The sequence below is a fragment of the Oncorhynchus kisutch genome, linkage group LG2 (assembly GCF_002021735.2).
Source record: "Oncorhynchus kisutch isolate 150728-3 linkage group LG2, Okis_V2, whole genome shotgun sequence".
NCBI classification, from domain to species: Eukaryota; Metazoa; Chordata; class Actinopteri; order Salmoniformes; family Salmonidae; genus Oncorhynchus; species Oncorhynchus kisutch.
In genome coordinates, this window is record NC_034175.2 from 2,090,577 (window position 1) to 2,162,665 (window position 72,089).

Below are 72,089 nucleotides of genomic sequence, written 5' to 3' on the forward strand. Positions count from 1 at the left end.
CCTCCTATATTTATTCCATGTTGCTGTATCTCGCTGGTCTTAATAACCATATTCCTCCTATATTTATTCCATGTTGCTGTATCTCCCTGGTCTTAATAACCATATTCCTCCTATATTTATTCCATGTTGCTGTATCTCCCTGGTCTTAATACCATATTCCTCCTATATTTATTCCATGTTGCTGTATCTCCCTGGTCTTAATAACCATATTCCTCCTATATTTATTCCATGTTGCTGTATCTCCCTGGTCTTAATAACCATATTCCTCCTATATTTATTCCATGTTGCTGTATCTCCCTGGTCTTAATAACCATATTCCTCCTATATTTATTCCATGTTGCTGTATCTCCCTGGTCTTAATAACCATATTCCTCCTATATTTATTCCATGCTGCTGTATCTCCCTGGTCTTAATAACCATATCAGATCAGATACAATAAGAATGTGGGTGTAGAATGTTTTTTGATCCATTGTATCTGATAAGGACAACGTTGTATTAAGGGGTGATTCTAATTTGAGAGCTGCATCGTTCCCACATCCCTAGTTGTTTATGTTCAAATAGAAAACAAGATAAACCCGACCAGCACGAACAAAGCATAGGTTATGTATCTAGCCGTGTGCTTCATCATTTGACTGTGTACCTTGACCTTATAATCCAGTTTTATAGCCCTTAAATTGCTCCTGGTAGAGGTTACCTATAGGCACATATCTAGGATCAGTGTACCATACTTAAGTCCAAACCTTGACCAAAGGGGGAGAAAAGTTAAGGGCCAACATCATGCTAGTGCTGATAGCTGTTCAAATCAAATCGATTTATATAGCCCTTCTTACATCAGCTGATATCTCAAAGTGCTGTACAGAAATCCAGCCTAAAACCCAAAACAGCAAGCAATGCAGAAGTAGAAGCACCTCTGTGCAACAGAGCTGTTGTATGGCTCTGCAGGAGCCTGTGTTTATCTGGTGAACGTGTCATGCTGTGGGCCAATGGTCAGGCCCCAGATAGAACACAGACCATCATCAGATACATGTGTCTAACTGGGTCAATGATTAACCTTCTCCAGCCAGACAGGAGATTAAGAGCTTCTATACCAGGGACAATGACTGGTGATGTAAACATCTAGGTGGAGCAGAGCTCAAAGGACCTTATAAGGGAATTCTAAATTGTATAAGCCTGGTTCTCAGTCTGGATGTAGTGTGCCTGCCCTGCAACCAAAGGATCACTGGTTCAATGCCCCTCACAGATGTGTTCCACACTAAATCACTACAATTATGGTATATGACAATGCCTAACGGGCATAGAGCAGGTGTGTCAAACATACGGCCTGGATCCCGCCTGCAATGGGGACCAATCCTGCCCTGACTGTGGCCAGCTCACTAATAATCACAGAAGAAGAAGGAAGACTGAATGCGCCCCCCGGGGACAAAATGAGTTCGACACCCCTGGCATAGAGAGAGGACACTTGTGACAGCAGTCTGGTCCCTCTGGCCAGATCACAGATGTTATTTGGGCTAATATGGTGTGTGTGTGTGTAATACTATAATTACTAGAAAAAGCCCATTAACACCAGAGGACTAGCTTCCTGATAAGACTTCAGTCAGGAGGATCTAAGACCAATACTCAGAAGTTAATTCATCTCTTCTTGTTTATTCTTACTTTGGGACACAAAATGATACCACTAAAGTAAGGTATTGTGCTATCGGTTAAATTAAATATTGTAATTGATCTCAGATTATAATGTAAAACATATTTGCATATGCAACAGGTTGGCATGAATAAATGAAAACATGTTTTTTTTATTTTTATAAAGCAGCCACATAGTGATAGCATAACATTTGACACACGTCAGTGGCGCCCCTCGATCTGCCTGCCAGACTGTCTAGCCATCCGGAACGCAGTGAGAAGGAAAGTAAAACAGTTCACTTAAATAGTTATTGTCTTACCGCTGTTCTCTCATCAGCTCTGAGGTCCTCAAATGTACACAGACTCCGCGTTACCCCGTTCATCTTCACACAGATAAGATAGATAAATAACTATATAGCTTAAATATGAAAGAGTTGTCCAACGTTGCTTATATAAAATTATTTTCTCTAAACAAACAGGGAACACGGATTTTCGACCTCTTGTCTCACTCTCGCCCTCGCAGACGGAAGATCACTGTTGATTTGAACAATAGTCGACGCTGCTCAGGCAGTTCCCTCCACTCCCGCCCTCCCCCAGGAATGTATGCGCGTGACCTCAGTGCACAGGCAGCAAAGATGTTGGATAGCTGAAGATAGTTCACTCAGGACGTTAACCATCGAACAAAAAATTATCCGTTCCTGTCTACTTAAGGGGGTGGCTCTCCCATATACAGCAATACGACAGCAGATGCGTCTGGTATTATTCTTGGTTCATTGACTTCCATGAAACAAAAAAATAGGGAGTGGGATGTCTCGCAGCTCCCGTCACGCCCCCGCGCTGCGCGCTACAACTGAAAAAGTCAGAGGAGCGCGGACTACGCAGGTAAATACCTGTAAAATAGCAAAATAATACCCGAGTGAGGACAGACCCAGACAACTAGGGTCTCAGTGAGTGCAGACCCAGACAGCTAGGGTCTCAGTGAGTACAGACCCAGACAGCTAGGGTCTCAGTGAGTACAGACCCAGACAGCTAGGGTCTCAGTGAGTACAGACCCAGACAGCTAGGGTCTCAGAGTGAGTACAGACCCAGACAGCTAGGGTCTCAGAGTGAGTACAGACCCAGACAGCTAGGGTCTCAGAGTGAGTACAGACCCAGACAGCTAGGGTCTCAGAGTGAGTACAGACCCAGACAGCTAGGGTCTCAGAGTGAGTACAGACCCAGACAGCTAGGGTCTCAGAGTGAGTACAGACCCAGACAGTTAGGGTCTCAGAGTGAGTACCACAGAGATGAACAGGAGTTTGAACACTGAGACAGACTACCACTGAATATGTCACCCCGAGTCACTGTTCTCCATACATCCCCCTGTTCCTACCCAGTAGTCCTATATAGTACTGAGTCAGAGATCTCTCATCCAGACTGTCATTTAGTCCAACAGGAGACCTGCTGCTCTCAGGTATACATATTACATGATTTAGCAGAACACACTATCCATGCCATTTTAGGAAGAAAGAGAAATTGGGAGAAACTCAGTTAAACTTCAGTCAATTTAGAACAATAACTGACTAACCCAAATACTTGCCAATGTAGAATACATGCTGTGCTGAACACAGTGGGTTGACTGAGATAGGAAACAGATGATATCCACTACTCTGCTCCTCTCTTTCACACCTACAGTAACATTATCTGATCCCAACCACTCACACATGACAGCTAGTTTACACCTACAGTAACATCTGATCCCAACCACTCACACATGACAGCTAGTTTACACCTACAGTAACATCTGATCCCAACCACTCACACATGACAGCTAGTTTACACCTACAGTAACATTATCTGATCCCAACCACTCACACATGACAGCTAGTTTACACCTACAGTAACATTATCTGATCCCAACCACTCACACATGACAGCTAGTTTACACCTACAGTAACATCTGATCCCAACCACTCACACATGACAGCTAGTTTACACCTACAGTAACATCTGATCCCAACCACTCACACATGACAGCTAGTTTACACCTACAGTAACATCTGATCCCAACCACTCACACATGACAGCTAGTTTACACTTCTCCCAGATGATCTGGTTATCTCTTTCAAAATCCATTCCAATGTAGTGGTGGAAATAGTTTCATTATGTCACATGAGAATATAGAAATGTGAATATCTGTAGTGATCTAGCAGGTACTGTACATATCACTCCCCTATGGAAAATGTTACGGCACAACATAGCCCACTTACACAACACTAACACACCCTGGTGATGATTTCTATACAAATATTGTTTGGGAAACATTGCATTCCATAACCACAGGTGGGGACAGCCCAGTGTTCCACTGTACTGTCAATATTGACTGGTTTGCCATCAGGAAAAACTGGAACACTGGCAGGACATAGCGTACTGTACATACAGACTACTGGTATGGAAACACTATTGCAAAGTTCTTTGTACAAAATACTAGAGAACAAACATATAAATTAATTATTAATTATTATTACAGAAAAAGTGTGGAAACATGAAAAATGTATCACAGATACTGGGATGTAGTAGCTGGGATGGGATGTAGTAGCTGGGATGGGATGTAGTAGCTGGGATGGGATGTAGTAGCTGGGATGGGATGTAGTAGCTGGGATGGGATGTAGTAGCTGGGATGGGATGTAGTAGCTGGGATGGGATGTAGTAGCTGGGATGGGATGTAGTAGCTGGGATGGGATGTAGTAGCTGAGCTGGGATGTAGTAGCTGGGATGTAGTAGCTGGGATGGGATGTAGTAGCTGGGATGGGATGTAGTAGCTGGGATGGGATGTAGTAGCTGGGATGGGATGTAGTAGCTGGGATGGGATGTAGTAGCTGGGATGGGATGTAGTAGCTGGGATGGGATGTAGTAGCTGGGATGGGATGTAGTAGCTGGGATGGGATGTAGTAGCTCAAGGTAAAGAGTTTGGAAAAGGAAATGTATTCCCAGGTACATTCATAACGCTTGATATTCAGTCACACAAAAGATGTAGAACATCCGCGAAAACAACAAAAACATTCTTCACACAGAGAATGTCCTTGAGTCATCTCACAATAACAGATAGTAATTGTAGCTCATTCTTGTCCTTGAAGAATACTGTGTACAGATATACAGGGAGTTCTTGTCTTATCTCTGGATATTCAACAGCAAAGTAATTATAACCCTTTTTTAAACCTTTTTTCCCCGTCACATACAGCCATAGTAGTACAGCACCCTTGGAGCAAATAAGGGTTAAGTGCCTTACTCAAGGGCACATCGGCAACTTTTTCACCTTGTCGGCGTGAGTATTCTAACCCACAACCTTTCGGTTACTGGCCCAACGCTCTAACCTCTAGGTTATCTGCCACCCTACAAATCAATATGTTGTTGTGTCGTGGGATGATAGGCTATCTATGATTAAACAAGAAAACAATACCCCTCCATACTGACCCTATTTAGCTAACACTGATCATTAAAACCAACTGCACGGCAGTCTTTACCACAACTCCAATGTAACACTGATCATTAAAACCAACTGCACGGCAGTCTTTCCCACAACTCCAATGTAACACTGATCATTAAAACCAACTGCACGGCAGTCTTTTCCACAACTCCAATGTAACACTGATCATTAAAACCAACTGCACGGCAGTCTTTTCCACAACTCCAATGTAACACTGATCATTAAAACCAACTGCACAGCAGTCTTTTCCACAACTCCAATGTAACACTGATCATTAAAACCAACAGCACGGCAGTCTTTTCCACAACTCCAATGTAACACTGATCATTAAAACCAACTGCACGGCAGTCTTTCCCACAACTCCAATGTAACACTGATCATTAAAACCAACTGCACGGCAGTCTTTCCCACAACTCCAATGTAACACTGATCATTAAAACCAACTGCACGGCAGTCTTTCCCACAACTCCAGTGTAACAGGCTCTTTAAAACAAAGTTCGGCCAGCACACCACAGATATGTTTGTATCACAGTAGTAGCATAGTCCTGTTCAGTCCTGATCATTCTCACACAATCCAATCAGTCCTTTCTCAGTAGCTGTTGCTTCAGTAGTTGTTGGGAGTGATAGAACAGAAGACATCCATCAAACCAACTAACTAACAGTAAATCCCTGTTTTCATTGCAAAGCTAGCTGAACAGAAAACAGTGGGAGTCGGGTATCTGCCCAGAAAACCACAAAAACGAAGTGTGGCAAGATTATTACAATGCTAATTCCAACTGAATACTATGAAAGGTAAAGAGAGTTGGGCGTCTGCAGTAATGCTGCCTCTATCTGTGCTCTATTTGCTTTTCACGCCTGTATGGCCTTATCTGCCAATCAGAGAACTGTGATGTTCATGGAGTAAATGGAATGGTATCAAACACATGAAAACCCTGAGTTTTATACCATTCCATGCCGACCATTATTCTGAGTCATCCTCCCCTCAGCAGCCTCCGCTGATGAACATCCTCAGGGTCTATGTATGTAACGTGTGTATGTGTATGGGCCAGTGAGCATCAGTGCTTTAGCAGAGGTGAGTGAGCGGTTCATTGTTAAAGGTTCATTGACCCGTTTCACCTCTATAAAACACGTGGATGCCACACACACGCACAAATCACATTTTATTTGTCACATGCCCCGAATTCAACAGGTGTAGACCTTACCATGAAATGCTTATTTACAAGCACTTAACCAACAGTGCAGTTAAGAAAAATAAAGTTAAGAAAATATTGACAAAATAAGCTAAAATAAATAGTCCTGGTGACCATATGATTAATTGTTCAGCAGTCTTATGTCTTGGGGGTAGAAGCTGTAAAAGAGCCCTTTGGACCACACACCTGATGGAAGGCCTAAATAACACACAGCTGAGAGTACAGGTTTTAGGGAGACAGTCTGGGGAGGGAGGGACTGGGACTGTGGGTCTATCTAACAGGATCAAAGCACCTCTCTGCCACAAGGGATACAAGTTCAGACATTGATAGAGAAACACACAGGACTGTACCGTGGGTTCTATAAATACATCAACAGAACTGGATCTACACGCTCTACTTCCCCACATGAAAGGCTGTTTGTAACACACAACAATAAGGGTGGGGGCTGTTTGTAACACACAACAATAAGGGACTTGAGATAGGTGGGGGGGTAGAGGTATCTAAATAGAGAGACAGTGAGGGGACTAAAGGTAGGTGGGGGGAGGGGTCATTCAGTATCCAACCATGTCATCATTGACATAGCAAACACAGGTGAATGACAAAGATAACCATAGAGAGAGGAGGAATCAAAGCAAATTTCAATTTACAAAAAAAAATACATCTTTCGTCTTTTGAGCTTCTAGTCATGAAATCTATGCAGCTTACTCAATCACTTTTTATAGCTACTGTTTACAGGCCTCCTAGGCCATATACAGCGTTCCTCATTGAGTTCCCTGAATTCCTATCGGATATTGTAGTCATAGCAGATAATATTCTAATTTTTGGTGACTTTAATATTCACATGGAAAAGTCCACAGACCCACTCCAAAAGGCTTTCGGAGCCATCATCGACTCAGTGGGTTTTGTCCAAGATGTCTCTGGACCTACTCACTGTCACAGTCATACTCTGGACCTAGTTTTGTCCCATGGAATAAATGTTGTGGATCTGAATGTTTTTCCTCATAATCCTGGACTATCGGACCACCATTTTATTACGTTTGCAATTGCAACAAATAATCTGCTCAGACCCCAACCAAGGAGCATCAAAAGTCGTGCTAAATTCACAGACAACACAAAGATTCCTTGATGCCCTTCCAGACTCCCTCTGCCTACCTAATGACGTCAGAGGACAAAAATCAGTTAACCACCTAACTGAGGAACTCAATTTAACCTTGCACAATACCCTAGATGCAGTTGCACCCCTAAAAACGAAAAACATTTCTCATAAGAAACTAGCTCCCTAGTATACAGAAAATACCCAAGCTCTGAAGCAAGCTTCCAGAAAATTGGAACGGAAATGGCGCCACACCAAACTAGAAGTCTTCCGACTAGCTTGGAAAGACAGTACCGTGCAGTATCGAAAAGCCCTCACTGCTGCTCGATCATCCTATTTTTCCAACTTAATTGAGGAAAATAAGAACAATCCGAAATTTCTTTTTGATACTGTCGCAAAGCTAACTAAAAAGAAGCATTCCCCAAATGAGGATGGCTTTCATTTCAGCAGTAATACATTCATGAACTTCTTTGAGGAAAAGATCATGATTATTAGAAGGCAAATTCCTGAGTCTGCACAACTCTGCCAGGACCTAGGATCAAGAGAGACACTCAAGTGTTTTAGTTTTAGTCTCTTGACACAATGATGAAAATAATCATGGCCTCTAAACCTTCAAGCTGCATACTGGACCCTATTCCAACAAAACTACTGAAAGAGCTGCTTCCTGTGCTTGGCCCTCCTATGTTGAACATAATAAACGGCTCTCTATCCACCGGATGTGTAACAAACTCACTAAAAGTGTCAGTAATAAAGCCTCTCTTGAAAAAGCCAAACCTTGACCCAGAAAATATAAAAGACTATCGGACTATATCGAATCTTCCATTCCTCTCAAAAATTTTAGAAAAGGCTGTTGCGCAGCAACTCACTGCCTTCCTGAAGACAAACAATGTATACGAAATGCTTCAGTCTGGTTTTAGACCCCATCATAGCACTGAGACTGCACTTGTGAAGGTGGTAAATGACCTTTTAATGGCATCAGACCGAGGCTCTGCATCTGTCCTCGTGCTCCTAGACCTTAGTGCTGCTTTTGATACCATCGATCACCACATTCTTTTGGAGAGATTGGAAACCCGAATTGGTCTACACGGACAAGTTCTGGCCTGGTTTAGATCTTATCTATCGGAACGATATCAGTTTGTCTCTGTGAAAAGTTTGTGCTCTGACAAATCAACTGTAAATTTCGGTGTTCCTCAAGGTTCCATTTTAGGACCACTATTGTTTTCACTATATATTTTACCTCTTGGGGATGTCATTCGAAAACATAATGTTAACGTTCACTGCTATGCGGATGACACACAGCTGCACATTTCAGTGAAACATGGGGAAGCGCCAAAATTGCCCTCGCTAGAAGCCTGTGTTTCAGACATAAAGAAGTGGATGGCTGCAAACTTTCTACTTTTAAACTCGGACAAAACAGAGATGCTTGTTATAGGTCCCAAGAAACAACGTGATCTTCTGTTGAATCTGAGAATTAATCTTAATGGTTGTACAGTCGTCTAAAATAAAAAATGTGAAGGACCTTGGCGTTACTGGACCCTGATCTCTCTTTTGATGAACATATCAAGACTGTTTCAAGGACAGCTTTTTTCCATCTACGCAACATTGCAAAATCAGAAACTTTCTGTCCAAAAATGATGCAGAAAAATGTATCCATGCTTTTGTTAGACTACTGCAATGCTCTACTTTCCAGCTACCCGGATAAAGCACTAAATAACCTTCAGTTAGTGCTAAATACAGCTGCTAGAATCCTGACTAGAACCAATTTTTTTAAATCATATTACTTCAGTGCTAGCCTCCCTACACTGGCTTCCTGTTAAGGCAAGGGCTGATTTCAAGATTTTACTGCTAACCTACAAAGCATTACATGGGCTTGCTCCTACCTATCTCTCTGATTTGGTCCTTCCGTACATACCTACACGTACGCTACGGTCACAAGACGCAGGCCTCCTAATTGTCCCTAGAATTTCTAAGCAAACAGCTGGAGGCAGGGCTTTCTCAATTTTTATGGAATGGTCTGCCTACCCATGTGGGAGACGCAAACTCGGTCTCAACCTTTAAGTCTTTACTGAAGACTCATCTCTTCAGTGGGTCATATGATTGAGTGTAGTCTGGCCCAGGAGTGTGAAGGTGAACGGAAAGGCTCTGGAGCAACGAACCGCCCTTGCTGTCTCTGCCTGGCCGGTTCCCCTCTTTCCACTGGGATTCTCTGCCTCTAACCCTATTACAGGGGCTGAGTCACTGGCTTACTGGTGCTCTTTCATGCAGTCCCTAGGAGGGGTGCGTCACTTGAGTGGGTTGAGTCACTGATGTGATCTTCCTCTCTGGGTTGACGCCCCCCCTTGGGTTGTGCCGTGGCGGAGATCTTTGTGGGCTATACTCGGCCTGGTCTTAGGATGGTAAGTTGGTGGTTGAAGATATCCCTCTAGTGGTGTGGGGACTGTGCTTTGGCAAAGTGGGTGGGGTTATATCCTTTTGCTATATCTGGAGTACTTCTCCTGTCTTATCGGATGTCCTGTGTGAATTTAAATATGCTCTAATTCTCTCTTGGAGGACCTGAGCCCTAGGACCATGCCTCAGGACTACCTGGAATGAGGACTCCTTGCTGTCCCCAGTCCACCTGGCCGTGCTGCTGCTCCAGTTTCAACTGTTCTGCCTGCGGCTATGGAATCCTGACCTGTTCACCGGATGTGCTACCTGTTCCAGACATGCTGTTTTCAACTCTCTAGAGACAGCAGGAGTGGTAGAGATACTCTTAATGATCGGCTATGAAAAGCCAACTGACATTTACTCCTGAGGTGCTGACTTGCTGCACCCTCGACAACTACTGTGATTATTATTATTTGACCATGCTGGTCATTTATGAACATTTGAACATCCTGGCCATGTTCTGTTATAATCTCCACCCGGCACAGCCAGAAGAGGACTGGCCACCCCTCATAGCCTGGTTCCTCTCTAGGTTTCTTCCTAGGTTTAGGCCTTTCTAGGGAGTTTTTCCTAGCCACCGTGCTTCTACACCTGCATTGCTTGCTGTTTGGGGTTTTAGGCTGGGTTTCTGTACAGCACTTTGAGATATCAGCTGATGTACGAAGGGCTATATAAATACATTTGATTTGAATCACTGTCAAATGTTAGTTTTTTTTTACAGGATGTTGAAGACAAGGAGATTATAGACAGCCCACTAACAGAGACAGAGTAATGACCCATTGCAACAGAAGAGCCATAACAACAATGAAGTGCTTTACGAGAGTAGTAAGGTGGGGTACCTAGCTAAATATAGACAGTGACGTTTTGTTTGCGAAGGCTAGACTTCCAGAGAAGGATCAACAAAAGGTGTGTGGCCAGAAAGGAATTACTGTAATTAATCAACCGCCCAATAAGTACACTTTGGTTAGACACATCACTAACTAATGCTTTCTGTTTGAGCTGGCTGCTCTTCCACAGAAAGAGTTTTGGAATGATTTCAGGATGAGGAAGAAAAACAGAACAGTTCTAAGTAAAGGAAGATTAAAGGAGGTACTGTACATACAGTGGGGCAAAATTCAATTGTGCAAGTTCTCCCACTTAAAACAAGAGAGGCCTGTAATTTTCATCATAGGTACACTTCAACTATGACAGACAAAATGAGAAAAAAAAAAGATTTTTAATGATTTTATTAGAAAATTTGCAAAAACTCCACTATGGCCAAAGACCTGTCAAAGGACACCAGAAACAAAATTGTAGACCTGCACCAGGCTGGGAAGACTGAATCTGCAATAGGTAAGCAGCTTGGTTTGAAGAAATCAACTGTGGGAGCAATTATTAGGAAATGGAAGACATACAAGACCACTAATAATCTCCCTCGATCTGGGGCTCCACGCAAGATCTCACCCCGTGGGGTCAAAATGATCACAAGAACTGTGAGCAAAAATCCCAGAACCACACGGGGGGACCTAGTGAATGACCTGCAGAGAGCTGGGACCAAAGTAACAAAGCCTACCATCAGTAACACACTACGACGCCAGGGACTCAAATCCTGCAGTGCCAGACGTGTCCCCCTGCTTAAGCCAGTACATGTCCAGGCCCGTCTGAAGTTTGCTAGAGAGCATTTGGATGATCCAGAAGAAGATTGGGAGAATGTCATATGGTCAGATGAAACCAAAATATAACTTTTTGGGTAAAAACTCAACTCGTCATGTTTAGAGGACAAAGAATGCTGAGTTGCATCCAAAGAACACCATACCTACTGTGAAGCATGGGGTGAAAACATCATGCTTTGGGGCTGTTTTTCTGCAAAGGGACCAGGACGACTGATCCGTGTAAAGGAAAGAATGAATGGGGCCATGTATCGTGAGATTTTGAGCAAGGGCATTGAAGATGAAACGTGGCTGGGTCTTTCAGCATGACAATGATCCCAAACACACCGCCCGGGCAACGAAGGAGTGGCTTCGTAAGAAGCATTTCAAGGTCCTGGAGTGGCCTAGCCAGTCTCCAGATCTCAACCCCATAGAATTTTTTGGGAGGGAGTTGAAAGTCCGTGTTGCCTAGCAACAGCTCCAAAACATCACTGCTCTAGAGGAGATCTGCATGGAGGAATGGGCCAAAATACCAGCAACAGTGTGTGAAAACCTTGTGAAGACTTACAAAAAACATTTGACCTCTGTCATTGCCAACAAAGGGTATATAACAAAGTATTGAGATAAGTATTTGGTCAATAAAATCCACCATAATTTGCAAATTAATTAATTAAAAATCCTACAATGTGATTTTCTGGATTTTTTTTTCTTTTTTCTAATTTTGTCTGTCATAGTTGAAGTGTACCTATGATGAAAATTACAGGCCTCTCATCTTTTTAAGTGGGAGAACTTGCACAATTGGTGGCTGACTAAATACTTTTTTGCCCCAAGACATGTGACTAACAGAAATGGAATGTTTCCCTGAACAAAAGGGGGGGTCAAAATAAAAAGTAACAGTCAGTATCTGGTGTGGCCACCAGCTGCATTAAGCCAGATTTTCCAGTTCTTGCTGTGAGATGTTACCCACTCTTCCTTCAAGGTACCTGCAAGTTCCCGGACATTTCTGGGGGGGAATGGCCCTAGCCCTGACCTTCCGAACCCAACAGGTCCCAGACGTGCTCAATGGGATTGAGATCCGGGCTCTTCGCTGGCCATAGCACGACACTGACATTCCAGTATTGCAGGAAATCACGCACAGAATGAGCAGTATGGCTGGTGGCATTGTCATGCTGGAGTGTCTTGTCAGGATGAGCCTGCAGGAAGGGTACCACATGAGGGAGGAGGATGTCTTCCCTGTAACGCACAGCATTGGGATTGCCTGCAATGACAACAAGCTCAGTCCGATGATGCGGTGACACACCGCCCCCAGACCATTACGGACCCTCCACCTCCAAATTGATCCCGCTCAGGAGTACAGTTCTCGGTGTAACGCTCATTCCTTTGACGATAAACGCGAATCCGACCATCACCCCTGATAAGACAAAACTGCGACTCGTCTGTGAAGAGCACTTTTTGCCAGTTCTGTCTGGTCCAGCGACGGTGGGTTTGTGCCCATATGCAATGTTGTTGCCGGGGATATCTGGGGAAGACCTGTCTTACAATAGGCCTACAGTCCTCAGTCCAGCCTCTCTAAGCCTATTGCGGACAGTCTGAACACTGACGGAGGGATTGTGCATTCCTGGTATAACTCGGGCAGCTGTTGTTGCCATCCTGTACCTGTCCCGCAAGTGTGATGTTCGGATGTACCGATCCTGTGCAGGTGTTGTTACACATCGTCTGCCACTGTGAGGACGATCAGCTGTCCGTCCTGTCTCCCTGTAGCGCTGTCTTAAACGTCTCACAGTACAGACATTGCAATTATTTGCCCTGGTCACATCTGCAGTCCTCATGCCTCCTTGCAGCATGCCTAAGGCATGTTCACCCAGATATGCAGGGACCCTAGGCATCTTTCTTTTGTTGTTTTTCAGAGTCAGTAGAAAGGCCTCTTTAGTGTCCTACATTTTCATAACTGTGACCTTAATTGCCTACCGTCTGTAAGCTGTTAAGTGTCTTAAAACCTCTCTGGGATATATGGGACGCCAGGGTCCCAACTTGGCCAAAAACCAGAGAAAATGGAAGCGCCAAATTCAATTAAATTCCTATAAAAATCTAACTTTCATGAAATCACACATGTAAGATACCAAATTAAAGATACACGTGTTGTGAATCCAGCCAACATGTCAGATTTCAAAAAGGCTTTTCGGCGAAAGCAAACTATGCTATTATCTGAGGATAGCACCTCCATAAACAAAAGGGAGAAAACATTTCAACCCTGCAGGCGCGACACAAAACGCAGAAATAAAAATATAAATCATGACTTACCTTTGATGAGCTTCTTCTGTTGGCACTCCAATATGTTCCATAAACATCACAAATGGTCCTTTTGTTCGATTAATTCCATCCATATATATCCAAAATGTCCATTTATTTGGCGTGTTTGATCCCTAAAAACACCGGTTCCAACTTGCACAACGTGACTACAAAATATCTCAAAAGTTACCTGTAAACTTTGCCAAAACATTTCAAGCTACCACCAGCGACGGTGGGTTTGTGCCCATAGGTATTTTTTAAAGTAAATAATCAATAAAATTGAAGACGGGATGATCTGTGTTCAATACAGGAAGAAAACAAACTGAAGCATGCTTTCTGGTCATGCGCCTCTATCAAACAGTACTCATGAAGTGACCCTCTTTCAAGATGGCCATACTTCTTCATTACACAAAGGAATAACCTCAACCAATTTCTAAAGACTTGACATCCAGTGGAAGCGGTAGGAACGGCAAGCAAGTCCCTTAGAAATCTGGATTCCCAATGAAACCCTAATTGAAAAGAGGGTGACATCAAAAAAAAATGGTTTGTCCTCGGGGTTTCGCCTGCAACACAAGTTCTGTTATACTCACAGACATGATTCAAACAGTTTTAGAAATGTCAGTGTTTTCTATCCAAATCTACTAATAATATGCATATCTTATCTTCTGGGGATGAGTAGCAGGCAGTTGAATTTGGGCATACTTTTCATCCAAAATTCCAAATGCTGCCCCCTATCCTAGAGAAGTTTTAACGACCGTTCCACAGGTGCATGTTTATTAATTGTTTATGGTTCATTGAACAAGCATGGGAAACAGTGTTTAAACCCTTTACAATGAAAATCAGTGAATTTATTTGGATTTTTACAAATGATCTCTGAAAGACAGGGTCCTGAAAAGGGGCCGTTTCTTTTTTTGCTGAGTTTCTAACTACGCCCATTTGCATTCCAGCTGAAGAGGACTCTCCTTCCAAAGAAAATAACACAGAGAAACAGAGTCCATTCCATTGAAGGCTGACAGTGGTGGGTTATTGGGTGTCGTTTCAACTTGTGCCAGAAAGACAATGAAACACATATTGGACTTCGATTGCTACGCAATATTTAATTCAATAGAAAACAGATTGGTATTGTGAAGTACAAATTCACAGCGTAAAATGACTAATCAGTAATCATGTACCACCTTCTGTACTCAGTTACAAAGCCATACAGTATGGTAGTCTAGTGCTTCATATATACTAAACAGTATGTACTGTATGTGTAGGGTATAAGACACACTAGAGCACCATATTCTATAGAAAATATTTCAAGCCAACTGAAAGATTTATGAACATTGCAGCAATATCACTTACAGTGGTAACTACTGTATCACTGAATGAAAATGCAAGCCCTCAGATCTCCCCCAAAACCAATTAAATATAAACAAATCATTTAGAAAAATCTATCCAGAGTACACCGGAACAAGTACAACTGAAAACCATGCATTACAAAATCATTTAAACAACTTTTAAGGCATAGTGATTAAGATCTTCACAAGCTTCTCTGAGTATTAATTGTAAGGACTGCATAGAAGTTGTGCACAGATGCTACAAATACAATGTGTAAAGTGTGTGTGTGAAGAAATGGCGAGAGATGATTGGTATCAGAGCAAACTCCATACATGCATCTGTAGTGGCAGGCAGTCAAGTAGTAGGACATACAGCAGAATAGGAATCAAACTGTCAGATATGGTTTCTAAAACAATGTTAACTATGATATCACATTCAGCAGAATATTGTTGATTTCATGAATTAGAAAAACTATCTACATTTGTTCATCATTCTCATATCTGGCAGCATTTGGTCCAACCGTGTTTTAAAAAGTACACTTGCATATCAGATCTCCATGAAGGACTGGATGGAATAGTGTTTGCTGTGCATCAGGTCCATGTGACAGGGCACCAGTAGGATCAGATGAAACACTGTTCACCCTGTAAAAGCAGACATTAACCAGCTACAGTGTTAAATAGTCACAGTACATGTTGGTGTGGTTGCTTCTATCACTATTCAGTCAGTGTAATCATGTGACCAAACTCCTTTTCACTAAGAGTAATAGAGTATTGAAAAGAACCATAATAAGGACCGTATTAAACAGTACCACAGCGTAATTCTGTGTATTAAAGAGCACCATACTAATTACAGTATCATAGCATACCATAGAGTACCACAGAGTAATGATGAAATTGAAGAGTGCAACAGTGTATTGCTGTTAAGTCCTGTAAGTCATTGTAAGTGCTTTAGACAGCGAGTCATCCTGCCTGTTCTTCTCAGGGGTAGAATGTGTTAGTGTTCTGTTACTGTATTCATGTTTATTGTCTTGTATTCCTCCTGGACATCGGAGCTTATTCACCCCCACAATCCTCCTCTTCAGTACTACTAGGAGCCTACTGTCCAGCGCAGTGAGTCATCCTCCTCATCCTCTCCTTCTCCCTGAACCTGTGATCCCTCTCTTTTTCTCTCTCCCTCCCTGAACCTGTGATCCCCCCCCCCCCCCCTCCCTGAACCTGTGATCCCTCCTTTATACAGTATTTTTATAGCAGGTCTATAGACCTGTCCCAGTGTATTGTACCTGTGTGTACAGTAGATGTCTATCTGAAGTGCTTAGAATAACCCCCTCCCTCCAACCCTGTAGTGCTTAAAATACACCCTTTAATCCACCTTCCTCCGTCCCTCTATCCTCCTCCTTCTCCCTTTATAGTGCTCAGAATAGCCCTTGTTCTCCTCCTCCTACCACTACACTGAAGGTTGCCACTACCCCTCCCTCTAGCAGGAACTGGTGTGAAGGTTGCCACTACCCCCCCCCCCCCCCCCTAACAGGAGCTGGTGTGAAGGTTACCACTACCCACCCTTCTCTCCCTTCCCCTAGCAGGAGCTGGTGTGAAGGTTGCCACTACCCACCCTTCCCTCCCTCTAGCAGGAGCTGGTGTGAAGGTTGCCACTACCCCCCCCCTAGCAGGAGCTGGTGTGAAGGTTGCCACTACCCACCCTTCCCTCCCTCTAGCAGGAGCTGGTGTGAAGGTTGCCACTACCCACCCTTCCCTCCCTCTAGCAGAGGCTGGTGTGAAGGTTGCCACTACCCACCCTTCCCTCCCTCTAGCAGGAGCTGGTGTGAAGGTTGCCACTACCCACCCTTCCCTCCCTCTAGCAGGAGCTGGTGTGAAGGTTGCCACTACCCCCCTTAGCAGGAGCTGGTGTGAAGGTTGCCACTACCCACCCTTCCCTCCCTCTAGCAGGAGCTGGTGTGAAGGTTGCCACTACTAAGGTTTCCACTCCCTCTAGCAGCTGGTGTGAAAGTTGCCACTACCCCCCCCCCCCCCTCCCTCTAGCAAGAGCTGGTGTGAAGGTTGTCACTACCCCTCCCTCCCCCCTCTAGCAGGAGCTGGTGTGAAGGTTGCTCCCAGTGAGGATGGACGTGATGCTGGAGGGGTCGTACAGGCCTTCATCATCTTCGTCAGAGCTCAGAGCCGACGAGTCCAGGGCCTGACGCTGCGCCTGCTGCACCTTCCTCCTGAAACACACCATCATCAGCTTCAGAAATGTTATCTTCATCATCTATTGTTCACTACAACAGAGGCTGTAGGTGGATCTCAGCAAATATGTGTGGGAGTAGACAGTTGACTTCTACAGTAGACAGTGTGGTTCCCTGTAGTATCTGTCAGGGAGAGAGCCCTCTGCTGGTCAGATATGGGAACTGACTGGTGTGACATACAGTGGGTCTGTGATTTTTGAAGTGTACCTTTTATCATAGGTACACTTCAACTGTGAGAGACGGAATCGAAAACAAAAATCCAGAAAATCACATTAAGATATTTAAGTAATTAATTAGCATTTTATTGCATTACATAAGTATTTGATCACTTACCAACCTGTTAGTTTTTCTTTAAGAAGCCCTCCTGTTCTCCACTCTTTACCTGTATTAACTGCACCTGTTTGAACTCGTTACCTGTATAAAAGACACCTGTCCACACACTCAATCAAACAGACTCCAACCTCTCCACAATGGCCAAGACCAGTGAGCTGGGTAAGGACATCAGGGATAAAATGGTAGACCTGCACAAGGCTGGCATGGGATACAGGACAATAGGCAAGCAGCTTAGTGAGAAGGCAACAACTGTTGGCGCAATTATTAGAAAATGGAAGAAGTTCAATGGTCAATGGTCAATGACCCTCGGTCTGGGGCTCCATGCAAGAGCTCACCTTGTGGGGTATCAATGATCATGAGGAAGGTGAGGGATCAGCCCAGAACTACACAGCAGGACCTGGTCAATGACCTGAAGAGAGCTGGGACCACAGTCTCAAAGAAAACCATTAGTAACACACTACGCCGTCATGGATTAAAATCCTGCAGCGCACGCAAGGTCCCCCTGCTCAAGCCAGCGCATGTCCAGGCCCGTCTGAAGTTTACCAATGACCATCTGGATGATCCAGAGGAGGAATGGGAGGTCATGGGGTCTGATGAGACAAAAATAGCTTTTTGGTCTAAACTCCACTGGCCGTGTTTGGAGGAAGAAGAAGGATGAGTACAACCCCAAGAACACCATCCCAACCATGAAGCATGGAGGTGGAAACATCATTCTTTGGCGATGCTTTTCTGCAAAGGGGACAGGACGACTGCACCGTATTGAGGGGAGGATGGATGGGGCCATGTATCGCGAGATCTTGGCCAACAACCTCCTTCCCTCAGTAAGAGCATTGAAGATGGGTCGTGGCTGGGTCTTCCAGCATGACAACGACCCGAAACACACAGCCAGGGCAACTAAGGAGTGGCTCCGTAAGAAGCATCTCAAGGTCCTGGAGTGGCCTAGCCAGTCTCCAGACTTGAACCCAATAGAAAATCTTTGGAGGGAGCTGAAAGTCCATATTGCCCAGTGACAGCCCCGAAACCTGAATGTTCTGGAGAAGGTCTGAATGGAGGAGTGGGCCAAAATCCCTGCTGCAGTGTGTGCAAACCTGGTCAAGAACTACAGGAAACGTATGATCTCTGGAATTGCAAACAAAGGTTTCTGTACCAAATATTAAGTTCTGCTTTTCTGATGTATCAAATACTTATGTCATGCAATAAAATGCAAATGAAATACTTAAATATCATACAATGTGATTTTCTGGATTTTTGTTTTAGATTCCGTCTCTCACAGTTGAAGTGTACCTATGATAAAAATTAGACCTCTACATGCTTTGTAAGTAGGAAAACCTGTAAAATCGGTAGTGTTTCAAATACTTGTTCTCTCCACTGTACAGGGATGACTGCTGTCTGCTAGATCTGTCTCTGCATCCCCCTTCACAGCTGACCTGCACATACGTACGTGTGTGTGTGTTCCCACAGCACTGTTGAGTGGGGTTTAATGAGACACCTTTACACAGCTGGGTGAGTGTGACTGTTGAAGAAGTATGTTTGTGTGTGTTTGAATCCGACTGCTTTATTCTGTAATGATGTGTGTCTGATAGCAGCATCTCTGTTGAGGGATCAGAGAGGAGCTCAGTGATCCATAGAATGATACACAACACACACACATACACACTGCACGCTAGTTTGGCTGTGGGGAGTGAACAGGCTGCCAGTAAATGTCAGCTCACTGAACTCATTACCAATGACAAGAGGAACAGAAAGAGGTCTGGAGGAGAACAGAAAGAGGTCTGGAGGAGAACAGAGGAACAGAAAGAGGTCTGGAGGAGAACAGAGGAACAGAGAGAGGTCTGGAGGGAGTGGAAGAGAACAGAAAGAGGTCTGGAGGGAGTGGAGGAGAACAGAAGAACAGAAAGAGGTCTGGAGGGAGTGGAAGAGAACAGAGAGAATTGGGCTGGTTCAGAAGAAGAGCCACATCTAGGAGAAAGGAGATACTTAGTAATCTAACATGTGAAACAGGTAGAGTGTCAGACTTGGAAACACAACCCACACAGACTTACTTGAGCTCAGTCTCTAGCGCGGTGACTCTGCCCTGTAAGGCCTCCTTTAGTTCCATCTGTTCCTCCATCTCTCTCTGGGCCTTCCTCCTCAATCCCTCCATCCTCTCTACCTCGGTCTCCCCCTCATCCACCTGTCTCTTCAGAGCCTTCACACGCAGAGACAGCTACAACACAGAGGAATCAGTCAGGCTGTGTGCGTGTGTGTGTGTGTGTGTGTGTGTGTGTGTGTGTGCGCGCGTACCTGGTCTCTCTGTTCTGTGTGTTGGTGTCTCTCTTCCTCCAGGGTAAAGTTGAGCTCCTTCAGTTTCTTCTCCAGGCGACGCTGAGACGACAACATGGAGTTCTTCTCCCTAACACACACACACACACACACACACACACACGTTTAGCACAAACATGAACAAGGTGATTCTGGATACAGATGTGTGACCAGTTCATAATATCATAAGCTTTACTTGTCATCAATAATGTGAATGTCAATTTAAGGTACACTTCTCTAACTAACAGTGAACTACCATACCAAACACAAAATCAGCTTTTGTTACAAAATATCATATTCCAGACTATGTGGTGCATTGTGGCGTCTGTAGTTCCTGGGGTGTGGTGCATTGTGGGACGTGTAGTGTGCGGTATACCTATCCTCGCTGTGGAGGCGTTCCTCCAACTCGTGAACTTTACTCTCCAGCTGAGCCACTCCTACAGAGGAGCGAGACTGACCCTCCATATCAGATACTCTGGTCTTCAACTCCTTCATCTGGACAGAGAGATTTAAGCATAATTAATCATCACTCAGACCTTAAGATCATTTCAGTGGAGACACAGACTTAACGTACATGTCTTTCTAGGGCATTCTTGTCCAGCTCCAGGTCCTGTCTGGAGGATCTCTCCTGCATCAGCTCTGAACGCAGCTGCTCCATCTGCACACAGACAGACAGAGGAGCGCCAGACAGAGGAGCGCCAGACAGAGGAACACCAGACAGAGTGAGGGGAGAAAGAGGGTGAGGGGAGAAAGAGGGTGAGGGGAGAAAGAGGGTGAGTAGAGAGATAACAAATACATTATTTTCCTAGCTTGGTCCTGGTTCTTTCAACTGTTAACCAACAGACTGGTGAAAGCTGTCATTTATAGTGTGTTTGTGTGTGTACCTGGTCTCTGGTCCTGGTGACTCTGTCAGTGAGTAGCTCCACAGATCCCTTCTCCTCCTCCAGCTCCAGCTCCAGTCGTTTCATCTTGTCCTCCGTGCTGCGGAGCTCCCTGCTCTTGTCTGTGAGGCTGCTCCTGCTGTTCTCCAGTTCAGCCTCTAGGTGGTGCAGGCGGTTGGTGAGCAGCTCCTTGTCCAGCTGAACATTGTCTCTCTCCTCAACCACAAAGAGCAGCTCCTTCTTCTGACGTGACGCCTGGCGCACGACACACACACACACACTCTCTGGATCAGCGTTAAAGACGAATCACCTTCACCTCTCAAACTCATCTCTGGACCTCAAAGCCAGTTCCACTGTGTTTTTTCATTGTTCCCCTCTAATCAGGGACCAATTTAGACCTGGGACACCAGGTGGGTGCAATTCATTAGCAGGTAGAAGAAAAAAGCAGCAGGCTCTGGCAGGGTGAGAGATGACTAGCCCTGACCAATACCATCACCTCCTGAAGACCCTTTCCTCCTCCGTCTCCTCTCGCTTTCCCTCCTCCTCCTCTCACCCCGTCCCTTCCTCTCTCTCACCTCCTGAAGACCCTTTCCTCCTCCGTCTCCTCTCGCTTTCCCTCCTCCTCCTCTCACCCCGTCCCTTCCTCTCTATCACCTCCTGAAGACCCTTTCCTCCTCTGTCTCCTCCCTCTTTCCCTCCTCCTCCTCTCACCCCGTCCCTTCCTCCCTCCATCCATCTCTCTCTCACCTCCTGAAGACCCTTTCCTCCTCAGTCTCCTCTCTTTTCCTCCTCCTCTCTCACCCTGTCCCTTCCTCTCTCTCACCTCCTCTTCCAGTCTCTTGAGGGAGGTCTGGCTCCTCTCCAGTTCTACCAGTGTGTCATTGCCCTGCCTCTGGGCCTCCTGTGTCTCACTGCGAGATCTCTCTCTCTGTTCCTCCAGCTGGGCCCTGAGAACATGCACCTCTTCACCAGACGACTGGGACAGAGACTCAAACTACATGGACAGAGAAAGAGGCAGAGTGAGAGTGAGAGTAGGGAGAGAGCGAGGAGTAAGTAGACAGAGAGAGAGATTTTTATTTGCACAGTGTACATTTGTAAACACAGCACTTCAATGCAGTACACAGAGCATCAGAAAAACCCATGTAGACACACACACTCCTCACCTCCTTATTGAGTTTGTCCAGGGACCGCTCCTGCTGTCTCCTCTGTTGCTCCAGCTGTGTGTTGGTCTGTGTGAGCTGGTCCCTCTCCTTCTCCCTGTCCTCCAGACGCAGACTGAGCTGCCGGTGGTCCTGGCCCAGCCGAGAGGCTCCTCTCCTGGCCTCGTCAAGCTCCTGCCTCAACCCCCTCAACTCCGCCTGGAGGGACAGCTCTGCCTCCGAACTCTCTGATGCACTGGAAGCCAGCTGAGACTGGGGGGGACACACACAAATACATACTGTGAAACAACACACCCACTAACAAAGAGCTGTGAGAAAGAGGTAGTGTAATGTGTGTGTATATGTCTCACCTCCAGGCGTGAGAGTTTCTCTCGGAGGCGTGTGTTAGCTGCCTCCTGCTCCTGCTGTGAGTCTCTGAGAGCGTTTAGTTCTGTCTGGGTTCTGGCCAGCCGCTCTGTGTTTGACTGCAGCTCCTGCTCAGTGCTGGAGAGTTTCTCTCCCAGTCGGTCTCTCTCCCCACGAGCATCAGTCAACTCTGACTGCAGGCCAGACACGACCGACGGGTCAGGGAGCTATGGAGAGAAACAAAAGAGGTGAGTGGTTGAGAGAAGGATGGAGATTGTGAATATAAGGGAGGAAAAGTGGCCATCTTTCCCAGTCACATAGCTGGTACTACACAACACACACCTGTTTGGTTCTCTCCTGGGCCTTGGCCAGATCCTCTTTGGCTCGATTTGATTGGCCCCTCAGCCTGTCCATCTCATACTTGAGCTCCGCCTCCTGCTCCTGGTTGGCCTTCTTCAGGGAGATTACCTCCATTACCTTTTTATCGAGCTCCGCCCTTTTCTTCTCTGCCTCTGATTGGGCCTGCTGCAGATCGGCACGCAAACTCTGCAGCTCCTGACATGACAATGGAGAACAGTGTCAGTGTGTACCTTGTTGAGAGTGTGTGTGTCAGAATCAGTGTGTGTGTGTACCTGGTTGAGTGTGTGTGTATGACTGGGGTCTGGTATCTGCTGTTTCATGGTGTTGACCCTCTCCTGTACTTCATTCAGTTCTTCCTCAAGCTCCTCTTTCTCCAGACGAGCCTGCAGCATCCTGCAACACAAACACACACCATTTTAACCAATTAAAGATCCATTTCAAAATCTAGAAATCAAGTCACAGATGAGCACTGATCAGACATCATTTAGTTTGATCAACAAAGCTACAGTTCAATCTCCAATGCTGATTTCAGTCCCTCAAAGTTGATCAAACGTTTTGTTGTTAAAATGAGGTCATTCTACAGTATCACAATTTCTTCAGTCAGTCAGTCAAATAGAGAAACACAGAAGCTGGTTTAACTGGAATGTCAGCTACACGGCCATAAACCCTGGCTATTAACCGCAGCTATTAAAACCCTCTAGAGAGGATTCTAAAATATGGAATTGTTCCGCAGCTACTAACATGCATGCAGCCCATGCAAAAAAACATCTCTCTAGCTTAAAACAGACATTTTGCTGGGGTTTTTCAATATCTTAATTACATTTCCGCGGGGTCGCAGAAATGATAGGCTAAGGGTTAGCACGGCTGGCTACTGGCACGGCTGGCTACTGGCACGGCTGGCTACTGGCACGGCTGGCTACTGGCACGGCTGGCTACTGGCACGGCTGGCTACTGGCACGGCTGGCTACTGGCACGGCTATAACCAATATACAGCACATATATAGGCTCCCTCACGGTGGCTCAGGGGTGATGGGCGTGTCTAGTCAATAAGACTAGAGAGGAGGAGACGGTACAGAATCGGAGAACAAAAATGGGACATGTGGATGGTTACATAGATGTATACATGGATGGTTGAAAAACAGGGAAGAGATGTGTAAGACTTTGTAAGTGAAGTGTGTGTGTGTGTGTACAGTACCAGTCAATTACTACTTAAGTAAATTAAATAACTTATTTTTCTTAAAACTGCATTGTTGGTTAAAAGTAAACATTTCACAGTAAGGTTGTATTCTCTGTAGGTGCCTGTACTCACTCCTGTTTGGTGGTCCGTAGTTCATCTCTAGTATTGTGGAACTGCGTCATCCAGTGGCCACTCTCGTCCCTGCAGTCTTCCAGCTGCTGCTGTAGAGTACGCACCGACGCATTCACACGCAACCGCTCTGACTCGATACCCGCCTGAGACTGGGGAGAGAGAAGAAGGGGGAGAGAGAAGAGAGGGAGAGAGTGGATATGAGAGAGTGTGGAGAGAGAGAGGTAGGGGGGAAAGAAGAGAGGGAGGGTGGATATGAGAGAGTGTAGGGGGAGAGAGAGGGAGGGTGGATATGAGAGAGTGTAGGGAGAGAGGTAGGGGGGAGAGAAGAGAGAGGGAGGATGGATATGAGAGAGTGTAGGGAGAGAGGTAGGGGGGAGAGAAGAGAAAGGGAGGATGGATATGAGAGAGGTAGGGGGGAGAGAAGAGAGGGAGGGTGGATATGAGAGAGTGTGGGGAGAGAGAGGGAGGGTGGATATGAGAGTGTGGGGAGAGAGGGGTAGGGGGAGAGAAGAGAGAGGGAGGATGGATATGAGAGAGAGAGAGAGTGGGGAGAGGGAGGATGATATGAGAGAGAGAGTGGGGAGAGAGAGGGAGTAAGACGTGTCATTAAGAATGTGAGATCAGCTGATGTACTGCTTGTGGCTTTGTCTGTGCAGTCAAACGTAACGGTGTAATCACTTGTTGTTCCTGCTATAATGCCCCGGTGTGAAGCAAGTCCAGTGGGTCTCAATCACTTCACGCTCTGCTGCTCCCCCAGTGCACGCGTGTGGGTAGGAAAGAGCTCTCAAGTAAGAATTTGACTACCGTTTTCCACCGGTTGTATCCTGTGGCCGTGGTGAATAAAAGTTTAAACGTGGGTGTGTACCTGTGAGACCTGCTCCACGGTACTCCTCAGTCTCTCCATGTCAGTGCTGTACTGTTCTCGAAGTGTCTCCATGTCTTTGTCGTGCGTGGCCACCTCGTCCTTCAGAGCTCCCTTCAGGGCCGTCAGCTCCCTCTCTCTCTGTCTCAGAGAATCCTCCAGCTTCTGCTTCAACATGGACACCTCCAACAGAGACGCTTGACAAGTCACCAGGTCCTGTAGACACACAATACACACAACACATTCTACAGGACAGTTACAAAGAGTGCACAACAAAGATCTTGTGTCTCAAGACCACCCAAATGTTGTGTTACCGTCTTGTTGCCGTTCTCTGTCCTCAGCTCCTCCTGTAGCTCGCCCAGTCGGTCCTCCATATCTCTGACTCTGGACTCAGCACTCTCTCTCTCCATACGCAACTGACTCAGCCTGACAGAGACCGTGATTTATTCATTTAACCTTTATTTCTACAGGTCATTCTCATTGAGATAAAATCTATTTTACAAGAGAGATCTGATGCTCTTTATCTCAACACTAACAAAGAACCTTTCAATAAGCCATCATTATAACCAGTTCTGATCCAGCAGCCTGGAGTCACTTTCAACCTGCCTGGTTCCTCTCAAGGTTTCCTTCTACCCAGGTAATTTGTCCTGCTCACTGTTACTCACTCAGAGTGTGTCTGGTGTAGTTCAGTCTTCTTCCTGTCCACAGTCTCCTGGAGCTGCATGTTCTCATCCAGACATGAATCCAGCTCTGCTTTTAACACAGGGTCAGAGCTGCCCACAGAGCCCTATGCACACACACAGTCCTGTACTGTAGGCTACATGACCACCACAACATCAGACAACGACAGACAGTGGGGAGGTGACAGAGTGGTAGTATTTAATTACACCATTAGAAATATTTTGGAGAACAGGCATGATTCTCTATTTAAACATGCTGTGTGTCTGTGTTCTTCAGAATAGTGTCAGACAGGCTTTAATCCTCACTGTAGAATTCACATACATGATTAAGTGGTTATAGGGTGTTAGAGTTAAATACCAGCCCAACTCCCTTAAGCCAACACATAATTACTCATTATCAGATATAATAATGTGTGTGTGTCCACCTCTAACCCAACAGGTTTAAACTGGTTTAAAATCATCGGTGGTCCATTTACAGGGCTTTTAGGGCATTCGGATTAGACTGCCACTAAAAACATCAGCTCCTCTCAGAAAACGCACACACGGTGGGCTCAGCTGGTGTGTGTACTGTTGAAACAGCTCACCGTGAGCGTCTCCTAGGTGCCAAACAAACACCATCGCTCTACTCTTTCCATCACGTCCCAAATGATCACTCCTTCCTCTTTTTCTCCTACTCTCCTCCACTCACCCTCCTCTCCTCCTGTAGAGAGGTCTGTAGCTCCATCATCTTCCTCTCCAGATCCCTCTTTTCTCTCTTCCACTCCTCACCAGAGCTCTCACTGGGCTGAGGGGGAGAGTGACTTTAGTGGATACCCCATAGAATGACAGCTAGCACCACCAATGACAAATTGAAATAAGATGAGCAGTACTACGGAGGTGTATAGAGATGTATATTAGAGTACTACAGAGATGTATAGAGATGTACAGTGGGGAGAACAAGTATTTGACACACTGCCGATTTTGCAGGTTTTTCTACTTACAAAGCATGTAGAGGTCTGTAATTTTTATCATAGGTACACTTCAACTGTGAGAGACGGAATCTTAAAACAAAAATCCAGAAAATCACATTATGATTTTTAAGTCATTAATTTGCATTTTATTGCATTACATAAGTATTTGATCACCTACCAACCAGTAAGAATTCCGTCTCTCACAGACCTGTTAGTTTTTCTTTAAGAAGCCCTCCTGTTCTCCACTCATTACCTGTATTAACTGCACCTGTTTGAACTCGTTACCGGTCCACACACTCAAACAGACTCCAACCTCTCCACAATGGCCAAGACCAGAGAGTTGTGTAAGGACATCAGGGATAAAATTGTAGACCTGCACAAGGCTGGGATGGGCTACAGGACAATTGGAAAGCAGCTTGATGAGAAGGCAACAACTGGCGCAATTATTAGAAAATGGAAGAAGTTCAAGATGACGGTCAATCACCCTCGGTGTGGGGCTCCATGCAAGATCTCACCTCGTGGGGCATCAATGATCATGAGGAAGGTGAGGGATCAGCTCAGATCTACACGGCAGGATCTGGTCATTGACCTGAAGAGAGCTGGGACCACAGTCTCAAAGAAAACCATTAGTAACACACTATGCCGTCATGGATTAAAATCCTGCAGCGCACGCAAGGTCCCCCTGCTCAAGCCAGCCACATGTCCAGGCCTGTCTGAAGTTTGCCAATGACCATCTGGATGATCCAGAGGAGGAATGGGAGAAGGTCATGGGGTCTGATGAGACAAAAACATAGCTTTTTGGTCTAAACTCCACTGGCCGTGTTTGGAAGAAGAAGAAGGATGAGTACAACCCCAAGAACACCATCCCAACCGTGAAGCATGGAGGTGGAAACCTCATTCTTTGGGTATGCTTTTCTGCAAAGGGGACAGGACGACTGCACCGTATTGAGGGGAGGATGGATCGGGCCATGTATCGCGAGATCTTGGCCAACAACCTCCTTCCCTCAGTAGGAGAATTGAAGATGGGTCGTGGCTGGGTCTTCCAGCATGACAATGACCCGAAACACACAGCCAGGGCAACTAAGGAGTGGCTCCGTAAGAAGCATCTCAAGGTCCTGGAGTGGCCTAGCCAGTCTCCAGACCTGAACCCAATAGAAAATCTTTGGAGGGAGCTGAAAGTCCGTATTGCCCAGCGACAGCCCCGAAACCTGAATGATCTGGAGAAGGTCTGTATGGAGCGGTGAGCCAAAATCCCTGCTGCAGTGTGTGCAAACCTGGTCAAGAACGACAGGAAACGTATGATCTCTGTAATTGCAAACAAAGGTTTCTGTACCAAATATTAAGTTCTGCTTTTCTGATGTATCAAATACTTATGTCATGCAATAAAATGCAAATGAAATACTTAAATATCATACAATGTGATTTTCTGGATTTTTGTTTTAGATTCCATCTCTCACAGTTGAAGTGTACCTATGATAAAAATTGCAGACCTCTACATGCTTTGTAAGCAGGAAAACCTGCAAAATCGGGAGTGTATCAAATACTTGTTCTCCCCACTGTATAGTAGAGTACCGCGGAGATGTATAGAGATGTATATTAGAGTACTACGTAGGTGTATAGAGATGTATATTAGAGTACCGCGGAGATGTATATTAGAGTACTGCTGAGGTGTATAGAGATGTATATTAGAGAACCACGGAGGTGTATAGAGATACACTGTTCCAAAAAATAAAGGGAACACTAAAATAACACATCCTAGATATGAATGAAATATTCTTATTAAATATTTTTTCTTTACATAGTTGAATGTACTGACAACAAAATCACACAAAAATTATCAATGGAAATCAAATTTATCAAACCATGGAGGTCTGGATTTGGAGTCGCACTCAAAATTAAAGTGGAAAACCACACTACATCAGTATAGCCTGATCCACCTTTGATGTAATGTCCTTAAAATGTCCCTATGTCTTGCTTGTTCTATGTTGCTATTGTCTATATTGTAATTGTTTTTAATAACCTGCCCAGGGACTGCGGTTGAAAATTAGCCGGCTGGCTAAAACCGGCACTTTTACTGAAATGTTGATTAATGTGCCTGTAAAAATAAAAATAAACTCAAACTCAAAATAAGTCAAAATGAGGCTCAGTAGTGTGTGTGGCCTCCACGTGCCTGTATGACCTCCCTACAACGCCTGGGCATGCTCCTGATGGTCTCCTGAGGGATCTCCTCCCAGACCTGGACTAAAGCATCCGCCAACTCCTGGACAGTCTGTGGTGCAACGTGGCATTTGTGGATGGAGCGAGACATGATGTCCCAGATGTGCTCAATTGGATTCAGGTCTGGGGAACGGGCGGGCCAGTCCATAGCATCAATGCCTTCCTCTTGCAGGAACTGCTGACACTCCAGCCACATGAGGTCTAGCATTAGGAGGAACCCAGGGCCAACCGTACGAGCATATGGTCTCACAAGGGGTCTGAGGATCTCATCTCGGTACCTAATGGCAGTCAGGCTACCTCTGGCGAGCACATGGAGGGCTGTGCAGCCCCCCCAAAGAAATGCCACCCCACACCATGACTGACCCACCGCCAAACCGGTCATGCTGGAGGATGTTGCGGCAGCAGAACGTTCGCCACGGCGTCTCCAGACTGTCACATGTGCACAGTGTGAACCTGCTTTCATCTGTGAAGAGCGCAGGGCGCCAGTGGCGAATTGGCCAATCTTGGTGTTCTCTGGCAAATGCCAAACGTCCTGCACGGTATTTTTACTATTTTCTACATTGTAGAATAATAGTGAAGACATCAAAACTATGACATAACACATATGGAATCATGTAGTAACCAAAAAAGTATTAAACAAATCAAAACATTTTATATTTGAGATTCTTCAAAATTAGCCACCCTTTGCACACTCTTGGCATTCTCTCAAACAGCTCCATGAGGAATGCTTTTCCAACAGTCTTGAAGGAGCACTTGTTGGCTGCTTTTCCTTCAGCCTGCGGTCCAACATCCCATACCATCTCAATTGGGTTGAGGTCAGGTGATTGTGGAGGCCAGGACATCTGATGCAGCACTCAATCATTCTCCTTCTTGGTAAAATAGCCCTCACACAGCCTGGAGGTGTTTTGGGTCATTGTCCTGAATAAATGATACTCCCACTATGCACAAACCAGATGTGATGGCATATAGATGCAGAACTCTGTTAACCAGCATGGCTAAGTGTGCCTTGAATTATAAATAAATCACAGACAATGTCACCAGCAAAGCACCCCACACCATCACACCTCCTCCATGCTTCACGGTGGGAACCACATATGCGAAGATCGGTTCACCTACTCTGCGTCTCTCTAAGACATGGCGGTTGGAACCAAAAGGACAGATTTCCTAATGCCCATTGCTCGTGTTTCTCGGCCAAGCAAATCTCTTCTTATTGGTGTCCTTTAGTAGTGGTTTCTTTGCAGCAATTCGACCATGAAGACCTGACTCACGCAGTCTCCTCTGAACAGTTGATGTTGAGATGTGTGTACATGCTTGAACTCTGAAGCATTTATTTGGGCTGCAATTTCTGAGGCTGGTAACTCTAATGAACAGCCTCTGCAGCAGAGGTAACTCTGGATCTTCCTTTCCTGTGGCGGTCCTCATCAGAGCCAGTTTCTTCACAGCCCTTGATGTTTTTTGCGACTGCACTTGAAGAAACGTTCAAAGTTCTTGAAAATGTCCGTATTGACTGACCTTCATGTCTTAAAGTAATGATGGACTGTCGTTTCTCTTTGCTTATTTGAGCTGTTCTTGCCATAATATGGACATGGTCTTTTACCAAATAGGGCTATCTTCTGTATACCAACCCTACCTTGTCATAGCACAACTGATTGGCTCAAAACGCATTAAGGAAAGAAATTCCACAACTTAAATTTTAACAAGGCACACCTGTTAATCGAAATGCATTCCAGGTGACTACTTCATGAAGCTGGTTGAGAGAATGCCAAGAGTATGTAAAGCTGGCAAAGGGTGGCTACTTTGATGAATCTCAAATATATTTTGATGTTTAACACTTTTTTGGTTACTACATGAGTCCATGTGTTATTTCATAGTTTTGATGTCTTCACTATTATTCTACAATGTATAAAATAGTAAAAATAAAGAACAACCTTGGAATGAGTAGGTGTGCCCAACAATTTGACTGGTACTGTATATTAGAATACTACTGAGGTGTATAGAGATGTGTTAAAGTACTACCGAGGTATATAGAGATGTGTATTAGAGTACTACTGAGGTGTATAGAGATGTGTATTAGAGTACTACTGAGGTGTATAGAGATGTACAGAGAGCTCCAAAAGTATTGGGACAGTAACATTGTTTTATTTTTTGCTCTGTACTTTGGATTTGAAATGATACAATGACTCCAAGGTTAAAGTGCAGACTGTCAGCTTTGATTGGAGGGTATATTCATCATATCAGGTGAACCATTTCGAAATTTTTGTAGATACCCCATTTTAGAGGACCAGAAGTATTGGGACAAAATCACTTGTGTATTAAAAAGTAGTAAAACGTTTAGTATTTGGTCCCATATTCCTAGAAAACAATGATTACATCAAGCTTGTGACCGCAAACTTGTTGGATGCATTTGCTGTTTGTTTTGGTAGAGTTTTATATTTTTTTGCCAAATAGAAATGAATGGTAAATAATGTAGTGTCATTTTGGAGTTACTTTTATTGTAAATAAGAATATAATGTTTCTAAACACTTCTACATTAATAATGTCTATACTACCATGATTATGGATAATCCTGAATGAATCGTGAATAATGATGAGTGAGAAAGTTAGAGGCATAAATATCTTAGACCGCAAAAAATTCTAACCTCCCTTGTTATTGTAATGGTAAGAGGTTAGCAGGGGGGTATGATATGTGCGTCTAACTTTCTCACTCATCATTATGGGGCGGCAGGTAGCCTAGTGGTTAGAGTGTTGGACCTGTAACCGAAAGGTTGCAAGATCGAATCCCCGAGCTGACAAGGTAAAAATCTGTCGTTCTGCCCCTGAACAAGGCACTGTTCCTTGGCCGTCATTGAAAATAAGAATTTGTTCTTAATTGACTTGCCTAGTTAAATAAAAAGGTCAAATAAAAAAACATTAAATATTAATTCAGGACTATGCATCCACATGAATGTAGAAGAGTTTAGAAACATATTGTATTCTATCTGAACATCCAAATTGTGACACTGTCCCAATACCTTTGGAGCTCACTGTAGATAATAGTACCTTGAGGTGTATATTAGAGTACTACTAAAGTGCATTCGGAAAGTATTCAGACCCCTCGACTTTTCCACATTTTGTTACGTTACAGCGTCATCCTGACATGAATTAAATTGTTGTTTTCCATCAATCTACACACAATACCCCATAATGACAAAGCAAAAACCGGTTTAGACATTTTTGCAAATGTATAAAAAATAAACTGAAATATCACATTGACATAAGTATTCAGACCCTTTCTTTACGCAGTACTTTGTTGAAGCACATTTGGCAGCGATTACAGCCTCTTCTTCTTGGGTATGTCCCCGAAGAAGGCTTTTTGCATTTTGGTTGGCTGTCATGGTAATCTGTTCTTAACTGACTTGCCTAGTTAAATAAAAGGTTAAATAAATAATAAAATAAAATCTAAAAGCTAGGTACACCTGTATTTGGAGACTTTCTCCCATTCTTCTTTGCAGATCCTCTCAAGCTGTCAGGTTGGATGTGGAATGTCGCTGCATAACTATTTTCAGGTTTCTCCAGAGATGTTCGATCGGGTTCAAGTCCAGGCTCTGGCTGGGCCACTCAAGGACATTCAGAGACTTGTCCCGAAGCCACTCCTGCGTTGTCTTGGCTGTGTGCTTAGGGTTGTTGTCCTGTTGGAAGGTGAACCTTTGCCCCAGTCTGAGGTCATGAGAGCTCTGGAGCAGGTTTTCATCAAAACTTTCTGTACTTTGCTCCGTTCATCTTTCCCTCAATCCGGACTAGTCTCCCAGTCACTGCCGCTGAAAAACATCCCCACAGAATGATGCTGCCACCACCATGCTTCACCGTAGGGATGGTGTCAGGTTTCCTCCAGACGTGATGCTTGGCATTCAGGCCAAACAGGTTAATCTTGCTTTCATCAGACCAGAGAATCTTGTTTCTCATGGTCTGAGAGTCTTTAGGTGCCTTTTGGCAAACTCCAAGCGTCTGGTCACTCTACCATAAAGGCCTGATTGGTGGAGTGCTACAGAGATGGTTGTCCTTCTGGAAAGTTCTCTAATCTCCACAGAGGAACTATAGAGCTCAGTCAGTGACCATCTGGTTCTTGGTCACTTCCCTGACCAAGGCCCTTCTCCCCCCGATTGCTTAGGTTGGCTGGGCGGCCAGCTCTAGGAAGAGTCTTGGTGGTTCCAAACTTCTTCCATTTAAGAATGATGGAGGCCACTGTGCTCTTGGGGATCGTCAATGCTGCAGACCTTTTTTTGTACCCTTCCCCAGATCTGTGCCTCAACACAATCCTATCTTGGAGCTCTACGAACAATTCCTTTGACCTCATGGCTTGTTTTTTGCTCTGACATGCACTGCCAACTGTGAGACCTTCTATAGACAGGTGTGTGCCTTTCCAAATCATATCCAATCAATTGAATTTACCACAGGTGGACTCCAATCAAAGGGAAAGTGTCTGTATACTTATGTAAAAACAAAAATTCTAACAACCTGTTTTTCTTTGTCATTATGGGGTATTGTGTGTAGATTGCTGAGGATTTTTATTTATTTAATCCATTTTAGAATAAGGCTGTAACATAACAGAAATGTGGAAAAAGTCAAGGGGTCTGAATACTTTCCGAAGGCACTGTATATTAAAGTACCTTGAGTCCCTGGATCTTCTGGAAGATCACCCTGACTTTGTGTCTGATGACTGAGTCCCTCTCACTGGTCCTGAGGGGTGAACAACAGGTCAAACACACATGGTCAGAAGGATGTTGATAACTGGCCTGAATTAATGTTGAATGACACCGTAAGATAAATGCTCTACCCTTCTCTGAGCACACTGTAGATGGTCTGCATGACCTGCTCCTCCTCACTGGTGACCTCTGAACTCTGAAGCAGGTCAGGGGTCACCTTTAGACAGAGCTCAGTGTTAGTCTGTTTTTAAACTTTACTGGAGGTATTGATAATGTACTAGCTAAGTATACTAGTTAGTAACCGCTCTCCCCTCCCGTACAGTCTCTTACCAGCGGGTATGTCCGATTGGCTGACGGCGTCTCCACAGCGACAAACCTCCCCGGCGGAGCCCACTGACTGGCTGGGTGGGGTGTTGCCTTGCTGACGGTGCCTTGGCCCCGCCCCAGGCTGCTGTGAGTGGAGGAGGGAGGGGAGGAGTAGGGGTTGGGGGCGAGGGAAGAGGAGATGGTGTTTCTAGGGTCCTCTGCTACAGGAGAGCGCCCCCTCTGTTGTTCTCTGGTACTGCTGCTGCCGTCAAACCTGCTGATCAGTCTGTTGACGGGGGTCTGGGGGTGGGGCTGTGTTGGGTAAGGAAGGCTCTGGGGGTGGGGGTGTGCCATGGTCAGCTGCTCTGTTTGGGAAGGATGGAGGTCAGGGGCATACTGACTCCCCCCTCCCCTCCCCAGTGACCCATTGAGCCCAGACTGATATGACCCACACATTATATTCCTCCCCTTACCCCCCTCCCTCACCCCTATTTCCATTCTCTCTTCCGCGACACCAATCCCTTCATCCAGGTTCCCATAGCTACCAGACCTCCCATCCCCTGGTGGTCTCCCAAATCCTCCTCCCCCCTCACTCTCCAGTAATGAACCATGTGACTGTGCCCTGCGTAATGCCCCTCCCGGCCCTCCTCCCCCCTCTCCCTCTCCTTCCTCTCGGTCTCTTCTGCGGGGCAGACTGCCGTAACCCGGGGGGTAGTGGGTACGGAGCTGCACCCCATACGAATCTCCCTTTGGGCCCCCGTCCTTCATAACCACATAGGGTTGTCCAGCGATGCCCTGGACCCTGACAGCCACCCCATACTTAGAGGTGGAGGGGGGCTTGGATCTCAGCTGGGTCGAGGGGAGCCCCCCTCCTGAGTCGTTGATGAAGCGGATCTGAACCCCGTAGTCCACGGGGCTCTTCCGACCTGACGGAGTACTCATACTGGGGAGGGAGAGAGCGAGAGGGGACGGGGCGGAGGAGGAGAGACAGGGAAAGGGGAGAGAAAGTGGAGAGGGGGAAAGACAATATTAATACAGCTATTCCAAGTGTTATACTTTAAAGAAGTGAATGTGACAGCAGTAATTTATTGTTTTCTTTCCCGGGAAAGTACGTCAACTGAATATCTGACTGGTATGAATGTCATGCAGACACACAGAAAGAGGGTGGACTGTGTGTGTTTCTATTGGGTTTGCGAGTTACAAAGGTGTGTGAGAGAATGAGTCTCAGTGGAGTTGCTTTAGAATGGACTTTGTTCATAGTGACCTTCATTATTCATTAACCTAGAAACACACACACCCTACATCCCACTCTCTTGCTCCCATTACGTGTACTCTCTTGCTCTCTCTCGAGTTCCACTTGGTTTAGTTTTTCCTCTTCCCTGCCTAGGCCAGGCCAGCCCTGCCCAACCAGCACAGCAAAGGTGAGACTCCTTCCTCAATCTAGGATCTTTATGTGTAATCACACATGATCTATAGCCAGTCCTTGTGAAGGATCCTCCCTCTGTTTCCCTCAGTAAGTCTCATTGACATGGTCAGCCGCCATGACTAGGTCATTACACCGCATGCCTCATTGACATGGTCAGCCGCCATGACTAGGTCATTACACCGCATGCCTCATTGACATGGTCAGCCGCCATGACTAGGTCATTACACCGCATGCCTCATTGACATGGTCAGCCGCCATGACTAGGTCATTACACCGCATGCCTCATTGACATGGTCAGCCGCCATGACTAGGTCATTACACCGCATGCCTCATTGACATGGTCAGCCGCCATGACTAGGTCATTACACCGCATGCCTCATTGACATGGTCAGCCGCCATGACTAGGTCATTACACCGCATGCCTCATTGACATGGTCAGCCGCCATGACTAGGTCATTACACCGCATGCCTCATTGACATGGTCAGCCGCCATGACTAGGTCATTACACCGCATGCCTCATTGACATGGTCAGCCGCCATGACTAGGTCATTACACCGCATGCCTCATTGACATGGTCAGCCGCCATGACTAGGTCATTACACCGCATGCCTCATTGACATGGTCAGCCGCCATGACTAGGTCATTACACCGCATGCCTCATTGACATGGTCAGCCGCCATGACTAGGTCATTACACCGCATGCCTCATTGACATGGTCAGCCGCCATGACTAGGTCATTACACCGCATGCCTCATTGACATGGTCAGCCGTCATGACTAGGTCATTACACCGCATGCCTCATTGACATGGTCAGCCGTCATGACTAGGTCATTACACCGCATGCCTCATTGACATGGTCAGCCGTCATGACTAGGTCATTACACCGCATGCCTCATTGACATGGTCAGCCGTCATGACTAGGTCATTACACCGCATGCCTCATTGACATGGTCAGCCGTCATGACTAGGTCATTACACCGCATGCCTCATTGACATGGTCAGCCGTCATGACTAGGTCATTACACCGCATGCCTCATTGACATGGTCAGCCGTCATGACTAGGTCATTACACCGCATGCCTCATTGACATGGTCAGCCGTCATGACTAGGTCATTACACCGCATGCCTCATTGACATGGTCAGCCGTCATGACTAGGTCATTACACCGCATGCCTCATTGACATGGTCAGCCGTCATGACTAGGTCATTACACCGCATGCCTCATTGACATGGTCAGCCGTCATGACTAGGTCATTACACCGCATGCCTCATTGACATGGTCAGCCGTCATGACTAGGTCATTACACCGCATGCCTCATTGACATGGTCAGCCGTCATGACTAGGTCATTACACCGCATGCCTCATTGACATGGTCAGCCGTCATGACTAGGTCATTACACCGCATGCCTCATTGACATGGTCAGCCGTCATGACTAGGTCATTACACCGCATGCCTCATTGACATGGTCAGCCGTCATGACTAGGTCATTACACCGCATGCCTCATTGACATGGTCAGCCGTCATGACTAGGTCATTACACCGCATGCCTCATTGACATGGTCAGCCGTCATGACTAGGTCATTACACCGCATGCCTCATTGACATGGTCAGCCGTCATGACTAGGTCATTACACCGCATGCCTCATTGACATGGTCAGCCGTCATGACTAGGTCATTACACCGCATGCCTCATTGACATGGTCAGCCGTCATGACTAGGTCATTACACCGCATGCCTCATTGACATGGTCAGCCGTCATGACTAGGTCATTACACCGCATGCCTCATTGACATGGTCAGCCGTCATGACTAGGTCATTACACCGCATGCCTCATTGACATGGTCAGCCGTCATGACTAGGTCATTACACCGCATGCCTCATTGACATGGTCAGCCGTCATGACTAGGTCATTACACCGCATGCCTCATTGACATGGTCAGCCGTCATGACTAGGTCATTACACCGCATGCCTCATTGACATGGTCAGCCGTCATGACTAGGTCATTACACCGCATGCCTCATTAGCATGTCTCCTTTGCACTTATAACCAACCAACTACAACACCAGGCACTAACCCAGTTACCACACTTCTCCACCTTCTCTCATTCGCTCCCTCTTTCACATACAGACAAACATTCATTCTCCCGCTGCCTCCCTCACTGACACACAAAAACAGAGAGTACAGAGTTTTTCCTCTCTTATCAGTGTGTGTCATGGTGGTGGATAACATGGTGGATAACACCAATGTCAAACTCTTGTTCCTGTGGATAGGAAGCCCTGCCTCCACACATGCCTGCACTCCTCATACACACTCTGGAATGAACTGTGTACAAGCAGGCCCACACACTCACAGGTGATCAGTGGTGTTGTAAAGAGCGTCAGTGAAGACATTGGTGCAGTTTATACATGGTGTCCAGTATAAATCAGTATAAATCAAAGCCCTGGCTATCAGGACGAGAGAGGAGACACACACACCCATCCCCTTGTCAGATTGGCAGATTAACCTCAACCTCAGTCATTTTGTCATACTCATATATATTGTCTGTACTGTAATGATATGAGCATAGCCATAGGAAGTAGTTTGGGGGTGGGGATGCTCATATCATTACAGTACAGACAGATGATATATGAGTATGACAAAATGACTAAGATGTTGAGGTTAATCTGTCAATCTGACTAGGGGATGAGTGTGTGTTAGGCTTGGAAGAATTATTGTATAACGTTGTAACTGACAGTTAAAGGACAACCTTGAACTAAAAATAATCGTTATAATACATACATTTTTAGTAGAAAGGGGATTCAACTTTATATTCAAGTAGATAGAAAAACTTATATTGCGTAAACTATTTTTAAATTAAGTGGGAAAGATTCTAATTATTTTACAAACAGAAAGGCACAGTCGGAAGGAGCAGGTTCATTTGTCTCATTCATTTTGGAGACAGGGGTGTCACCAAGCTGTGTGGTATTCATTAGGTATATCCTAACTAGAGGTCGACCGATTAATCGGAATGGCCGATTAATTAGGGCCGATTTCAAGTTTCCATAACAATCGGTAATCGGGCATTTTTGTACACCGATTATGGCCGATTACATTGCACTCCACGAGGAGACTGCGTGGCAGGCTGACTACCTGTTACACGAGTGCAGCAAGGAGCCAAAGTAAGGTGCTAGCTAGCATTAAACATATCTTATAAAAAACCATCAATCTTAACATAATCACTGGTTAACTACACATGGTTGATGATATTACTAGTTTATCTAGCTTGTCCTGCGTTGCATATAATCGATGCGGTGCCTGTTAATTCATCATTGAATCATAGCCTATTTCACCAAACAGGTGATTTAACAAGTGGATTCGCAATGGTGTACCTAACCAGAAACATCAACGCCTTTCTTAAAATCAATACACAAGTATTTATTTTTAAACCTGCATATTTAGTTAATATTGCCTGTTAACATTAACATTTTTTTAACTAAAGAAATTGTGTCACTTCTCTTGCGTTCTGTGCAACAGAGTCAGGGTATATGCAGCAGTTTGGCCGCATGGCTCGTTGAGAACTATGTGAAGACCATTTCTTCCTAACAAAGACAGCCAACTTCGCCAAACGGGGGATGATTTAACAAAAGCGCATTTGCGGAAAAGCACAATCGTTGCACGAATGTACCTAACCATAAACATCAATGCCTTTCTTAAAATCAATACACATAAGTATATATTTTTTAAACCTGCATATTTAGTTAAAAGAAATTCATGTTAGCAGGCAATATTAACTAGGGAAATTGTGTTTTACATAATTATGACATAACATTTAAGGTTGTGCAATGTAACAGCAATATTTAGACTTATGGATGCCACCCAAAATATGGAACGGTTCCGTATTTCACTAAAAGAATAAACTTTTGTTTTTGAAATTATAGTTTCCGGATTTTACCATATTAATGACCTACGGGCTCGTATTTCTGCGTGTTATTATATTATAATTAAGTCTATGATTTGATATAGCAGTCTGACTGACCGGTGGTAGGCAGCAGCAGGCTTGTAAACATTCATTCAAACAGCACTTTCCTGCGTTTGCCAGCAGCTCTTCACTGTGCTTCAAGCATTGCACTGTTTATGACTTCGAGCCTATCAACTCCCGAGATTAGGCTGGCAATACTAAAGTACCTATTAGAACATCCAATAGTCAAAGGTATATGAAATACAAATGGTATAGAGAGAAATAGTTCTAAAATAACTACAACCTAAAACGTTTTACCTGGGAATGTTGTAGACTCATGGTAAAAGGAACCACCAGCATTCATATGTTCTCATGTTCTGAGCAAGGAACTTAAACGTTAGCTTTTTTACATGGCACATATTGCACTTTTACTTTCTTCTCCAACACTTTGTTTTTGCCAAATTGAACCTACTAAATGGATTTTATTGATGTATTATATTAAGTTAAAATAAAAGTGTAGTTTTTGTTCATTCAGTATTGTTGTAATTGTCATTATTACAAAAATATATATATCTGCCGATTAATCGGAATCGGCTTTTCTTTAGTCCTCCAATAAATCGGTATCGGCATTGAAAAATCATAATCGGTCGACTTCTAGTCCTAACTCATTTTTACAGATGCATTATAAGCTCAAAACATTTTGCAACAAAAATTAGAATAACCATGTCCATTTGCATGATAATTAATCATAACCCAAAATGCCATTGTCATTACAACACTAGTGTGTGTACAGTTCAGCTCATCACATCCCTCGCCCTAAGACAGACATCCAAAGCATGCCATTGAAAAAGCCCCCGTCACTGTACATTAGTGCAGACGACCGTAACACGTGCACAAAGTCACACACATGCACAGTCACACACGCAGTCACACACACCTCCTAATGGCCAAGTGGCAAGTAGTGGTGAAGATGTCCCAAAGACAGCTACAAGTCTGGTCTTTCAGACAGAGGACCACAGAAAGCCTAGGATATCTATTTCAGATATAGGTCAACAGATACAAAGGACATTCAACACCAACCCTTCTTTCTGCATGCAGAGGCTAATCATCCATAATCAGTTGTAGAGGCTGAGTTTAAAGCAGTGTTTCTCAACCCCTGGTCCTTTGGAGTAAATCAATGTCAGGAGGTCAGCAACATACTCCCTTCTACAGTTTAATCTAGGCACTTGGCTATTCTAAGAGGGAGGGGCATTGCTTGCCTGTCCCTGGTACTGAAACATATTGGGAAACACTGCTTGCTTGTGCGCCTGCGTGTGTGAGACAGAGGCTCAGTCTCAGCAGGGAGAACTGACAGTGAATAGGACCAAACATAACAGGAACACAGGAGTGGAGCCCAGCCACTTTCCTCTCTCTTTCTCACTCTCTCATTCCACCTCCCTTTCTATCTATCTGTCTGTCTGTGTCAATGTGTCAAGCCACTTCCAACAGGCCAGTTCAGCTGCTAAGCAGTGAAAGGGTACAGTTGAGAGGAGAGGGCCAGGGGAGACAGTCAGGGGAAAGAGGGTGAGCCCATCCTATTGTCCAAACTATGTGGAGCAGAAAATGAGGGCAGAAACGCTGGGAGCGCAACACTCTTCTCCCCCTGGCCCTCTCCAGCTCTCCCTCAGTCTGTCTGTCTGCCTCACTTATATCACTGTTCTGCACCTGACCCTCCCCCCATCTCTTTAACCTGTCCATCTCTCGAACCTGTCTCTAACCTCTCGCTATCCCTCCCTTCTTCCCTCCCTCCCATAACCTCTCTATCCCTCCCATCCTAACCTCTCTATCCCTCCCATCCTAACCTCTCTATCCCTACCGCCATCTCTAAACTCTATCCTTCCCTCCCACCTCTCTCTATCCCTCAATCTATCTTCCTAACCTCTATCCCTCCCTCCCTCATCCATCTTCCTAACCTCTATCACTCCCTCCATCCATCCATCTCTCTAAACTCTCCAGCCTTCCCTCCATCCCCCTAACCTCTCTCTATCCCGCCATCTCTCTCTCTAACCCTCCCCTGGGTTCCAAATCTCTGTTTCTCTCTCTGGAGAGAAGTACATGATGAGGCAGCTGACCAGACCTGCAACAGAGATTGACTGTGGATACTTGTCTCAGGTTAAGACCAACAGGCTTCTGTGCTTCAGTGAAAGCACCTGAAAGAGGATGGCCTTACATGTGTGTGACTGTCTCCTTCTGTGGAGACACAAATAGATTACATATCATGACTGATGTTGGGCCCTGTAAAATCTGGTTTATTTTTTTGCCTGATTTCTCCATTTTGTTTTTCTAGGTTTCCGTTTTTCGCAGTTTATTCAGGTTCACTCAAAATCACACTTTAATAGAAAAACAAAACATTGTTCAAATATTGTTGAATTCCATTTTTGTGTCTAGATTCTGTGTTCCATCCACAACACGGATTTTATAGGGCCCTACTGATGACTGTCAGTCATGAGTGGCTGAAATACCAAAGACTTTCCACATGAATGCTGCTGTCATTAGAAAATGTAAATAACACACCAACTTGGGTCCCCAAGACAGTCCTTCAGTTAAGACCGTTTCCTTGGTGATTGGCAATTCATCCCTTCTGTCTCTTCATTACATTCTTGACTTAGACCAAACCCTTTTCCACTCCTCTCACACAACCAGCTATTTCTTCCTCTCTGAGTCTAATGGCACCCATTGGCATAACAAAGACATCAGTGTTGCCAAATAGAACACCAAATAGAAGCACCTAATACACCCCTCCACTCACCCACATTCCACACTGTGTAGCTCAGTAAACATCCCCCTTACACACCTACCTGCACACTTCAGGGTCTCTTCTAAGAGCATCCAATTTGTAAACAGTCTCATCACTCTGTCAGTCTCTCTCTCCCTCTCTCTCACACTCATTCTGTGCCTGTGGCAACAGTAAAACATGTCCCTCAGGCTGAGCATTCTCCCATCTGTCATCAATACACTGCTGTGTTAAATTCTACATACTAACAGACAAAATAATGCATAGACATCAATGTCAAGTTTAAATTCATAACATCATCTTATCAAGCCATCTAACACTTGCGATCTTGCATCAGATATGAGACAAAACCCTGGCCAGTGGGTACTTTCTGTAGGCCACATGTCCATGTGTAATCACTGAATGTTGGCTAATAAAATGACAGAGAATGGTAAATAGCTTAGATAACTTACGTTGGGTCTCTTTTGAACTGAGTTCGCTGGCTACATTGAATTCCTCAGTGTTTGCGTCATAGTATCATCTAGCGTTAGCGAAACTTGGGAGAAGAGAGGCAGTGAGCAAAGTTGTTGAAGATGAGCTCCGAGAAAGCGTCAAATAACTGACATTGACAGATGGGTACACGTGGTTTAAAGAGAATACCACTACGGGAGAGATCTAGACGAGGCAATGCAAAGATACACCTGCTCCGTGGCCTTTGAATTCTGAGTGACGTTACCCAGCACCGTTTCGCCACCATTAAAAGTAAACTTCGGGTAAGACACCAACAAGAGAGCAAGTAAGTGTTTAAAGACGGAGTGGACAAATGTATTAGCTAGCTATGTGTCTGTATTGCGCAAGCCAACCAGCTAGAGCTAGCAAGCTAACCCCAAGCTACTGTCATAACTAGCTAGTTAATTTAGCTGTCTGGGTTAGTTCGTTAGCTAGCTTGCTAACTAAACAACATCCAGAAACATACCTGCTATTTGGTCAAAGTAGTACAATTCATCAATTTATTTTCGACTTTCGAGTCATCTTCTGTTGTTTTACTTGGTGTTAATACAGATAATGTTTAAATCTGACAGAAAATACTTCTGAAAGAGCAGAGCATATCCATAATTCGAGACAGACAGACAAATTCGTTAAATGCAGCTCCAACCTGTTACCTTTGTGACCGATGCCAGACGAGCCGCCTAGCCCCGCTAGAGGGAATACAGGTATTGGTTGAGCACATAGCAGTAGGCGGTGCTCTAGACAGCGCCCGCTTCGAATATTGGTGAGTCTGTCTGTCAATCTGTGATAAATTGACTCAGGGGAGAGGTCTTTCAGTGGTCTACATAAATATAAATAAAAATCTTTGTGAATGAAAATGCCTAGTGCTGTGTTTGGCATAATACATGTTTTAACCGCTAAGAAAGAGGTAAGCTATTGCAGAAACAAACGAAACGCATCACAACTTGTGGCATTAATCAGTTTGCGCTCCTCAAATTCCAACCATCCCAAAGGGTAACCGTTCCACTTGATCTACCAGATCCCCTGCAGAGGGCGCCTTTAGCACACATTATGACCGATTATTGGCAATTAGGACAGAGGCCTAGGGGACAGTTTATTCTACTAATTTGAATCAACCACTGAAATGGCCATTCGACTCTTTTCCCTATAGAAAATTCTCAACACAAATTAAATATTTTCTTATTTAAAAAAAATATTTGTTCTCACTCATTGTGGCGCCAAAACCTGTGAATTCAAGCAGTGTTCATAGTTTTGGATGACATTTGCAGCCTATTGCGTTGCACACAACAATTTCAAACAATGTAGGTTAATATTGACTATGTTGATGAATAAATATTGACTATGTTGTAATACGGCTGTGATGACAACTTTATTTTTTTTAAATCATCAATTGAGAATTGCGTTGCCAAAGCTTCCCTGTCTCCTCCCTGTTATTGAATAATAGCCCACTACAGGCGTTCTTTGACCATTATGTTGTAGGCTAGTCCACCACCACACCCATTTCCCAACTCCACCAAACTCTTTCTCTCACACACGCACTTCTCTCTCCAGCACTCAGCTTTGACAGCCCGCTCCATACACCAGTAGCTCCGGGAATGGGATCATCATTAGTGAGTGCGAAGAAAAACTTCCAGTTCTTCCGATTCTACGCTCTCCAAAGACTACTCTTCAAACTGCGGGGATAGCTTCGAGATAAAGCTATAGCGACTGTCAGAAATAGATATTACAGGCGTTACAAGTCGATGAAAGGAGAGGTAACTTTACGCACTGTGGAACGACAACGAGTATTGGGTCAAGCGACAAATGGGGTGAAGTTTGGAGTTAAAATTATATGAGAACATTTACTACTGAATTTATGGGGTAGAAATCATTATTAATAATGTTTTGAAATAAATTAACATCACAAAGGGGGTAATTCGGATAAGATATCAGGCTCGAGGCGCGTAAACGTAGGCCTATGTGGTCGTGGATGAATGTGCTTGGCAAGTTTTATGTAGGCTAACCAACTATTCTCTGTGACTCGATTGCGGATGATTTATAAACATTAAGACTAAGTAGGCCTAAGTGAGTGTGTTATATTAGGATACGTTTGGAGCCAAAGCTAGAAACCAAAAAACTGCCACTGATCGTAACCAGCAATGGCAAAGTGGTTTAGTTCCGCCATCAATCTGAAGAACGGGACCGAACGGGTCCGCTCTGCCTCGGAGTCCGGCACTCAACCCCGAACCAGACACGGGTTAACACCGGGGACCAGTCTGAAAGGGAACCGGGTCAAGGAAAGTGCTGGAGGGATAGGCTCTATACTGACCGGAAGAAACCGGAAAAACTCGGCCATCGAACTGGGTCGGAACGGCTCTGGTACTGGCGGGAACTCGTTTAAGGACGGTAAGATCTGGGACAGTCTCATCCCTGGGAAGAGTAGGAAGAATTCCAAGCTCGAGGTGGGGCCATCTGAGGAGCATCGTCCCACCAGGACATCCAGTTTGGCGCATGCGTGCATCAGCAGGATGATCAAGGTGGACAAACAGGACAAGGGTCCCAAACATAGCGGTACAGGTGAACAGGTGGGATCCGAAAACGAGAGGGAGAAGGTGGACATCAAAACAACGATGGTGAGTGGCGCAGATTTGGTACTGACATCTTTGTCAACAAAGTCTTAGATTGAACAAGATGAAAAAGTCATTTAGTAGTAACAATATATGCTATAATTAGCCCTACAGTATTATTAGGCTTACTGTATTCACATTTGATCCTGTTGTTTATTGTCATATGTGTATGGAAGCATTTGGAAGCTCGTTCCCGCCACCCAAGTTATAAGTCATAATTGCTTAATAGAATGTGGTGTATGGCCAATATACCATGGTGAACTGTAGTATGGTCTGATATACTACGGCTTTCAGCCAATCAGCATTCAGGACTTGAACCAACAGGTTTATAAAAGGAAATAATGCACGCCCCAGAATGCCCTTCAAGCCAATCAGAAACATGTATTCGACAATGCCATGGTATAACTCATGTTTGACGATGTTTGAGCTGCTTTTGAAAGCAAAAGTCGAATTCAAAACATTATTGGCATTGTTGAGTTAGATTTTCATAATGGCTATGATGGGAATGGTATATATTTAGTAAACTTGCTAGCTACTTAATTTCTAGCAGTAAATGTGTTAAATTATAGCCATGGTATGAAAGGGATAATCAACTCGGGGCTCTATACGTTTTCCCGTCGTGGAACACTAGTGCACCGTGGAACACACTTTCCACGTTGTTCATTATTTTCCATACAACGCATGTTGATTATCCCTTACATAAGTCATAATTATGAGATAGTAAATCAGAATAATGAGATACTAGGTCATAATTATGAGGTAGTCATTCATTATTATGAGATATGGAAGTTATAATTATGAGATAATAAGTCTGGATCATGGACATTGAATAGTCCTGCAGGTAACGACCCCTTTTAAAAGGGAAATCTGTGATTCAAACAATAACAAAGTGTACTCCCCGCCACTTAATTGGTAATCAGCTGAGGAATGGGGCAGGAGAAATGTAACCACTCTTAAATACATAGACGCAAGGACTCTCACACACAGATGTAGGATCTTCATTTGATCCTGTATGCTACAGCAGGAATAGAATCCTGCAGCAACAGGACATGTGAATTATTATGTGGATTCTAATTCATGGCCATTTTTTATAGGGGTTGATACATTTTTCATTATGGCAAATCAAGTCTGATATTTTAAAGTGGAAATTACAAACTTTAGAAGCCTTTTTAATCCTCAAATAGACTACAAGTTTGCCATTCCTGCTATGCAGGAAAATTCAAAGCAACAAAATTGACCAAATTAAGATCCTACATCTGTATGGATGCAAGAACTGACCATCCGTGTTGTGAACCTATACATTGTTTGTCTACAATTACGTTGTTTACAAACAATGGAGTAACACAAGTTTATATTTTTGGTTCTGATGGGGTAAGACCATTGCTCATGAGGAATTTCTAAGTTACATTCTTCAAGAATTAATGGCTATATATTAATAATTAATTAATTGAATTAAACAGGCACCAACTCACAACAACAAAACTCTTCAGTCCATTCATTTGAAACAATATCACCACAAACTCTCTCTCTCTGTCACGTCCTGACCATAGAGAGCCCTTATTTTCTATGGTGGAGTAGGTCAGGGCGTGACTGGGGGTTTAGTCTAGTTTATTATTTCTATGTGGGGTTCTAGTTTTGTTTTTCTATGTTGGTGATTTTGTTCCCAATTAGAGGCAGCTGGTAATCATTGTCTCTAATTGGGGATCATATTTAAGTAGCATTTTTTCTACCTGGTTTTGGTGGGATATTGTTTATGGGTAGTACTCCAGCACTCCATTGTCGTCACGTTTCAGTCTTGCTTTATTGTTTTGTGCGGTTCACTAAATAAAGATGTGGAACCCAGATCACGCTGCATGTTGGTCCGACCGAGTATGCTTCCAACAATCGTGACACTCTCTCTCTCACACACACACACACACAAAATCTGTGATTCACGTAATACAGATCGCCTAAACATATCTCATAATAATGACTTACTATCTCATAATTATAACTTAGTATCTCCTAATAATGACTTACTATCTCAGAATTCTGACTTAGTATTGCAATATTATTACTTACTATCTCATGATTATGACATACTGTCTCATAATAACGACTTACTATCTCATAATTATGACTTAGTATCTCATTACAATGACTTACTATCTCATAGTCAGATTTTTTTTAAATTGGGTGGCGGGAACGAGCTTCCGTACATATATGTGTGCACTGATATAAAGAAAGAACTGTAGCTCGGAGAGTTGTGATCAGTCTCTTTCTCCCACCTCAGCCTTTGTCTCTACTTCTCCCTCCCCCTCCTGTCTCTCTTTCCTCACCACACAATGCACTGTGCTTTTATAACCCGCTGCATTCATACCACAGCGCTCGGGACCAGCCATACAAAAAACACACAATGAGACCTAACCTCTTTCCCCAGTCTGTCTTCCTGTGTCCCTTCCCCTCCTGTTCCCTAACTGTTCCCTCACACACATACACACAGACAGACACACACCCACGCACGTACACACACAGACACACCCACGCACGCACACACACACACACACACACACACACACACACACACACACACACACACACACACACACACACACACACACACACACACACACACACACACACACACACACACACACACACACACACACACACACACACGCACATACACACACACACATACATACACACACACGCGCACACACACACACACACACACACACACACACACACACACACACACACCCGCACGCACGCACATACACACACACACATACATACACACACAGACACACCCACGCACGCACACACACACACACGATACCTCTTTCTCCTCCTATATTTCTTCACCCAGTGAAGGCTATGTTTGAGGCATCACCTAACACTGTGGTGACGGTAGCTCTCCCACAAGCAGCTCAGATCACTGTGGCGCCTCTTTGATGAAGATCATACAGGCAGTCAGACAGACACGTAAACACTCAACACACAGAGCACAGAGCAGGGGAGATTCCCCAAGAAACATTCCCAGTTCGTCAAGGGGACGTCTCCATACCAACTAGACTGTTACAGGTTAATTACATAGGTTATTGCAGTTACTCTGGCAGAAGGCCTACAGTATAGTACTGTGAAGGTTAGGTAGAGCATTTAACAACTTCTCTCCCTCTGTGTAGCTGATTATTCTGGAGGACTATGCTGACCCGTTTGATGCAGAGAAAAAGAGGGAGGCGGAGAGGGAGGGAGAGAACGATGGATACATGGAGCCCTATGACGCCCAGGTTATCATCACAGGTCAGTAAGGTCAGGGGTCAGATCTTGTCCTGGAGAGCTACAGGGAGTCCAGGCTTTTGTTCCAGCACAGCGCTGATACACACTGGCTCAGATAATCAACTAATCACCGAGACCTTGATTAGTGGAATCAGGGCTGCAGTTAGTGCTGAGCTGGAACAAAAGCCTGCACTCCCTGCAGCTTTCCAGAATCAAGGTTGTGGACTGCTGCTGTTAAAAGGGTTTTAAAGGATCGGACTAGAACGAGACCCTCCACTCTCTCTCCCCTGACTTCCTGACTTACTGGCGGTTGCTATGGGAATGGTGTTGTGCTGCGACAGTGGGTGCAGCTTCCTCTTGGATTTCCTGTCTCCTGCCTCTGTTTCCTTTACCCCATTCTCTGGAAAGGAAGTTACCTCCAGTTTCTTCCCCCCACCCCTTCCATTTGACTTTACTTTTGTGTGAAAAGAACCAAAAGACCCCCACCTCCCATCCCCCTCCTCCTGGTCTCACCCAATCACTTCCCAGAATTCAGGAAGAGGTCTGTTCTGTCATCCATTCAGGCTCTGTGTTGACCTTTCTTCCCGTAGCTTCATTGTTTAGTCACACAATAGCCCAGACACACAGGCTACCTGACGGCCTCCACAGACATGTCTGACCACATCACAAGCTACTAAGCTATGTGTTATACTCTTAGAAATAGGGTTTCCAAAAGGTTTCTTCGGGTTTCCCCATAGGCTGTCCCCATTGGTTCCAGGTAGAACCCTTCTTGATCCAGGCAGTACTATTTTGGGTTCCATGTAGAAAGAACCCTCTGTGTAAAAGGTTCTACCTGGAACCAAAAAGGGTTCTTCTAAAGGTTTTCCTATGGGGACACCCGAATAACCCTTTTAGGTTCTAGATGGCCTACAACTGAACAATGGATCACAATCATGTCACATTAGCAGTAATGTTGGAATGGCAGAGTTGAGGGTTTGATATCCACATGGATCAAACAGGCCTACCAAATAATGACCATGTTATTGTTCTAATGACTTTGTAGGTATTCGTAGGCGGGGCTCCAAGGACCTGCTGAAGGTGTGTGTGCTGCTTCCCAAGGGAGGTGGAGAAGGGTGCAAGCCCGCACCCCCCCACATCTACGACACTCCCTACGAGGGGCTACTGGAGACAGATGGGGAGGCAGGAGGGGTGTGGATCCCTGTGACACGGCCGGAGTCAGACCCTCGCCCCCCTGGAGAGTATGAACTACCCTGGGAGTGGAGGAAGGAGGACATCGTCAGAGCACTGACAGGTAGATATATGTTTTCCAGAGGGGGGAAGGTAAAAGGAGGGAAGGACGGAGGTAGAGGGACAGAAGGAGAGGGAACATATTGCATACAACAATGATACACAAACATACACAGTTCTCTCTCTCTCTCTCTCTCTCTCTCTCTCTCTCTCTCTCTCTCTCTCTCTCTCTCTCTCTCTCTCTAGCCCAGTTTAAGAAGGGAATGAGCAGTTTGCCCCCTAAAGAGGAACCTCCTCCACCCATCAGACAGCAGACTCTCAGTCATCAGCAGACCCTCAGACAGAAGACCTGGAACAAGAAAGTCCTCGTCCCCTCTCCCTCCTCCCCTACTCCCCCCATTCTCAATCTCTCTCCTCCCTCACCTCTCTCTCATTCCTCTCCCCCCTCTCCTACCTCTCACTCTTCTCTCACTCCCAAACTTGCCCCATCCTCTTCTCCTCCCTCCACCACCTCCACACCCAATGCAGAGACAGCCAAAGTGGACCCCACCCTGCCCCTGGAGAAACAGAGGTACGGGAAGAGGAGAGAGAGAAGGGAGAGGCTGGATGGGGGGGATTGAGATACACTATATATACAGCAGTATGTGGACACCCATTTAAATGAATGGATTTGGCTATTTCAGCCACACCTGTTGCTGACAGCTGTATACATTTGAGTACAAAGCCATGCAATCTCGGTTTGTGGACTCAGTGGAGCAGTGGAAACGTGTTGTCTGTAGTAATGAATCACGCTTCACCATCTGTCAGTCCAACGGACAAATCTTGGTTTGGCGGATGCCAGTAGAACGCTACCTGCCCGAATGCATAGTGCCAACTATAAAGTTTGGTGTTGACGGAATAATGTTCTGGGACTGTTTTTCATGGTTACGGCTAGGCCCCTTAGTTCCAGTGAAGGGAAATCTTAATACTACAGCATACAATGATATTCTAGACGATTCCGTGCTTCCAACTTTGTGGCAACAGTTTGGGGAAGGCCCTTCCCTGTTTCAGCATGACAATGCCCCTGTGCACAAAGCGAAGTCCATACAGAAATGGTTTGTAGAGATCCGTGTGGAAGAACTTGACTGGCCTGCACAGAGCCCTGACCTCAACCCCATCTAACACCTTTGGGATGAATTAGAATGGCAACTGCAAGCCAGGCCTAAATGCCCAACATCAGTGCCCGACTTCACTAATGCCCTTGTGGCTGAATGGAAGCAAGTCCCTGCAGCAATGTCCCAACATCTAGTGGAAAGCCTTCCCAGAAGAGTAGAGGCTGTTATAGCAGTTAAGGGGGGATCAACTCCATATTAATGCCCATGATTTTGGACTGAGATGTTTGACGAGCAGGTGTACACATACTTTTGGTCGTGTAGTGTAGCATGATGCTGCCACCACCATGCTTGGAAATATGAAAAGTGGTACTCAATGATGTCTTGTGTTGGATTTGACCCAAACAAAACACTTTCTATACAGGACATAGTTAATTTCTTTGCCAAATTTCAGGCAGTTTTACTTTAATGCCTTATTGCAAACAGGATGCATGTTTTGGAATATTTTTGTTCTGTACAGGCCTCCTTCTTTTCACTCTGCCAGGTTAGTATTGTGGAGCAACTACTATGTTGTTGATGCATCCTCAGTTTTCTCTTATCACAGCCAATAAGCAATGTAACTGTTTTAAAGTCACCATTGGCCTCATGGGGAAATCCCTGAGGGTTTTCCGATCCTTTCCGGCAACTGAGTCAGGAAGAACACCTGAATCTTTGTAGTGACTGGGTGTATTGATACACCATTCAAAGTGTCATTAATAACTTCACCATGCTCAAAGGGATATTCAATGTCTGCTTTGTTTATTTTTACCCATCTACCACTAGGTTCCCTTCTTTGCGAGGCATTGGAAAACCTCCCTGGGCTTTGTGGTTGAATCTGTGTTTGAAACTCACTGCTCTATCGAGGGACCTTACAGATAATTCTATGTGTGGGGTACAGATATGAGTTAGTCTTTAAAAAAACACTATTATTGCACACAGAGTGAGTCCATGCAACTTATTATGTGACTTGTTAAGCAGATTTTACTCCTGAATTTATTTAGGCTTGCCATTAAAAAAAAGTTGAATACTTATTGACTCAAGACATTTCAGCTTTTCATTTTGTATGAATTTATTATGGGGTATTGTGTTTAGGCCAGTGACACAACATATCAATTGAATCCATTTTAAATTCAGGCTGTAACACAACAACATGTGGAAAAGGTCAAAGGGTGTGATTACTTTCTGAAGGCCCTGCATACTGTATATCGTCATAGCATATTGCTCTAGCCTGTACTTACTCCTCAGCCTGAAGTGTCCATACTTGCGCCAGCGAATACTTTACTTTTCGGTGGTCACTGACTGGTAAGATTCTTCAGGATAGCGGTCATGTGTGCTAGCAAGGCAAAGCTCCTGGGTTCGAGCCTCGGTGTGAAGGAAGTGATATTCGCTAAGCAAGCGTTCTCTATCTCTCCCTCCTACCCTCTTCTAACTTCCCAACCCTCCCTATATTCCTCCCCTAACCTTCAATATGACATTCATCCCCATCCATTCTACTGCTCTGAAGCTCTAAACATTGTATGTATGTTTGTTTCTCCCTCTTTTTCCCCTCATCCCTCTCTTCTCCCCTCTCCCCCTCCTCTAGCTGGTACCATGGCAGTGTGAGTCGCCAGCAGGCAGAGGCTCAGCTCCAGCGCTGCAGGGATGCCAGCTTCCTGGTTAGAGACAGCGAATCAGGGACCAGCAAATACTCCATTGCGCTCAAGTTAGTGTGTTTCTGTGTGTTACACTTCTCACTCTTCAGTGAGCACTCATAATTAACCACTTTACACACCACAGACATGGAGGGTGAGCAGCATGTGTTGGAATAACTAAGCCCCTAACCCTTTGCTACAGTACAGACATCCAGACTGTATCCTCTAGTTATGTAGCTATAGCTCCGCATCTTCCCCTGTTACTGAAGTAATATGGTCTCTCTCTCTCTCTCTCTCTCTCTCTCTCTCTCTCTCTCTCTCTCTCTCTCTCTCTCAGGACCAGTCAGTGTTGTGTCCATATCATCGTGGCCCAGACTAAGGGCAGTAAGGGTCTGGGTTATACTCTGGACCAGAGTAGCTGTGTGTTCAACAGTATACCAGAGGTGGTGCATCACTACTGTACACACAGACTGCCCTTCACTGGAGCTGAACACATGACCCTGCAACACCCTGTCCCCAGGCCACACTGAACACACACTGAACACACACACACACCACTGCAAAGGAGTAGCAGGTCTCACCAAAACAGCCTGAGAGGTACAGTATCATCTTGAGTTTCTCCAATGCACAGCCTAGTGGTCAAACCCTCACACTGCGTAGCACAGAGAATGTTTCAGGAGGGAATAATGTTCTGTACTATGTATTATGTCATGTCTCATATGGGCCACGGAAAGAGTGGCTGATGCTTTTGCAGCGGCTAATGGGGAGCCTGATAAATACCAAATGCCAAATGTTCAGCTAGTTAGCCTAAGTACCTGTATGTGTCGTGTGCTCTGGGTAAAATTAGGCCTCATTGATTTGATAGCTGTCTGTATTATCATCAGACACATACAGTATGGTGCCTGTTAGACAGCAGTATGATCTGTTTTTGATGTGAATGTATTTGCACATGCAAGCTTGTAATTGTAATATCCCAGGCTTGTTAATGTAATAACCCAGTCTTGTTACTGTAATAACCCGGGCGTGTTACTGTAATAACCCAGGATCTTTACTGTAATAACCCAGGCATGTTACTGTAATAACCCAGGGTGTTACTGTAATAACCCAGACTTGTTGTACAATGCATGAAATACTGTAATGTTGACTGGAATAAAGTGACTGTGCATTTAGTTTCTTCTGTTTTTTAGATAAAGGCAATTTAATAATTATGACACAGACATACACACACAAACACACACACACATGCGCACACGCGCACACACACAAGCACATGCACTCAAGCGCACACACACACGTACACACGCACACACATACACACGCACACACAGACGTGCGCGCACACACAGATCAGAACAGAAACAAATATGACTTGGGTGATGAGAGTGAGAAGCTAACTACAGGATGTGTGAGATGAGCTCCTCTTTAACCGCAGAGCCATTGACCTGGGTAGTAAATAAATTAGAGTTAGACACTACACAGGAACATACACACAGAAAGAGAAAGAGAAACACACACTTACAAATGTACAGGCACACCTCATGTTTACACCATGCACACATAAGTTGAGTACACACAAAACCACTCTCATTCACATGGTAGGCTTTTTAAAAAGCCACAAACAACAATCTCTTTTTGAAAATAATAAGCTTCATCACACGTGGCTACCAGATGAGCTAAAGGACTTCTATGTGTGCTTTGAGGCAAGCAATACTGAAGCATGCATGAGAGCACCAGCTGTTCCGTACAACAGTGTGATCACGATCTCCTTAGCCGATGTGAGAAAGACCTTTAACAGGTCCACATTCACAAGGTCGTAGGGCCAGACGGATTACCAGGACGTGCTCACAGCTCAGAGTTCAACACCATAGTGCCCTCAAAGCTCATCACTAAGCTAAGGACCTTGGGACTAAACACCTCCTTCTGCAACTGGATCCTGGACTTCCTGACGGGCTGCCCCCTCCTTAGTCCCCTCCTGGACCACTATTGTTTTCACTATATATTATACCTCTTGGTGACGTCATTCAGAAACATAATGTTAACTTTCACTGCTAGGCAGACGATACACAGCTGTACATGTCGATGAAACATGGTGAAGCCCCAAAATTTCCCTCCCCTGAAGCCTGTGTTTCAGACATAAGGAACTCAGACAAAACAGAGATGCTAGTTTTAGGTCTCAAGAAACAAAGAGATCTTCTGTTGGATCTGACAATTAATCTTGATGGTTGTATAGTCGTCTCAAATAAAACTGTGTGTCACACCCTAATCAGTTTCACCTGTCCTTATTATTGTCTCCACCCCCTCCAGGTGTCACTTGGTATCCCTGGTGTATTTATCCCTGTGTTTCCTGTCTCTCTGTGCCAGTTCGTCTTGTATGTTTCAAGTCAACCAGCGTGTTTTTCCCGTGTGCCTGCATTTTCTATTCTCTTTTACTAGTCCTTCCGGTTTTGACCGTTGCCTGTTTTCTGGACTCTGTACCCAACTGCCTGACCATTCTGCCTGCCACACTGTACCTCCTGGAGTCTGAACGGGTTTTGACTTTTTGCCTGTCCAAGACCATTCTCTTGCCTACCCCTTTTGGATATAATAAATATCAAAGACTCAAATTATTTGCCTCCCGTGTCTGCATCTGTGTCTCGCCTTGTGCCCTTATACTGTGAAGGACCTCAGCATTATTCTGGACCCTGATCTCTATTTCGATGAACATATCAAGACTATTTCAAGGACAGATTTTTTCCATCTACGTAACATTGTAAAAATCTGAAACTTTTTGTCCAAAAATGATGCAGAAAAGTTCATCCATGCTTTTGTCACTTCTAGATTAGACAACTGCAATGCTCTACATTCCGGCTACCAGGATAAATAACTAAATAAACTTCAGTTAATGCGAAACATGGCTGCTAGAATCTTGTCTAGAACCAAAATATTTGATCATATTGCTCAAATGCTAGCCTCTCTACACTGGCTTCCTGTTAAGGCTAGGGCTGATTTCAAGGTTTTACTGCTAATTTACAAAGCATTACATGGGCTTTCTCCTACCTATCTCTCCGATTTGGTCCTGCCGTACATACCTACACGTACGCTACGGTCACAAAACGCAGGGCTCCTTATTGTCCGTAGAATTTCTAAGCAACCAGCTGAAGGCAGGACTTTCTCCTATAGAGCTCCGTTTTTATTGAATGGTCTGCCCACCCATGTGAGAGACGCAGACTCGGTCTCGACCTTTAAGTCTTTATTGAAGACTCATCTCTTCACTAGGTCCTATGATTGAGTCTAGGGTGTGAAGGTGAATGGAAAGGCACTGGAGCAATGAACCGCCCTTGCTGTCTCTGCCTGGCCGGTTCCCCTCTTTCCACTGGGATTCTCTGCCTCTACCCCTATTACAGGGGTTGAATCACTGGCTTACTGGTGCTCTTTCATGCCGTCCCTAGGAGGGGTGCGTCACTTAAGTGGGTTGACTCACTGACGTGATCTTCCTGTCCGGGTTGGCGCCGCCCTTGGGTTTGTGCCGTGGGGAGCTCTTTGTGGGCTATACTCAGCCTTGTCTCAGTTGGTGGTTTGAAGATATCCCTCTAGTGGTGTGGGGGGTGTGCTTTGGCAAAGTGGGTGGGGTTATATCCTGCCTGGTTGGCCCTGTCTGGGGTATTGTCGGACGGGGCCACAGTGTCTCCCGACCCCTCCTGTCTCAGCCTCTAGTATTTATGCTGCAATAGTTTATGTGTCGGGGGGGTTAGGGTCAGTCTGTTATATCTGGAGTGTTTCTCCTGTCTTATTCGGTGTCCTGTGTGAATTTAAGTGTGCTCCCTCTAATTTCTCTCTCTCCCGCCCCGGGACCATGCCTCAGGACTACCTGGCCTGATGACTCCTTGCTGTTCCCAGTCCACCTTTTTGTGCTGCTGCTCCAGTTTCAACTGTTCTGCCTGCAGCTATGGAACCCTGGCCTGTTCACCGATCTTGCTACCTTGTCCCGGACCTGCTGTTTTTCGACTCTCTCTCTCTACCACACCTGCTGTCTCTAACTCTGAATGATCAGCTATGAAAAGCCAACTGCCATTTACTCCTGAGATGCTGACCTGTTGCACCCTCTACAAACACTGTGATTATTATTTGATCCTGCTGGTCATCTATGAACGTTTGAACATCTTATCCATGTACTGTTATAATCTCCACCCGGCACAGCCAGAAGAGGACTGGCCACTCCTCAGAGCCTGGTTCCTCTCTCGGTTTATTCCTAGGTTCCTGCCGTTCTAGGGAGTTTTTCCTAGCCACTGTGCTTCTACATCTGCATAGCTTGCTGATGGGGTTTTAGGCTGGGATCCTGGATAGCACTTTGTGACATCGGCTGATGTAAAAGGGCTTTATAAATACATTTGATTGATTGTTCACCCACGACTGCGTGGCCAAGCATGACTCCAATACCATCATTACGTTTGCCGACAACACAATGGTAGATCTGATTAATGACAATGAAGAGACAGCCTATAGGGAGGAGGTCAGAGACCTGGCAATGTGGTGCCAGGACAACAACCTCTCCCTCAACGTGATCAAGACATAGGAGCTGATCGTGGACTACAGGAAAAGGAGGGCCAAGCGCACCCCCATTCACACCGACGTGGCTGTATTGGAGCAGGTCGAGAGCTTCAAGTTTCTTGGATCAACAACAAACTATCATGGTCCAAACACACCAAGACAGTAGTGAAGAGGGCACGACAAAGTTTATTCCCCCTCAGGAGACTGAAAAGATTTGGCATGGGTCCACAGATCCTCAAAAAGTTCTACAGCTGCACCATCGAGAGCACTCCTGTATATAGCCTCGTTATTGTTATTTTATGTAACTCATTTTTTTAACTTGAGTTTTTTAGTAAATATTTTCTTAACTCGTATTTTTCTTAAAACTGCATTGTTGGGGTAAGGGCTTGTAAGTAAGCATTTCACAAATACCTTTTGTATTCGGGGCGTGTGGCAAATAACATTTGAATAGATGTTCAACTATGACAGACAAAATGAGAAAAAAAAATCCAGAAAATCACATTGTAGGATTTTTAATGAATTTATTTGCAAATTATGTGGGAAAATAAGTATTTGGTCAATAACAAAAGTTTATCTCAATACTTTGTTATATACCCTTTTTTGTCAATGACAGAGGTCAAACGTTTTCTGTAAGTCTTCACAAGGTTTTCACACACTGTTGCTGGTATTTTGGCCCATTCCGCCATGCAGATCTCCTCTAGAGCAGTGATGTTTTGGGGCTGTTGCTGGGCAACACGGACTTTCAACTCCCTCCAAAGATTTTCTATGGGGTTGAGATTTGGAGACTGGCTAGGCCACTCCAGGACCTTGAAATGCTTCATACGAAGCCACTCCTTCGTTGCCAGGGCGGTGTGTTTGGGATCATTGTCATGCTGAAAGACCCAGCCACGTTTCATCTTCAGTGCCCTTGCTGATGGATGGAGGTTTTCACTCAAAATCTCACGATACATGGCCCCATTCATTCTTTCCTTTACACGGATCAGTCGTCCCGGTCCCTTTGCAGAAAAACAGCCCCAAAGCATGATGTTTCCACCCCCATGTTTCACAGTAGGTATGGTGTTCTTTGGATGCAACTCAGCATTCTTTGTCCTCCAAACACGACGAGTTGAGTTTTTACCAAAAAGTTATATTTTGGTTTCATCTGACCATATGACATTCTCCCAATCTTCTTCTGGATCATCCAAATGCTCTCTAGTAAACTTCAGACGGGCCTGGACATGTACTGGCTTAAGCAGGGGGACACGTCTGGCACTGCAGGATTTGAGTCCCTGGCGGCGTAGTGTGTTACTGATGGTAGGCTTCGTTACTTTGGTCCCAGCTCTCTGCAGGTCATTCACTAGGTCCCCCCGTGTGGTTCTGGGATTTTTGCTCAAAGTTCTTGTGATCATTTTGACCCCACGGCGTGAGATCTTGCATGGAGCCCCAGATCGAGGGAGATTATTAGTGGTCTTGTATGTCTTCCGTTTCCTAATAATTGCTCCCACAGTTGATTTCTTCAAACCAAGCTGCTTACCTATTGCAGATTCAGTCTTCCCAGCCTGGTGCAGGTCTACAATTTTGTTTCTGGTGTCCTTTGACAGCCCTTTGGTCTTGGCCATAGTGGAGTTTGGAGTGTGACTGTTTGAGGTTGTAGACAGGTGTCTTTTATACTGATAACAAGTTCAAACAGGTGCCATTAATACAGGTAACGAGTGGAGGACAGAGGAGGTTCTTAAAGAAGGTCTGTGAGAGCCAGAAATCTTGCTTGTTTGTAGGTGACCAAATACTTATTTTCCACCATAATTTGCAAATAAATTAATAAAAAATCCTACAACGTGATTTTCTGGATTTTTAAAATAATTTTGTCTGTCATAGTAGAAGTGTACCTATGATGAAAATTACAGGCCTCTCATCTTTTTAAGTGGGAGAACTTGCACAATTGGTGGCCGACTAAATACTTTTTTTGCCCCACTGTATGTCACTGAGTGTGTCAGAATTTTTCTGCTAGTGTCACGCTCGTTGAAATGATTGCAGCATAGAGTTCCACATATTTTTAATAAATCGAAACTCATCAAACAAAAACAATAAATCACAAACGAAACGTGAAGCTACTGGTGTGCACAAAGGCAACTATCTGTAGACAGGATCCCACAAATCACAATGGGGTAATGGCTACCTAAATATGATCCCCAATCAGAGACAACGATAAACAGCTGCCTCTGATTTAGAACCAAATCAGGCCACCATAGAATTACAAATTCACCTAGATGACCCACCCTAGTCACTATCACGCCCCAACCAACATAGAGAATAAGAGCATTCTATGGTCAGGCGTGACAGCTAGATAAGGGATTACCAGGTTGCCATGGTGATTAGTGAGTGAGATAAGGCCATCTCTATTGAGAGGAGAAAGAAGAGGGGGAGAGAGGGAGACAGAGAGAGGGAGGGAAGAGAGATGGAGACAGGGAGGGAAGAGAGACAGAGAGGGAGAGACAGAGGCAGAGTGAGGGAGGGAAGAGAGAGAGAGAGATAGTGAGGAAGGGAGGGACTGGAGGGAGAGAGAGAGACTGCAACATAAAAAGAGCTATGAATAACAGTGAATAAGCGTGGCCGTACGCATAGCTCCCTGTTTGTGAATGAAGAGCAGTGAGATGGAAGTCAGAGGAGAAACAGAAATAAAGTCATTTACTGAACTTCTGACCCTCCTGCCAGAACTACACTCCCCAAAACACTTCCTGTGACAGACCCGCGCTACACAACCAACACCATCCAGCCATTTACCTCTTTTCTTCCCTCCCTTTCTCTCTCTCCCTCCATCTGTCTCCCTCATTCGTTACTCAATGGTCTCTCATTTAGAGAGCTATATATAGGTCACAGTGAGCTAGAGGCAGAGGAGATGGACTTACAATCGCCGCTGGGTCTGTCTATCAGTCCATTGGTCAGTCTGTCGTACACTCACCCACACATCCATCCACCCTTCCATAACTCAATCCACCCGTCCATCTTTCGCACTGAGTCCATTGGTTTGTCTGTATGTCTAGCTGATGGTGATAGAGTTTGCTGGCTGTGTGAACACATCCACATGTTCTATACATCCAGCACTGCATACATTAACCCTAGCGCAGTCAGTCAGTCCCTACACCGCCACAATATCTGAACCTGTTGAGTTGATAGGGCAGCAGTCAGATCTGAATATGTGACAGTCAAGCAGTGTCACTCACACAACAGAATGCAGCAGGCAATGTCTGCAGTCGAAGGAGAGAGGATGACAGAGAGGGAGGGAGGGACTAAGGGACAGAGACAAGGAGGGAGCGTAAGGGAGTGTGAGGGGAAGACAAGTACTCATGGGGGTCCCAGCTCCTAAATAATTCAGAGAGAGACTAAGCACTCAGTACAGAGGAGGAGCACTGTCAGGTCAGCTCATTCAGAGCAGAGAGAGAGAGAGCGAGAGGAGGGGGGGAGAGAGAGGGAGAGGGGCGAGAGAGAGAGAGAGAGAGAGAGGAGGGGGGAGAGAGACAGGTGGGGGAGAGAGGGAGAGGGGTGAGAGAGAGAGAGCGAGAGAGGAGGGGGGAGAGAGACAGGTGGGGGAGAGAGGGATAGGGGAGAGAGAGAGAGGGATGAGGGGGAGAGAGATGGAGGAGAGGGAGGAGGGTGGAGGTTGGAGAGAGAGAGGGAGATCGGGGAGATGAGAGGGGGAGAAGTCGGGAGAGAGTGGGAGTGGGGAGAGAGAGGTGGGGAAGAGATGAGAGGGGGATAGGTGGGGGAAAGAGAGAAGCGGTAGAGAGGAGAGAAAGAGTGGGGGAGAGGAAGAGAAAGATAGATGGGTGCAAGAGAGAGTATAGAGGGAGTACATAGCGAGTACAGAGAGTACAGACAGAGTACATAGAGAGTCCAGAAAGAGTACAGAGAGAGAGTACAGAGTACAGAGAGAATACAGAGAAAGTACAGAGAGAGTACAAAGAGAGAGTACATAGAGAATACAGAGAGTACAGAGAGAGTACAAAGAGAGAGTACATAGAGAATACAGAGAGTACAGAGAGAATACATAGAAAGTACAGAGAGAGAGTACAGAGTACAGAGAGAATACAGAGAAAGTACAGAGAAAGTACAGAGAGAGTACATAGAAAGTACAGAGAGAGAGTACAGAGTACATAGAGAATACAGAGAGAGGACATAGAAAGTACAGAGAGAGAGTACAGAATACAGAGAGAATACAGAGAAAGTACAGAGAGAGAGTACAGAGTACAGAGAGAATACAGAGAGAGTACAGAGAGAGAGTACAGAGTACAGAGAGAATACAGAGAGAGTACAGAGAGAGAGTACAGAGTACAGAGAGAATACAGAGAGAATACAGAGAGAGTACAGAGAGAGTACAGAGAGAATACAGAGAGAGTACAGAGAGAGTACAGAGAGAATACAGAGAGAGTACAAAGTACAGAGAGAATACAGAGAGAGTACAGAGAGAGAGTATAGAGTACATAGAGAATACAGAGAGAGTACAGAGAGAGAGTACAGAGTACAGAGAGAATACAGAGAGAATACATAGAGAGTACAGAATAAAGGGAGAAAACAAAGAGAGAGTACAGAGAATACAGAGAGAGTACAGAGTACAGGGAGAAAACAAAGAGAGAGTACATAGATAATACAGAGAGAGTACAGAGAGAATACAGAGAGAATACAGAGAGAGAGTACAGAGAGAATACAAAGAGAGTACATACAGAATACAGAGAGAGTACATAGAGAATACAGAGAGAGTACATAGAGAGTACATAGAGAGTACATAGAGAATACAGAGAGAGTACAGAGACAATACAGAGACAATTGTACAGAGAGAGTACAGATAGAGAGTACATAGAGAGAGTACAGAGAGAGAGAGTACAGAGAGTACAGAGAGAGGGTATAGAGTACAGAGAGAGAGAGAGTACATAGAGAGTACAGAGAGAGAGCACAGAGTACAAAGACAATACAGAGAGAGTGCATAGATTGTACAGAGAGAGTACAGAGAGAGTACATAGAAAGTACAGAGATAGTGTGGAGAGAGAGTACAGAGAGAGAGAGTACAGAGAGAGAGGATACAGAGAGAGTACAGAGAGAGTACATAGAGAGTACAGAGAGAGTACAGAGAGAGAGGGTACATCGAGAGTACAGAGAGTACAGAGAGAGAGTACAGAGAGAGTACAGAGAGAGAGGACACATAGAGAGTACATAGAGAGTACATAGAGAGTACAGAGAGAGTACAGAGAGAGAGAGGACACATAGAGAGTACATAGAGAGTACAGAGAGAGAGAGTACAGAGTACAGAGAGAGAGAATACAAACAGAGTACAGAGAGAGAGTGGAAGGAAAAGGATCTCACTGTGAAAGTGATTGGGTGTGAATGTGTCTTTATGTGTCTTTGTTTATGTGTGTGTGTTAGAGATGAAGTAGAATGAAAGAGAAACAGGTCATTTTCCTCTCCTCCCTTGCTGTTCTCTTTTTGTCACCACGGCGACCGTCTCCTCCTTCCATCCTGCACTAATGTTGACCTTGTTTACTCTTTCCTCCCTCCTACGCTCCTCTGTTTCTCCTCTCCTCTCCTCTCCTCTCCTCTCCTCTCCTCTCCTCTCCTCTCCTCTCCTCTCCTCTCCTCTCCTCTCCTCTCCTCTCCTCTCCTCTCCTCTCCTCTCCTCTCCTCTCCTCTCCTCTCCTCTCCTCATCCCTTTCTCCCCTCTTCTCCCCTTTCTTTCCTCTCCTTTAATTTCTTCTCTCCCTCCTCCTCCTCCTCTTCTCTCTTCTCCTCCTTTGTCAGTCCATTCTCCTCTCTGAGGGTAAAAGCCCATTTTGGTGTGTGTGTGTGTGTGTGACTGTCTTAAAGAGATTTATTGAGGAGACTACTAGTCCACAGACAGACTACTTGACCACAGACAGACTAGTGGACCACAGACTCCTGGAGCACAGAGAGAATACTAGACTACAGACAGACTACTGGACCACAGACAGACTACTAGTCAACAGACAGACTACTGGATCACAGACGGACTACTAGACCACAGAGAGGCTACTGGACCACAGCCAGACTACTAGACCACAGAGAGGCTACTGGACCACAGCCAGACTACTAGTCCACAGACAGACTACTGGACCACAGACAGACTCAGTCAAAACGTCAGTTGGTCATGTTGAGTGGATGAAAATATGGCCCTTTTACTGAGGCCTGATTTTCAAACGTTTTGATAAATCCTGCTATTAAAATCTGGTAGCTCTGTCCCTATGCCTATTTACTAAATGTACGGAGACATTGGCAGAGTCAGTCACATGGCCTAATTTTTGGCAGCATAGTTGATTCATTTAAACATCGTTTGCTATTTTAGGTCAACAGACATTTTAATTTCCCCCTCAATATCAACCGAGGATATTGTGATAAATGAAATGACAGCACATGCTGCCAAGTGATGGGAAACTGCTGTACCCCACATCCTCCCCAACTCCCCTCCCTTTATTTTCTAGCTCATCCATTGCTCAGCACCAACCTGGACTCAGGGGTAGATGTAACATATTACATGTAATCCAAAAGACTTACTGGTATGATATGCTACGTTTCATATGGTACAGTGGCTTGTGAAAGTATTCACCCCCCCTTGTCTTTTTCCTATTTTGCTGCCTTACAACCTGGAATTAAAATGTATTTTGGGGGGGTTTGTATCATTTGATGTATACAACATGCCTACTACTCTGAAGATGCAAAATATTTTTTCTTGTGAAATAAAGAAATACGACAAAAAAACTGAAAACACGAGTGTACATAACTATTCACCCCCCAAGGTCAATACTTTGTAGAGCCACCTTTTGCAGCAATTACAGTTGCAAGTCTATTGGGGGAAAGTCTCTATAAGCTTGTCACATCTAGCCACTGTGATTTTTGCCCATTCTTCAAGGCAAAACTGCTCCAGCTCCTTCAAGTTGGATGGGTTCCGCTGGTGTACAGCAGTCCACAGATTCTCATTTGGATTGAGGTCTGGGCTTTGACTCGGCCATTCCAAGACATTTAAATGTTTCCCCTTAAACCAGTCAAGTGTTGCTTTAGCAGTATGCTTAGGGTCATTGTCCTGCTGGAAGGTGAACCTCCGTCCCAGTCTCAAATCTCTGGAAGACTGAAACAGGTTTCCCTCAAAAATGTCCCTGTATTTAGCGCCATCCATCATTCCTTCAATTCTGACCAGTTTCCCAGTCCCTGCCGATGAAAAACATCCCCACAGCTTGATGCTGAAACCACCATGCTTCACTGTGGAGCTGGTGTTCTCAGGGTGATGAGATGTGTTGGGTTTGTGCCAGACATAGTGTTTTCCTTGATGGCAAAAAAGCAACAAAAAGAATCTGGCCACTCTTCCTTAATGCCCAGCTCTGTGGAGTGTACGGCTTAAAGTGGACATATGGACAGATACTCCCATCTCCGCTGTGGAGCTTTGCAGCTCCTTCAGGGTTATTTTTGGTCTCTTTGTTGCCTCTCTGATTAATGCCCACCTTTCCTGGAGTTTTGGTGGACGGCCCTCTCTTGGCAGGTTTGTTGTGGTGCCATTTTCTTTCCATTTTTTTTATAATGGATTTAATGGTGCTCCGTGGAATGTTTAAAGTTTCAGATATTTTTTTCAGAACCCAACCCTGATCTGTACTTCTCCACAACTTTGTCCCTGACCTGTTTGGAGAGCTCCTTGAGCTTCATGGTGCCGCTTGCTTGGTGGTGCCCCTTGCTTAGTGATGTTGCAGAATCTGGGGCCTTTCAGAACAGGTGTATATATACTGAAATCATGTGACAGATCATGTGACACTTAGAATGCACACAGGTGGACATTATTTATATAATTATGTGACTTCTGAAGGCAAATGATTGCACCAGATCTTATTTAGGGGCTTCATAGCAAAGGGGGTGAAAACATATGCACTCACCACTTTTCCATTTTTTTTTGTATTTTCTTTTTTAAATAAGTTATTTTTTACACTTCACTTCACCCATTTGGACTATTTTGTGTATGTCCATTACATGAAATCCAAATAAAAATCTATTTAAATGACAGGTTGTAATGCAACAAAATAGGAAAAAACACCAAGGGGAATGAATAGTTTTGCAAGACTCTGTATGTATTAATTAGTGGATGTCCATCATCCATTTCATATGATATGTTACGAATTACAAATCGTATCATATCCTACAAATTGCAATTTGTACAATATGTTATTTTTGCAATTCTTACAATATGTTACAAAATTGCAAACGTATCATATGTTACAAAATCCTAACAGTAACATTAGCTAGGTGGCTAACATTACCTAGGCTAGGGGTTAGGGTTAAGGTTAAGGTTAGGGTCAGGGAAAGGGTTAGCTAACATGCTAAATAGTTGCAAAATAGATCAAAAGTCATAAGAAGTTGCAAAATTGGTCATTCGTTAAAATGCTAAAGTTGTCCGTGATGAGATTCGAAATGCAACTTTTGAGTTGCTATACTTTTGCGTTATATTCCCACCCATCAACCTTCAAATGAAACCACCCATCCACCCGGACCAACCACCCTACTTTAGTTCTTGCCTTAAGTAACCTTCTGTCTTATGTAACCATACCAAACCATAACAAACTAATTTGAGTGTCCCCGATTTACATTTACTATGTTACGTCTAGTCTATGAGACCAGGCAGTTAAACACAACACCGACAGCCAATCCAGCTCGACTCGACTCCCAAGTATACCTGGAGATTTTACACACGAATAAAAACTGTCTGTACTGAGAAGACCTGACGGAACCATGACAGGTACCGAGTGAAGAATTAATAACGGAATATCAAGAAAAGAACACTGCGTGTGTTCCGGAGGCGTTCGCAGTTCGAGTGAGCACCTTTTGGTTCGGAGCGCACACATACGCACGCATCTGAGCAGCGATGGGCGCTTGGACGCTGCTGCTGTGCCTACTCGCCATTGTGAGAGGTGAGTAAGTTGCCTGTCGAGGCTTTGTTAATGGCTCCCCGGAGCCGGGAATGATGCGCTTTTGTGTGGCTCTTCTCGGTACGACCACGAGGTGCTGAAAGCACCATACATTAGTCTTCTATAGATTTAATGGAAGGATGCTTTGAGGGAGGGATAGTTGGATAAAGGGAGAGGAGAAGACAATATAGAGATAATGACCGTTTCATTGCTGTGTCACCATCGTTCTCCTAACGTATGTGTGTGAGTACGTACTAGGCTACAACGGAATGATGATGTTAGGGAGAAATTATACATCATAACTGCATTACGTTATGCGCTCAACTGGGGTGATCTTTTATGACAACATTACTGAAGGCAACCAGGAAGACAATATTTCTCTTTATGCTACGCGTTCATATATTGTACAATGCAATACAATGGAGAAGGTGAGTTCCCCTCCTACAATAAAAGACGCGTTGAATCCTATACCCAAGCAATCCATGATTATTGAGTCCCCATTACTGTGTGGATATGTCTTCCTTTCTATTGAGAGAATGTTTTTCCCATCGACATAGCCTTTTAGTCTATATTTCTTAGCCATTAATGACGTTACATGACTGATAATGGAAGATTATGTGTCACTGTATAGCTGGCCTTGCTTATAGTACACAGATCAAGTAACATTATCACCCTAGTGTGGGATCCAAGGTTAGATGTATGATTTACACACACACACACACACACACACACACACACACACACACACACACACACACACACACACACACACACACACACACACACACCACACACACTACATGCACACGTGGCAGCAGGTAGCCTAGCGGTTAGAGCGTTGGGCCAGTAACTGAAAGGTTGCTACTTATAACTGAACCGACAAGGTAAAAAAAATCTGTTGATGTGCCCTTGAGCAAGGCACTTAACCCTAATTGCACCAGGGACACCGTTGATAATGGCAGACCCTGGCCGTGACTCCACTCTCCGAGGGTGTCTCAATATAGACTTGTGTGAAATAGGACAAATATAAGCACTCACATGGCCCACACATACACACAAACACACATACACCCATACACACAAACACACACACGCATACATACAAACACACATACACCCATACACACAAACACACATACACCCATACACACAAACACACAAACACACATACACCCATACACACAAACACACAAACACACATACACCCATACACACAAACACACAAACACACAAACACACATACACCCATACACACAAACACACATACACCCATACACACAAACACGCATACACCCATACACACAAACACACACACGCATACATACAAACACACATACACCCATACACACAAACACACATACACCCATACACACAAACACACAAACACACATACACCCATACACACAAACACACAAACACACATACACCCATACACACAAACACACAAACACACAAACACACATACACCCATACACACAAACACACATACACCCATACACACAAACACACATACACCCATACACACAAACACACATACACCCATACACACATACGCCCCCCCTACCTACACTCCTACGCCTCCCCTACCTACACACATACACTCCCCCTACCTATACACATACACCCCCCTACCTACACACATACACCCCCCCCCCTACCTACACACATACACCCCCCCTACCTACACACATACACCCCCCCTACCTACACACATACACCCCCCCTACCTACACACATACACCCCCCCTACCTACACAATTGAGCCCCACATTGGACGCGTCATAAAACCTAGCAGTGAAACATGGAAATGGTTCGCTCTCGTGTAAATCTTTTATCTATATATTCAGCTCTATTTACTCTCGGATTCCAAAATGCTAATTAGCATCAAGTAGACATCATGACTACAAATCCCTGCAAGCTCTTGCATGTAGACTACAAATCCCTGAAAGCTCTTGCACTTCATCTCTAGCTGACATGTTTGCTGTCAGCCAGCTATATGAATAAGTTGGCATGGTGTTAGAATGCACTGCTGTATTAAAGCAATTGAGAACTAACTTGTTGACATGTTCTGTTGCAGATTCAAAGCCAAATGAACTCATTGCAGAATGTATCCATAATCATGAATGAATAAGCATATTTTTTTGACCAGAATGCACCAGTCACCCATCAATCACATCAAACACCTGTGAGAGCGGAATTACAAGATGATGTTATAATACTGTTATTGCATCAAATGGTTGTTTTGTGGAATAGAATAGGGGTCTTATAACACTGTCATCTGGGCATGGTCTTCTGAATTGGGCCCCTGGGCGCTCAATGCTGACTGTGGATTTACCATGCCTTTGGTGATAAAACCTAAAGACCGCATTCCATAGCATGAGTTGGTGTTTGTGTGCTGGGAGGTACCAGGATAGAGATGGCTCCTGTATGGATAATGATGAGAGGAACTTTGTTTTTGGGGGCCAGACCCTGGTTTCCACACAACGAGAACAGTCTTTACAGCAGATACCGTCTACTGTCCATTTATTTTATGCAAATCCTAACCTTGTGACCCATTCCACACCATCTGTTGTTTGTCATGTAGACTAAGGGGGTGTATCTTTGCTATAAAATATATTTGTTTAGTTTGTGTCGGGGCTCTCAACGAATCATATAAGGGTGGTTCGTTGACCAGCCATCACTATTGCAGGGTACTCACATCATTAACTTGTGTGTGTGGTGTGACCTGCTTTCCTTATTAATAAGTGAATTAAGATTAGTTTATGTGTAAATCTGACTTGTGTGATGAGTTTGTCTCTCCTCATTTGATAATAAAGAAATAACCACCACACACCTTAACTCCAACAATTCAACTGTTTTAATGAAATCTAAATAGTAAACAATGCATGCATGTGCCTTTTATACATAACATATAAACACCTGAATGTAAGTAAAGATGAAATTGTTTCTTCATCAATGCCACAAACCTGGGACATCGAAGAGCACCATATTAACTATTATTCCCATCAGAGAACACACAGATTCTTCTGATTTTCCATTTTAGGAATTAGACCAGCACAAATAACACCATGTAAAACAGCATATTGTAATTTTTGGTTGGTAGAAACCAAAAATGTAGAAACAATTGAAGGTGTAAGGTAGCTTTTATATAAAATACTAGGTCAACACCAGCAGAATGAGAAACACACCTAACAGACTCAAAACAAGGAAGCCATGCCTAAACACAGCTATATCAACACCCTTCTAGTGTAACAGGTCCATGTAGCCATGTCTAAACACAGCTATATCAACACCCTTCTAGTGTAACAGGTCCATGTAGCCATGCCTAAACACAGCTATATCAACACCCTTCTAGTGTAACAGGTCCATGTAGCCATGCCTAAACACAGCTATATCAACACCCTTCTAGTGTAACAGGTCCATGTAGCCATGCCTAAACACAGCTATATCAACACCCTTCTGGTGTAACAGGCCCATGTATCCATGCCTAAACACAGCTATATCAACACCCTTCTAGTGTAACAGGTCCATGTAGCCATGCCTAAACACAGCTATATCCACACCCTTCTAGTGTAACAGGTCCATGTAGCCATGCCTAAACACAGCTATATCAACACCCTTCTAGTGTAACAGGTCCATGTAGCCATGCCTAAACACAGCTATATCAACACCCTTCTAGTGTAACAGGTCCATGGAGCCATGCCTAAACACAGCTATATCAACACCCTTCTAGTGTAACAGGTCCATGGAGCCATGCCTAAACACAGCTATATCAACACCCTTCTAGTGTAACAGGTCCATGTAGCCATGCCTAAACACAGCTATATCAACACCCTTCTAGTGTAACAGGTCCATGTAGCCATGCCTAAACACAGCTATATCAACACCCTTCTAGTGTAACAGGTCCATGTAGCCATGCCTAAACACAGCTATATCAACACCCTTCTAGTGTAACAGGTCCATGTAGCCATGCCTAAACACAGCTATATCAACACCCTTCTAGTGTAACAGGTCCATGTAGCCATGTCTAAACACAGCTATATCAACACCCTTCTAGTGTAACAGGTCCATGTAGCCATGCCTAAACACAGCTATATTAACACCCTTCTAGTGTAACAGGTCCATGTAGCCATGCCTAAACACAGCTATATCAACACCCTTCTAGTGTAACAGGTCCATGTAGCCATGTCTAAACACAGCTATATCAACACCCTTCTGGTGTAACAGGTCCATGTAGCCATGCCTAAACACAGCTATATCAACACCCTTCTAGTGTAACAGGTCCATGTAGCCATGCCTAAACACAGCTATATCAACACCCTTCTAGTGTAACAGGTCCATGTAGCCATGCCTAAACACAGCTATATCAACACCCTTCTGGTGTAACAGGTCCATGTAGCCATGCCTAAACACAGCTATATCAACACCCTTCTAGTGTAACAGGTCCATGTAGCCATGCCTAAACACAGCTATATCAACACCCTTCTAGTGTAACAGGTCCATGTAGCCATGCCTAAACACAGCTATATCAACACCCTTCTAGTGTAACAGGTCCATGAAGCCATGCCTAAACACAGCTATTGTGGGCAGCACCTTTACCATTGCATTCAGTCTGAACCGCAGGATGAGCAGGAGGACAGAATTTACATAGGTGAAAGAAAGGTAGTAAAAACAGTACACCACAACACTTTTAAATGTGTTTCTGAGTCTAGATATGATCAAATCTGGAGAAGAACAAGTGAAAGAAGCAGCATAGGGAAATTGGGTGAACGTAGGGTGGTTTTACAGTGATAAGATGGAGAGTTAAAAGGGTCTGAAGTTGAGGGACCATGGGGCATGAAAGGCATAGTGTGGAATAAGGTGTAGCTAGAGGGATGGTTGGCCATAGAATAAACATAAAATTTGGTGCTGGTGTGCTTCAACACCCCTTTAGATTGTTGTTACCCCATGTCCAGTCATACTCTGGGCCTCGAGGCCTCAGCCTCGACGTCCTTCCGTCTTAGTTGCAGCATTCAAATCATTTTGGGCATTGAGGACAGCATTTTGTTGACAACATGGTGGTTTATACTATGTCTACTGTGTGTGAATGATGGAAGAATCTTACCCCAGCTGTAGGTCCATTTGAGTGTGTGTGGCCACTTAGGCCTGCACATCAATCAGTACTGGGACCATTTGAGACTTGTAATGCTTGCTTTCAAAGTGCTGCTTAATGTTCTTCAGGTTGTCACGTCCTGACCATAGAGAGCCCTTATTTTCTATGGTAGAGTAGGTCAAGGCGTGACTGGGGGGTTAGTCTAGTTTATTATTTCTATGTGGGGTTCTAGGTTTGTTTTTCTATGTTGGTGATTGTGTATGATTCCCAATTAGAGGCAGCTGGTAATGGTTGTCTCTAATTGGGGATCATATTTAAGTAGCTGTTTTTCCCACCTGTGTTTATGGGATATTGTTCTGAGTTAGTGCACGTAGCATCTCTGTAGTCACGGTTCGTTGTTAGTTTATTGTTTATTTGTTTTTGTCTTTACTTAGTTTCACTTTCTAATAAGTAATGTGGAACTCAACATCCGCTGCGCCTTAGTCCGACATTTATTCTAACGAACGTGACACAGGTCTGCATATACAGTATATCACAAAAGTGAGTACACCCCTCACATTTTTGTAAATATTTGAGTATACCTTTTCATGTGACAACACTGAAGAAATGACACTTTGCTACAATGTAAAGTAGTGAGTGTACAGCTTGTATAACAGTGTAAATTTGCTGTCCCCTCAAAATAACTCAACACACAGCCATTAATGTCTAAACCGCTGGCAACAAAAGTGAGTACACCCCTAAGTGAAATTAAGTAGGCAAAAATAAAAAGTAAAGATACAAAGTAACACAAGAAGAATAACAATGAAGAGGCTATATACGGGGTCACCGGTACCGAGTCAGAGTGCAGGGGTACCGGTACCGAGTCAGAGTGCAGGGGCACCGGTACCGAGTCAGAGTGCAGGGGTACCGGTACCGAGTCAGAGTGCAGGGGTACCGGTACCGAGTCAGAGTGCAGGGGTACCGGTACCGAGTCAGAGTGCAGGGGTACCGGTACCGAGTCAGAGTGCAGGGGTACCGGTACCGAGTCAGAGTGCAGGGGCACCGGTACCGAGTCAGAGTGCAGGGGCACCGGTACCGAGTCAGAGTGCAGGGGCACCGGTACCGAGTCAGAGTGCAGGGGCACCGGTACCGAGTCAGAGTGCAGGGGCACCGGTACCGAGTCAGAGTGCAGGGGCACCGGTACCGAGTCAGAGTGCAGGGGCACCGGTACCGAGTCAGAGTGCAGGGGTACCGGTACCGAGTCAGAGTGCAGGGGCACCGGTACCGAGTCAGAGTGCAGGGGTACCGGTACCGAGTCAGAGTGCAGGGGTACCGGTACCGAGTCAGAGTGCAGGGGCACCGGTACCGAGTCAGAGTGCAGGGGTACCGGTACCGAGTCAGAGTGCAGGGGCACCGGTACCGAGT

At 44.8% G+C, this 72,089-nt stretch overlaps 4 protein-coding genes across 6 annotated transcripts in view; 2 read left to right on the forward strand and 2 right to left on the reverse strand.

The window, feature by feature from the left end:
- The window catches only part of LOC116376508 (tuftelin-like), a 32,790-nt gene extending 30,375 nt beyond the window's left edge, over positions 1-2,415 (reverse strand). The window contains exon 1 of one of the 2 annotated variants that reach the window (XM_031837152.1): positions 1,941-2,415. In XM_031837152.1, coding sequence (XP_031693012.1) covers positions 1,941-2,003 — 63 coding nt within the window. In that variant the 5' untranslated portion in view covers positions 2,004-2,415. The remainder of the gene's footprint in view (positions 1-1,940) is intronic. The other variant, XM_031837154.1, reaches the window with a different exon arrangement.
- Positions 2,416-14,781: 12,366 nt separating this feature from the next.
- LOC109884826 (cingulin-like) lies at positions 14,782-42,945 on the reverse strand. 2 transcript variants are annotated; one of them, XM_031837200.1, is made up of 21 exons: positions 42,751-42,945; positions 42,248-42,330; positions 33,680-34,598; positions 33,481-33,566; positions 33,314-33,383; positions 26,189-26,284; positions 25,486-25,607; positions 25,135-25,246; positions 24,824-25,036; positions 23,959-24,107; positions 22,922-23,042; positions 22,632-22,844; positions 22,295-22,516; positions 21,948-22,196; positions 21,608-21,778; positions 20,788-21,039; positions 20,478-20,561; positions 20,280-20,398; positions 19,886-19,994; positions 19,645-19,808; positions 14,782-17,248 (listed from the first exon to the last, which is right to left on the reverse strand). In XM_031837200.1, the coding sequence occupies exons 3-21, from the start codon at positions 34,595-34,597 to the stop codon at positions 17,110-17,112; spliced, it is 3,609 nt and encodes a 1,202-aa protein (XP_031693060.1). In that variant the 5' UTR covers position 34,598; positions 42,248-42,330; positions 42,751-42,945; the 3' UTR covers positions 14,782-17,109. The 2 variants fall into 2 exon arrangements, with proteins under 2 accessions (XP_031693060.1, XP_031693057.1); XM_031837197.1 differs by lacking the exon at positions 42,248-42,330.
- Positions 42,946-43,749: 804 nt separating this feature from the next.
- On the forward strand, positions 43,750-53,308 carry LOC109887245 (SH2 domain-containing adapter protein E). The gene is made up of 6 exons (XM_031837209.1): positions 43,750-44,896; positions 48,058-48,175; positions 49,194-49,442; positions 49,625-49,949; positions 52,091-52,210; positions 52,477-53,308. The coding sequence occupies exons 1-6, from the start codon at positions 44,423-44,425 to the stop codon at positions 52,667-52,669; spliced, it is 1,479 nt and encodes a 492-aa protein (XP_031693069.1). The 5' UTR covers positions 43,750-44,422; the 3' UTR covers positions 52,670-53,308.
- Positions 53,309-65,328: 12,020 nt separating this feature from the next.
- LOC109885770 (neuronal acetylcholine receptor subunit beta-2-like) overlaps positions 65,329-72,089 on the forward strand; it is a 51,047-nt gene continuing 44,286 nt past the window's right edge. The window contains exon 1 of the mRNA XM_031837216.1: positions 65,329-65,596. Within this exon, the coding sequence (XP_031693076.1) occupies positions 65,551-65,596 (46 nt within the window). The 5' untranslated portion in view covers positions 65,329-65,550. The remainder of the gene's footprint in view (positions 65,597-72,089) is intronic.

What these genes read in the sequence shown, in the direction of transcription:
- LOC109887245 (XM_031837209.1), top strand. Translation starts at nt 44,423, where the DNA reads ATGGCAAAGTGGTTTAGTTCCGCCATCAATCTGAAGAACGGGACCGAA. An exon ending in TGGACATCAAAACAACGATG is followed by an intron (nt 44,897 to 48,057) that starts GTGAGTGGCGCA and finishes CCCTCTGTGTAG; the next exon opens with CTGATTATTCTGGAGGACTA. An exon ending in CGCCCAGGTTATCATCACAG is followed by an intron (nt 48,176 to 49,193) that starts GTCAGTAAGGTC and finishes ATGACTTTGTAG; the next exon opens with GTATTCGTAGGCGGGGCTCC.
- LOC109884826 (XM_031837197.1), bottom strand. Translation starts at nt 34,597, where the DNA reads ATGAGTACTCCGTCAGGTCGGAAGAGCCCCGTGGACTACGGGGTTCAG. An exon ending in CTACGGACCACCAAACAGGA is followed by an intron (nt 23,043 to 23,958) that starts GTGAGTACAGGC and finishes TTTGTGTTGCAG; the next exon opens with GATGCTGCAGGCTCGTCTGG. An exon ending in TCAAGAGACTGGAAGAGGAG is followed by an intron (nt 21,040 to 21,607) that starts GTGAGAGAGAGG and finishes GTCGTGCGCCAG; the next exon opens with GCGTCACGTCAGAAGAAGGA.